The 55492-nt window shown below is 36.2% G+C and overlaps 2 protein-coding genes across 8 annotated transcripts in view; one reads left to right on the forward strand and one right to left on the reverse strand.

The window, feature by feature from the left end:
* The first annotated feature begins 1479 nt into the window (after positions 1-1479).
* LOC104461113 (cytoplasmic dynein 1 intermediate chain 2) lies at positions 1480-28499 on the forward strand. 7 transcript variants are annotated; one of them, XM_010072580.1, is made up of 16 exons: positions 1490-1597; positions 2158-2272; positions 5575-5719; positions 10099-10158; positions 11391-11506; positions 20339-20428; positions 20689-20851; positions 20944-21043; positions 21578-21703; positions 22662-22808; positions 23136-23249; positions 23614-23747; positions 24751-24895; positions 25725-25865; positions 26871-26996; positions 27723-28499. In XM_010072580.1, exons 1-16 carry the CDS (start codon positions 1490-1492, stop codon positions 27834-27836), a joined length of 1944 nt encoding a protein of 647 aa, XP_010070882.1. In that variant the 3' UTR covers positions 27837-28499. The 7 variants fall into 7 exon arrangements, with proteins under 7 accessions (XP_010070888.1, XP_010070882.1, XP_010070881.1 ...); XM_010072579.1 differs by having other exon boundaries at positions 5596-5719; positions 20339-20455; XM_010072582.1 differs by having other exon boundaries at positions 5629-5719.
* A 2723-nt stretch (positions 28500-31222) lies between these two features.
* LOC104461114 (calcium-binding mitochondrial carrier protein Aralar1) overlaps positions 31223-55492 on the reverse strand; it is a 48997-nt gene continuing 24727 nt past the window's right edge. The window contains exons 7-17 of the mRNA XM_010072587.1: positions 55386-55479; positions 54702-54786; positions 49684-49768; positions 49067-49225; positions 45819-45871; positions 45537-45617; positions 37192-37332; positions 35072-35210; positions 32616-32774; positions 32336-32426; positions 31223-31790 (exon numbers count right to left, since the gene is read on the reverse strand). Of these exons, the coding sequence (XP_010070889.1) occupies positions 31601-31790; positions 32336-32426; positions 32616-32774; positions 35072-35210; positions 37192-37332; positions 45537-45617; positions 45819-45871; positions 49067-49225; positions 49684-49768; positions 54702-54786; positions 55386-55479 (1277 nt within the window). The 3' untranslated portion in view covers positions 31223-31600. The remainder of the gene's footprint in view (positions 31791-32335; positions 32427-32615; positions 32775-35071; positions 35211-37191; positions 37333-45536; positions 45618-45818; positions 45872-49066; positions 49226-49683; positions 49769-54701; positions 54787-55385; positions 55480-55492) is intronic.

Raw genomic sequence — 55492 nt, forward strand, 5'->3', positions numbered from 1 at the left:
TAGGGCTGCCTTCTCCCGGGCCTCGGGGTGCGGTGGGGTCCTGCAGGGCGGGAGCTCCCTCCCCGGCACGGCCCGAGTGGCGCTTGGGTGGGGAACTGGCTGCTGGCGGCATCTGTTTCGTGCTGTTGTCACCTTAACGCGGGGCTGGGCGGACGCCCCTCTCCCCGGGGGTGGCTGGTTTGTGCCGCTTTGCTTTCCTGGCTCGGCCTTAGAAAGACGAGCGGGGGCGGGAATCCATGGTGTGGTGACAACGCGCCTTCCTAGTGCTGTTGTAAGGCGACACGGGAGTGGCATTTTAAAATGCCAACAGTAGATTTTAAAAAAATATATATTTATTAGGGCTTAAATGTTTGCAGACAACATGGAGGGGTACGTACATTTACCCCAGTATACATACCACTGAGTATATTGGGGTAGGTGTGTGAGCCTTGCATCATTTTGCATCCTTTTCTGTGCTTAGATGTGCTATGTGAGCACTTGCAGATATTCTTAATTTTGATTTTGTGAGTTGTTATATTACTAATGTTTAATCTGGTGTAGTTGTTGTCAAGCTTACTGTAAAGGCATTTATAGATCCCTTGTCTGTTGTGGAACCATTTCTGCACTTTCTTTACTGACTTTGATTTGCTTAAAAACAGTAGAATTAAGCTTTTTTTCACTCAGTCCATTCACATGGTTTTTCATACTTGTGTTCTAAATCTTTGTTAAGTTCTGAAGTTTTTTTTTTCACCTTTTGTTTATTGTTGACCTTCTTGTCTGTATTTGAGTTAGTTATGTAGCAAAACTTTTTGTAGAATTTTTGTCTTTAAAAGAACCACTGATTCCTTAGCAGTGTACAAAAAGTTTGTGGGGAAAAAAAAACTGATAATGCATATATTTTACTTTTGTTTTGGCCATCACACTTATACTTGGCCTAGTAATCCTACTGAATCTTTTAATAAATTTGAATTTTGAATCCTAAAATTCTGTGTGGAAGGGTATATAGCTTACATATGCCAATATTTAAGCTGTTGGAAGTGAAAAGTAAAAGAAAGATAATGTGTTGGTACTCTCCTTACTGTTTTCAGTCTCATAGTTGGCTCTGTAGCAGTACAGAATCCCATGGCAAGATCAGATAGCCCCATGTTCGATGCCTAACATTTCTTTCACACCAGTTCCTTCAAACAGTGTCAGAACTACTTTAGGGAATGGATGCTGTCACCATATCATAGGGAATGGATGCTGTCACCATATCATAGTTCTATCTGTTTTAAATCAATCCCTTTAGTATTGAGAATATGTTAAGTGAAAGAAATGTGGAAATAGGAATGTGGTTTTTTAATATGATTTTAAGACTTTATACTAGCTTACTAAAACCAGAACTGTGAAGTTCCTTAAATGATAGTTTATTTAAAGGAAAGTTTCTGTCTTTAAAACAAAAACAAAACCCCACAAAACAAAAACACAAACCAAAAGAGTGGTGTGATTTCTGTTGATCAGTGTTTCAGCCATGTCTGACAAAAGTGAACTGAAGGCGGAGCTGGAGCGCAAGAAGCAACGCTTAGCTCAAATCAGAGAGGAGAAGAAAAGAAAGGAGGAAGAAAGAAAGAAAAAAGAAGTAAGAAATAATTTTTTCTTTTAAATTTGAATGTTTGCATATGTAACTTGCCCAAAATTTAAGAGTAGGTTCACTTAGTCATTTGTTACATGTTATTCAGGGAGTGTCTATTTAATGGTCAGTTGCTGATGCAAATGTAGAACTTTCATTTTCTGGTAAGAGCAAACACCTGCTGTTTTCTTTAGAATTATGCATATGGTAAGTTAGATTTTAATTTATTTTCCTAATCCTACACTTGCATAACAGTTGGATTTCTGAAACTAGTTGTGTGCATAGGACATCATTAATCGAATCACTGAACTACTGCACAAAAGCTCTGCTTACTGAATTGTGATGGTGTTATTTAGAGAACTCATTTGTGAAGTTTAGTTCCAAGGATGTGATTCCTGTCTGCTGCTTACTTTATCTACAGAAAGGACTATCAGAATTACTAGAGTCAAATATCTAATCCATATGATGATAGGTTTCAGTAGCATAAAAAAACCTGTGATATCTCAAAAAAAAAAAACATTTTTTAATACCTGTTAGATGCTATAACTTTATTATTGAATTATTTTTAGACTGATCAGAAGAAAGAAGTTCTTCCTGTGCAAGAGGAGTCTGATCTTGAAAAGAAGAGAAGAGAAGCTGAAGCATTACTTCAGAGCATGGGGTTGACACCTGAGTCTCCTGTTGGTAGGAATGTTAATATTAGTTTGAGATAAATGTTTGAGGGTTTTATGTTTGTTTGTTTTGGGGAGTGGTAGTTTTTGTTCTAGTTTGTTTTTGTGGTGGTAATGTTTGTTTTTGTTAGGACTGTGGTATTTACGTAACTAGCATAAAAAATTCTCTGGCCACTATGTTTTGGGGTATACAAGTCTGGTTTTTGTACTATTTTGTCCTGTATGATCTCTGTTACAAATGTCAGATGATGTGCTTCAGTACACATTACTAGTACTGCTTTGTAAAAGATATATTTTACACTTTGTGGATTATTTGTAGTCTTTTAGGTAAAATATATAGATATCATGTATTTGTTCTTTTTTTTTCCCCATCTTCCCAGCATATTGTTCTTCTGAATTTTTTTCCTTTTTTTCTTAATAACAAATTTTAATTCTCATATCTTTGTGCAGAGTTTGCTTGTTTCCTTTCTGCATCTTTTACACCCTAATTTTCCTTATTTTAAATACCCAACTAACTTTGGAGTAATAGCAAGGCTAAGTATAAAATTTTACTGTCAAGGATGATGATTCCTATCTGTGCAACTCTTGGATGGGTTAGCATATTGGTTGTTGCTTTTTGCCTTTACGTAGCCACATCTCTCTGGAAGATGAAGGTGAAGAATGTGATAATTCAACTTCCCTTTTTGTCTCTAACTTTGAAATCTATGGGATTTAAAACTTATTTTTCAGTTTGGGTTGATGAGGGTCTATTTCAACTGAGTTTGCCAATTAAAAAAATGGAAATTTGTTACAGTATATCTGTGACTATATTTTTATAATTGCTTTTGCAATTATGTTCTCAAGTGTTCAAAGTGAACATGGAATAAACACCATTATAGCTGTTCCCATTCCAACAGCCACAGCAGTCATTTTCAGTAGCCTGACCCTCACAGTTTAGAGACTGCATTTGGGCTATGTGAGCATTAGCGTATGGTGTTTTAAGTAGTCAGCTCTTACCTACTAGAGATTTTTTTGGCAGACTAATAATAGTTGAACGGTTTCTTGTGTGAGGTTTTGCTAAGGCAGCTGATGAGACTCTTGCAGAAATGCATTTGGTGGTTTTTGTTTCTCTAAATCTGTGAGAGAATCTAAAAACCACAGGATTGTCAGTCCTCAAAGCAAGTCATTGCATAGCATCAGAGTAGCCATTCATGAAATGCTCTTGGAGGTGCTGGTGTGTAAGACCCACATGTACCCCCATGAATGCTGTGTTTAATTCAATTGAGCATCTACTTAACCACACCCTTCAACGTACAGTTTCACAGTGAATTCATTCTGTTACCTTTCAAAATACCCAGATCTGATCTGGATCCTAAGTCAAACTAGAATGTCCTACTCACTACCTCTCAGTAGCATGCTGAGGCCCAGGCTCGGGTCTGCTGACTGGATAGTGGCAAAGTTGATGGTACAGTGATCGTATGCCTGAACTGTAGCTAACTCACAACTGACCAGCTTGGTGTGCAGACAGCTTGAGCTCGCATTGTTGGTGTAGATAGATATCTTGAGATTAGATTCCTGCATAGAAAATTTTGTTAAAAATTCCAAAGGCAATTACTGTCCTGTAAACTGACAGAGAGGTAGCTCTCTTAGGGGAGAAAGGACCTTAATGTAAGTATGCTTTTGATATCTACCATACTCATTATATAGGAAGTCATAAGTTAGTGAACCAAAATAACTTACAAGAAGGTATTATAGTTTTATCCTCTGTTGGGGCAGTTGGAATTCTACTTGGTCTTTTCATGAGACTGAATAGGTTTCACCTCACTTAGGGGGAGACTGTCTTGAAAACAGTGTGACCCACAAGAGGGCACTGTAGCATCAAAACTAAGCTACTAAATTCTTCTGGCCTTGCTTACAGCTGGATAGAGCTGACTGACTTCTGTAAATGCTAACAGGGTATATTTCTAATGTCACATCTTCAGTTAAGAAAGGTGACATTAAAATGTTGTCGTTTCTGATAATGCTCAAAAATAATGTAGGAATATAAAGGCCTATGGGCATTTCCTTTAGTATATTCAGTAGATGGCAATGAGTTGAAGAATATATAGATACACATACAGCTATATTTATGTAGTTATATGTATAAAGTGTATGTGTGTATGTATGAAATTATGAAGTATAACTCTAGACCTATATAAAAGTCTCTCCTGTAGGAGGAATTAATTTTTTAATAAATTGAAGTATTCACTGTGATTTTGTATATTTAGGGTAGAACTTTTGTCAACCAAAGTCATGTCTCTCTTTTGGGATGGGATGGAAACATTCTTTAGAATTCACAATCAACTTGTGATTTCAGAAAATTCTCTAGAGGTGTTGCAGATCTAAATTCAGAATTCTCCTTTGCCTGACCCCTGACAGAGAGGATACCAAGTTATATACATAACTTGGTTCGGTTGGTTAAAGGTTCTTTTTAAGGGTAGCTAAAGAGTGAACATGTTCTATGAATGTTTTACATATTGGTGAAAAATAAAGCATATAAGGATGACCTTCAACACCCACCCTGATTCTTAAGCATGAACCTAAGTTTAGTTAAATAATGAGTTTCACTATTTCTAAAAAGAAAATGGAAAGAAATATCAAAATGTGTTTGTATCAGATTGCATTATTTCATTCACTATTTCAGTTCCAAAAACCATGTTGCTTTTTGAACAGTAATTGCAGTCTTCATCTACATGCTGAAATGAACTTACTTTTAAGAAGTTTCAATGTAACGGTACTAGACAGCTTGTCAAGTAAGAAGAAAGAAAACACAAAAATCCCCCAGAATCCAATACTAGAAGCTTTGTTGTAATATACAGTATTATGTTGATTTGATTCAAACTAGAACAAAAACAACTGTATGCTGTATGACAAAGCCACTTTTTTGACCTGTGCTTTGATGATTATATATTTTGAAACAAAATTACCAGTTGAATACATTCAGTGTCTAATTTTTAAGAAAAATTGATGTCCAAGCTATATTAACAACTGTCTTCCTCTTATGTTTAAGCAACATGATTTAGTGGAAATTACCCTTTGCAAATTGATGCCATCATTTTTCAGAAGTTCAGTTTAAAAATATTTTTTCAGTTCATTTTCTCTTAAATGTCTTTCCCTCCATGTCTTTTGATGTGCACCAGATGCATAAATGCCAAACAATTGCATGAAAGTCCGGCATGAATTGTTAACATTGTCTTTTCCCCTCTCTTTCTGATGTTCATTTTCATCCGTGTATTTTTTGTTTGCCATCACTTTTTTTTAATACTTCATGTTAAATTCATTTGAAAACATCCTAAGCTGTGCAACCTCTGCGAGTAGTAACAGCGGATACCTGTCTGTTTCACTATTTAGTCCCTCCTCCTACCTCTCCGTCTTCCAAATCTGTGAGTACACCAAGTGAGGCTGGAAGCCAGGACTCTGGTGATGGCGCTGTTGGATCTAGGTATGTCGCTTTCCTTGTCATATACCTTTGCTTCATACTTCTATTCTGAATAATTAAGCTTTAGAAGAAATAAAAGTTAACTACTTGATTAATAATACAAGGTTACAGTGTTACTGAATCTATGAACAGTGACTGTTTTACAGAAGCACTTTAAAATTAGAAATGCAACTACACTCACTGTTTAGGAATTGCCAACACTCAGATGGAGTTGTTTAAACTTGCAAGTTTAAAGCAAAGTGAGTCTGAATGTCTTGTGGTAATGTCATTGTAAGCATGAATATCTCAGAGCAATAGAAAACTGGAAAAATCCAACTTCTGGGCTCTTCCCAGCTTTTTCTAAAGGAGGGTGTGTATAGATGATAGGCTGTTTCCTTCTTCCCTCTATTCTAGTTGGTCTAGTAAAAGATACTGTCTACAAATTTTAATTTATTTTCCATTACTCAGAACAGTAATTCTCATTATTTCACCTGGCAGCCATTCCTGTAACACAACTATACCACTCACAATCTCTCTTATTTGGCCAAAACATAGCACCATGTTAGTATGTCTGGAGGTTGTTTTTTCAGTTCCAGTATTTGCTACATCTATTTGACCCTTTTTTTTTTTTGTGTGCATGACAGTTTGAGAAATGCTGCTCTAAGGAGAGTCAGATAAATGTTTGTGTTAAACTAGGAGCTCAAAGTGGCAATATATGGATGATAAGATGGGAAACACTTCATCCAAAGGGTGTTTCTACTGTTTCCCATGTACAGTCTGCAAATAAGAGCACTATTTACCTATTAATATTGATAACGTTTTCTCACCAAATTAAGTTCATGTACTTAAAATTTACTGAGTATGCATTGTGGATGAAGTTTAGTTAAAACACAATTGCTAAAGCAGTTATCGGGGTGGGGTTTTGGGTTTATATGAGTATTTTTTTCAGAAATAGTGAATAATTACAACACTTTGAAACATCTTTTAAAAAGACTGCAGTAAAGTCTTGTATGCGTGTGGATTATGCATGCATAACTATATACAATCTTAATCTGAAAATATTCAAGATTTTAGCGACCTGAACAAACGTTACAAGGTGCCTATGTCTAAGTAGTAACCATTAAGTTAAAACAGAATACATCAGGCAGCAGGTGTGAACCCAAACTCTTTTTTCCTTTTTAACAGTGCTCAGGTGTAATCTTGAGCATAGCTTATTCACTATGCAATTGAAGTTCACCTGTCATGTTAATAAAGAACCAATATAATTGTTCCGTAACTAAGTAATAAGCAAATTTTAAATTATTTGAAATCTGTGATTATTGCTATTAAATTGTAATTTTGTATTAAAATTCACTGTCTAGAAGAAAAAATAAGAATTAAGTTGATGATGACTTTTTTGAAAAAAAAACCCAAGAATTTATTTCCATTCATACGTAATTTAAATTCAATATGAAACAATATATATAGGCCACATATCTGTAATTGAACACCATGTTGTGTACTGAATTTACCTCTACCTGATAGGTGTACTGTGCTCTCTACTGTGCTCTCTGATTGTATGTTCCTCAGACATAGTAATGTAATGTTGTATGCATATATTTTCTTATGAAGCCTTGAGGAGACTCATATCTGAAGCCTTTGTAGCTTCATATATTTGCAAACTTTAAAACTGAATCTGTCCCTGACAGACAGGGAAGCATGAAAAGATTGTGGCCTTGAAGGCGTGGAGGTATGAATTGATAGCTAAATTGAAGGCTATATAGAGTCACTGTTAGAATCTCTTTGCTTATTCTCTGACCATGGGATAACATTCATCCCCTTCCCCAGTGAACAGATGTCTGTCTCCTAGTCTGTTAGTACAAGTTCATGCAGCATTCCTAATGTGCACGTACACTTGAACCTGGAAGTTAATAGGCAAAGTTGGACTGTGTGATCTCCCTTAGTGTTATACCTGGCATTTCACAGGTGACTTTCATATCAACATGAGGTATGTTAGAAAGCCCAAGCTGTTCCACTATGCTTGATAATCTCAAAACAAAACCTTTCATATTAGTGTATTGTTTCAGTTCTTTTTCTTTTGGTCTGTGGCCATTTGTTCTCTGGTCATGCTGTAACTATACTTTATAAAGATTATCTCCTTTGTTAGTTTAGTCTTTTCTCCTCTGTGATGCTGAATCTTGCCAGTGACTTTACTTATTTAATAATTAATAGAGCAGTATTCAGACTTTATTTCTGCTGTGACTTCCATCTGTCTGGTTTTATTTTCATCAGTAAAGAGGTTTGGTTCCCAGTTGGATATTGTTCTTTCTCTCTTTCCTCAGTTAAGAATATAAATTCAAGACTGGAAGTGAATACAGTTGGTTTACTTTTAGGTTAGGTGGATGCTCTGTAGAATTACTTAAGTGCAGAAAATACTTCTTAGAGATATAGGAAAGCATTAAGAATATGCCTGGGTACAGAGAAATTCAGGCATATGTGGAAGAATAGGAACTTCTGTTCACTGAAGCTTGTAGATTAATTCATTTAACTTAATGCATAGCAAACCTTTGGAAAGCAAAAGGATCAGTGTTTTACATTGTTTTGGTACACATACAATAGGTAAACTTTATCTCAGTGTTACCTTTATTTTAAAATAATATCTCTCTGAAAGATTTTAACTGTGTATTTTGTACTGTGTGTTGACTTAAACTATTTTTAAAAGGCAGGCTGTCCCTGGTACCACTGAAGCAACTGTTAAAAGAATGCTTTGAAAGCAGGAGGGCAGCCTCAGTAAGGGCTAGGTCTTAAGCAGGCACAAAGCCTTTTAAATTTGTAGCCCTTTCCCCAAGTTCATCTCAAGTGGGACTGAAAAAGTTGACAAAATGTTTGACAAATATTGTGGTAATGCAGCATTTGGATCTGTAAATGTCATCCTTTGCAGAAGCAACGTGACGGTTGGGATGGTGGTGGTTTGGTTTTGCTCTTTTTGTTGTTTGTTTGGGTTTTTTTTAATGCATGATTAAACAGCATATGAGCAATATCGAGCTCGAAGTCTCAGGCACCAAATTAAACTCCAAGCTTAAATCTATTTGGTCAAGAAAAATAGCAGAGACCTGAAGAATAAGTATACTCAAAATAATTAGCTTTATAGCAAAGTGGTGTTTTTTCTGATGCACAAAAGATATGGAAAGGTTTTAGAGGTTTAGGTATGCAATAGCAGTTATATCTAGCAAATCACTCTCCATGAAGACAGTGGATTTGTAATTCTTAATTAAACTATAATTATTTTTCTAAAGCATACTCTCTACAAGAACAAGGTAGTGTGTGACACATGCATATTTATGAGTTTTTGTGCCATTGCCTGTACATTTTTGAGATCAACTTTACCTTTAGGAATTCTCCACCTGGCTTATAAGAATATTACCATCTACAGGAAGGAAATGGAAAATTACCTTTTATTGACTTAGCATAGTAAAATATTACATATTCTTTATTTTGTTATTTGTTATAAAGAATAAAAAAATAGCATCTATGAACTTCAGAAAAACCCTGCATGTTCATGTGTTTATCTCCCTCTTATAAGCTTGTTTTAAACTTCTGCCTAGGCCTGATAGCAAGCAGTAGACTAAATGAAAATTTGCAGAGAAGGGATGAAGGCTAAAAACAGAGGGAGAGGGAAGATTTTATTTCCCCCCCTTCATATTTCCTCTGATACAAAAGTGACTTGAAACAGATCTATTCTTTTCATTATTCCACATGACTTTGAAATGTGTTATTAATATAAAGCCCACTATTTCTAAGAGATTTAAATATCTTAAATGGAGTTGGCTCCAAATCAGATGACACTTCTAAGCCCAAGGCAGTGCTTAACCCGTAATTATGGCAGTGTCACATCTTGGTAACTCTAGCAGTTCTTTATCCCAGTGGAAATGCATTTTTGCCCCTCTACCAGAAGGCTTGTGTGTTGACTCATTTCCTTCACCAGTATGACAGTTTCCTCCACATATTTACTGCTCTGGGCAAGACTGCATTGTGTTAACAAATCTGTCTTCATATGACACAAACAAATCTGAACAGATTTTAAAATGAATTTGAAGTTTTTGATGGTTCTTGTCAGCATTTAAAATATTTTTATTTGCCTCATAAAGGCTACATTTTTTATGCTGGTCTTTAAATCTTTAAAATAATTATTTTCTAATAGCTCTGAACTCTGTTTGCTTTTTAACTTTTGTATTTACTGCATGTATTGTTGCACTGAATGGTTGCTGAATTTCCCTTCACAGATGTTACATTGCTTTGTTTCTTGTGAACAACGAAATAACTATAAGCTTACTGTAACTCTAGCATTTCATAGTGTGTATTTGCTTCACTAATCTCTGGCCTTTTTTGCTAATGCTGCATGATTGTTCAACCTGGGGTATCAGGACGCTGCATTGGGATACTGATCCATCAGTTCTTCAGCTCCACTCTGATTCCGATCTGGGGTATTGCATAGATTTCTTATATTCCCTCTTTCATGTACTTATGGATAATAAGTATAAGAGTTTATTTTTTCTTTAAGGCTTCAAGTTGTTAAGAGACTGTTCTGTGAGTAACAGAAATTCACTATCCCTAGACTTGGTGCAGTTTGCTTGAAATGGGAAAATTTTATATTGTTTAATTTACATAAGATGCTTATTTCCAATGCCAAACTTACTTATTCATGTGTCTCTTTGAGTCTTTCTTTGGCAAAATGAAAACTTTAAAAAGGCATTTCTTTAAAATAAAAAGCTTAGAATAACTGTATTTAAAAACAGTGACTCCCGTCTTTTCTTATAAGTATGTTCATAAAAGCTTTAGCTCATTACAAGCACTTACTAAAACCCATATCATGCTGTAAGAATTATGATTCTGCCCACCAAAACCTTTCAAAAGGTTAATCCTTTCACTTCTATCTTAAGAGAAGGGTGGATAATAAGAAACCACATTTGATACAGATAAATTGTTGTTGGATCATTGCAGTATTACTACAATACATTCTGAAACTAGATTCTATAGGAATTTACAAAGACTGAGTTAATGTTATGTGATTTTGGAAATACATTGTGCATTGGAGTTTGATACTAGCTACATCTGTGTTTATAGGATCTTCCATAAGCTAAAGTCATAAATCTCAGAGGTTTTCAATATCATATTCTGCAGTAATGTATTATGGATAAATCACTTGTCAGTGTGTGAGTTTCAGATTAGATTTGCAGTTCTGCATTCTAAATAGTATCTTAGAGGTAGACAAAAAAGGGCAGCGAAGTTAAAAAGCCTAGGAAATGCTTTTCTTTCAGAATAATTCAGCTGTTTTTTAAGCTTTAGAATCCTAGAACCATTATTGTACCAACATGAATCATGAGCAGATCTGTTCCCCTGAAAATAGGGATGTCATATGTAGCAGTACCCTAGTCAACCACAACGAACAAAACTTTAAAATTATATCCTATAATCCATATTTTAATATAAATTTGCATACCTTTCTTTTTGTTGCAGATGTATAAATAGCTTATTTTAAATAATAATTATAATAAAATATTAGTCATAATCATGTGACTTCTTCAGAGTTGCATTTCCACTGGATTTAAGTTTAAGTAGTGCTGTGACATGATGACTTGGGTGTTACTCTAGGCAAAATGTGAAGTAATTCATAAAGTTAAATAGTCTTTCTGATTTCTCTATTCATTTTATTTAGACGTGGACCTGTTAAACTTGGAATGGCCAAAATTACACAAGTTGACTTTCCTCCTCGAGAAATTGTTACATATACAAAGGAGACGCAAACACCTGTTATGACTCAGCCAAAGGAAGGTGAATGGTTAACTTATTACTACTTAAGTTGTTTTTTTTCTTTGTTATAGTAATGATGCCTGTCTGAGTTAGAACCAGCACTTGTGATCTTGAAACTTAATAAGGCAGAATGAAGGTTGATATGTGAGATAATTGATATAAATTCAATTATTAAATTCATACAGGTCTTGCTTGAGAGTGTTACTGTCGTTCTCCATGTTTAACATTACTTTTATTACTAATACATAGTATTTTCTAATTCCTAGTAAATGTTCAAATTAGACACTGAGTTGCTTAATTAACTGGTAACTGATAAATAAAAGTGGGATATATCTTGCATTTATGACACTTAAGAATCCACACACAACTTACTTGAAGGCTGTGTGCCCTTACAACAAATTTAGCAATTAACCCTCCCCTGCCTTTTAAAAATTTGTATTTTACTGTCTGGAATTTATACACTGAGCTTTAAAAGAAGGCACTAATTTCTTTTTAACCCATACAGTTCTCAGCAATTGAATATATGCTTTCCTTCATTCATGACTTGTTTGCATTTCAGAAAATAAATTTTTCCAAAGAAAGCATAGTTGGCTAATAAATTAGTTTTTCAGTGTTGAAACAGTTGAATTCGGCTGCAAATGAAAATACTAATCTTAACCTAGTTTTTTATGTAGTTCTACAACAAAATCTCATAGTTGTTTAATGAGTGACTTTGAGTATGTGTATTTGCTAGCAGTTTTAGGACCTAATTCTACATTCATAACTTTGCATTTTCCTGCTCTTTGGTATGTGAACTTCTGAGTGTTTATGCAAGGAGATAAAAACACTTTTTAAAAGATGAAGAGAACACTCAACTGAAATCTTACGCTGGTGTTTCCAGAAACTGTATAATTTACCTGAAAGTGTAATATAGATGATAGTGTAGAGTGTAATACAAGTGATGCAGAACTGTTTTTGTTGCTCTAGTCTCCCATCAATATGCTGCTCTTGTCTGGAGTGTGTCTTGAAGTCACTTTGGCAAGTTTAACTACATGCAAATGACGCTGAATGAGATTAAGTGAGGGGAGAAAGGGGAGGGGAAAGAGAGGAAGTAAATTGCAACAGTACTTTGAGAAGTTTCTTCCCTTCTTATTTCTGGGTATCCAGTATAAGGGATTGGTGTGTCTTCAACAAACCAGATCTTTCAAACTTCATAATTCAGTGAGCCAGAATAACAGATATGCTTTTTGTCTAACTGCATTTCTTTTGCATTGTTCATTTTATCTGTATCCCTGCACAGACAGGAGTTTTGGGTTTTCCTGCTTTCATTTCTCCCATGCCCTTACCTCTCATCCCTCAAGTTTTTTTCTTCCCCTCTGTCAGGTTCATGGAATCTGAAGACTTCGTTCATAGTTTGTGTGCTTGAAGAGTTTTACTTCTGCTGCTTGCTGTCGTGAAAATTGCCTGGGACTGTATGATCTTAGCCTATCCACTGAGTGGGAAACTGTAGTTGAGGTTTACTGTGTAGAGCTGGAAAGATGGTTCATCTGTATTTCTGCACTTATCAGGAAGCATTCTGAATAGAGGTGTTGTCTCCTGATCCATTCCATCTTAAAAATATACTGTTTTTTTGAGAGGCATCTTCATTATTTCATGTATGTGTACTTCACAAAAGTCATTTACCGATGCTTTTTCATCATTTCAGTGTTGAGGATCTCTTTAAGGTCTGTCTTAAGACTGCCTAAATACATTCATAACTTAACTCTTTGTTCACAATTTATGATAACATCTGCAGTTGGACACAGGTTTTAAAAAAAATCATGCTGCCTGTAAAAAAGAGTCATTGGGCAAGAGATTTTGATTATGGGAAGAAAATTTCGAAGTCTTTAAAACAATTGGCAAAAGCAATGTGCTGAATTTTCAGAGTGCAATTGGATAAACACAAATTAGATAGAATGTATCTCGATTCTTGTTTCTTCTCACTGTCTGAGGGGGTTTTATTTATTTTATTGAGTATACTGTAAACTAAAGATCATCTTGCAAGCTCAACTTTCAAGTGTACTTTGTAACTGAATTTACACATAGAAGTAATCTTTAGTAGCTCCCTTGTACAGCAACAAGTTGCATCTCAGCTAGGTTTAGCTCCAATGTTCCTACTTTCTTATAAAATGAAGTGAACTGGACCTTTCTTAATTATCATATCTTGAGATTTTAAAATGCTATCAGAGCTGTGCTTTTGAATAAAGGAAAATAGAAGCAGGTTTATCAGATATGCTGTGCAATCATTCTGCAGGTTTAGGTCCATTTGTGCTGTAGGTTGAATTGTGCTCACACTGACTTTGGGGGGGAAAAAAACAAAACACCCTAATAAACAAAACTAAAAAAACAGTTCTGCTTCTGTGCATCGCAATGGTTACAAAAGTGCATTGCAACCTGATCTGGGAAACATTCAAGCTACAACTAACAGTCTGGTGGGACAGATAGGCGTTAAACCGTTCCTAATTGTCATGGAAATAGTTGCAGCAACACAAATTAAAAGACAGTTAGGTAGGGGAGATTTCATGTCTTCAATTTACAAGTTGGCCTTTCGAGATGCCCGTATCAGATTCGGTGTTATAAACAGATTTAAATAATGAGTACTTTTCAGGTGAACAGTTGTGGTTTTAAAATGTGAACATCAATCATCTCATAAGTTAATAGAAAAGACTGCATTCAGTAGTTGAGAAATCTAGAACAGGGGAATTCCATAGTTAAAGGGAGGTAGACTAAACTTGTATGTTCCTGCTTATGTACAGTGCAGACATGTTGCACCATCCTAGACACTATTCAAGTATGAAGTGACTGCTCCCCACTATCTTGCGGATATGATGCTTCTCGGCTGCAACTGTTTTGAGCCAGTGATCTTCTCCATTTGTAATAAAAGACTGACCGGTTTGCATGCAGCCCTAAATGCTAGAGCGAGAATGTGACCTCAGTGGTAGTGGCTCTGTAGCCTCTTTATGCTAAGATAAAAAGTATCACTGCTAGATTTATGACTTTTCCACATTTCTTCACCCCCACCCCTTTGAAGCATTGTATCCAAAATAGTAGATAGCCTTGTCTTTTTCTTATACAATGCCTAGCTCTTAATTTTGAAATGTGACTGTTTCCTTAGGAGGTGGAGGCATTTAGTGTGCTAACAGTTCTCACAACTTCCATTATTTTATTGCAGTACTAATATGTGGATTTATTATGACCTCGAAGTATTTGAGAAACTGTGTTAGGAAGATTGATTCTTTTTATAATATTGTAAAACAATAAAATCAGGATCTCTCCTAGAAATCAGTTTCACTCTGACTAGAGATTGAGTCGTCTCAGAACACCAAGTAATTTGCCACAGAAAGTAATTTCATTCACTGTATTCTGGACAGTATGGAATATTAAATTTCCCTATTAATTGAAGTTAAGAAACATGTTCACAGTTCTTTAAAGGAAGATGCCCACATCAAAAGTAGACTTAGAAGGTAAATCTGCAATACTTGTTTTATGGACTTTTCGTATGATAGCTGTAACCCACAGCTGCTCTTTCCTCAAGGTCCCATGTGTACAAGTAAGTGACTAAGGATGTAGAAGAAGAGACACATAGTAAGAAATAGTGTCAGGGGTGGCAGTCCTGGTGTTATCAAACTTCTTGTTTTGATGAAAATACTTTTTTACACCTTTTTTTTCTCCAAAATTTTTGGTAGCATTAGTCTTACTGTTTCTGTAGCAGCTGTATTTATTATGTAAAAGAAATGAAGTAATAGTTCATTGTTCTGAGGAATATAGCAGAGAGAATACAACCTTTGTTTCTTCTTCTCTTGGCACGTCCTGTTCCTGGTTTGGTAATTTTTATCATTCTGTGTTACAGTAATGATGGCCATCTTTCTTGTTTAGGGACCAAATTAATTTATTTTGGCTTGATAGAACTGTTGTGCCATACTCGATGCTGTTCTTCTTTATTTCATAACTCATAACCCTAAGTGTCTATGTCTCTACGCTGTTTTTACACTTTAACTTTGGTCATCATCATAACATGAACATCCTGTGTTCAGGCTGCTCCATGCCCCAGCATCCTTGTTATAGACATAATGCTAATGGCAAACAAATCCTCAACCTAAGAGGGAATGACAGCAATAAACAACATGCAAGGGAGTTCCCTGTACACTCCTCTAAATTAGCCATGCCAGCACTTTCTAGGGGATTAAGAATGGGATTAGCCCTCAAGGCCAGTCTAGAGGATACTTACACTTGTTCTGCCATCCCTTTTTCTACTATCTAAATCCATCTCTCACTTCCCATGGTGCTGTGTTTGACACTGCTGCTAGCTTCCCTCATCGTCCAATGTTGGTGGACATGTTTTTTAGTTAGTGTGGTCAGCTGGTTACTAGGGCTGTCATTTAGCCTCTATTTGGCATGCTCTTCAGGCAGCAGATTTTCAGATCTACTCTCTGAAAATACATTTGAAATTGTGTTTGCTTCATGCACTCATTTTTTTCTAGCGGGCAGCAGAAGCAGTTTCAGCAACAGAGATGCGATTCAGATGTGAACTCTGGTATATGTCTTAGTGTTCTGCAGGCTCAGTGTTGGCCACCACACAGAGTACTGTAATCATTAGTGATACATTTTTCTTAATATCTGTACTTACTTCTTGGTACACTGCTCTCTACTGTTTGATCTCTTCCTTTGTGATTTGGTAACATTTTGTTCAAATTCTCATGGAAAGAACTTTGTCACCAGTGTGCACAGTAAAGATGTGTTATGAGTCCTTGAGGTGGTTAATCCAAAGAAAGACAGGCATATAGGGGAATAGGATTCTGCTCAGCTGTCACAATTAGGGCTTTTCCTGGGATAATGGAATACTTGTTATTAAGTGCTGCTGTATAATATTGTGCATGTGCAATCACAACTGACTGCAGACAGTGTTGTTGCATTAGCTCCACTCTGAGGAATTACAGTCTGGTAAAGTCTCAAAGACACAATGAAAATACTAAATGTTTTTGTCCTTTTAATTTGGATTTAAGATGAGTAATAACAGTTTGGTGTATAAGATTTGCTTGTTGGATGCTGTTACAGTGAATGTAGCATTTTTACATTTTAATATTTTAAAATGAAATAATGGACCCTTATATATCCATGTATTATCCTGTACATGCTTCAAATGTTCAGTGAAATACAGATGGGAAAGCTTGCTATGAAGACATTGGGCTTAACAAAAGCCACCCATTTCACAGATGATTTAACTTTGATTAACGTACTCTGCAGCAACAGATTACTCAGACAACTGGAACTTCACTCTCATGTTATTCCTAGGTGCAGCCTAATTTGCAGCACTGGTTTTCTTTCTGTCTTGCCAAAATATATCACAATTTTGATGTTAACTCATAAGTAAAAATTCAGTGGTTCATTAAACCTGTTTTTAGCATTGATTGACAAGAAATTTGTCACTATTAAAGTAGCTGCTATTTTTATGCAATCTTTACTGCTCAGTTTGTAACCTTAGATCCCCTGTTCACCTGTCAGAAATAACATGCAGTTAATCCCTTGGCATATTATAATGAATATTCATCGATATGTTGATGTGACATAGAGTCCCATTTCCTGTCTTCATGGCCTCACGATTTTTCTAAGTCTTAGCAGCCTTTTTTTAAATGTGAAATTGTATTTGGTATACTGACAATTGAAGTGGCATAAAATGCCACTAGGTATAGTCAAGAATGAATAAGGAGAATGACGTTAAGACAGTGCCTTTAAGGTTTCCAAATTTACATAGCTGATTTGAAATAAATGCTGTACCATGGGTTCTTAACTTCCTAGATATGGAACTTTTTCAGAAGTAGTATGTCTAATCTTTCAGTGTTTGCTGGGTACTATATTATTGTTAGGGCAGTTCCTTGCAAATACCAGGACCTGGCCTCTTATTAAATAAATTTAAGATAAAGGAGGGACAGAAGTAGGAATTAAAATAAAAATTTCTTATATCTTTTGTTGCCCAACAACTTCATGCTGCCTTTTTCAATTGTAAACTTCTGTGAGAAAGCATCCTACTTTCAGATAATGAAGTCAAGAACTTGTGTATGTGGAGGTTTTTTGGCTTCTGCAGTTTTTTCTCCAAATCCCTTAATGAGGAAGTTTGCATATGACTTTTCTTTCTTTAGAGAGGTTTTAGATTTATGTAGTTACAGATAAATCACAATGAGATGACATGTTCAATTTCAAGTCTGATACTTTGAGAATATTAAAATAAGTGCTGTATCCTGCATTTAAGTGCAGTAATATCAGCTGGCTGAATGCAGTGAAAGTACTATGAAGGAATTTAGATCTCTGTATAATATATGCCATTTATATTTCAAACATTAAAAGGCAGGAGCAATCAACTATATGATCTTTTGAATAAAATATGTAGATTAGAAGGTCATGTAGCACTAAAGGGTTGACCATCTGCATTTGACAAGAATTTGACTCCTGTCACTGAAAATAGTACTTAGAATCAGTGTAGTATGACTAATGGGGGAGTGGGCTGAGATTTCTAATTTGAGAATTTCAAAGCTAGAATAATGTATCCAGGGTGACCCAAAAACCAAATTTCTGAATTTGAAGGCATCATTTAAATCTGCAAGACTGATTAGCAGGGCAAACAAGAGGGGGATTTTTATCCAAGTGGCTGTGATGTGAATATGTGGTCCTGTATTTGTTGTTCCCAAAGTCATGCGTGTTAACTCATGTTACATTTTTTAATTAGTCAGTGTTCACACCTATAGTGATTTGACATTAAGAGTTCCATTCTTTGGAATGGCTACAAGTTATACAGTTTTCAGATTACTAGTCCGCTATACACGCGAATCCATCTAAAAAGGAGCAGTGTCTTTCTGTTTCTGTGCGTGATTATTTTGCCCAAAAAAGCTTTCATTTTTTTTTAAGTAGCACAAAAGCTGTAATTGGCATGCTTTGTAAGGAAGTGTCAATGTGCAAGAGAGTGGAGATCACTAAGAATTCTTTTACGCGTTCTTTCCCCTTTGCACCACCGCCTCCTCAGCAGGGTCACTGAGATCACTAGCTTTTCTTGAAATGGCCATTTTCACTGGCAGGTGCATTATACCCTGTATTTTCAGATTGTTTTTCCATTCTGAATGTTTGGCAGGTTGATTGCTCTGGCTGCATTGACGGAGAAAGGGCTGACAAATGCGGTTGGGCTGGCTGAAAAGACAGTGATTACTGTTTTCCTTTGTGGCTGATTGAGGCCCTTGAAAGGAAAGATTTTAACCTTCACCATTTGGTTCAAAAGTATGAGCATATATTGAAATCATTCATGCCATTTATCCTAGTTCTGTAAACTTGTCAGAACGTAAAAATCGCTCAATTTCAAGTAATGCAGGATTGGCATACGTCATTATCATTTTGATTAAGTTGGAGTTTGTATTATTGTGTGCATTATACAGTGTCATTTAAAGCTTTCTTTCCTGCAGGTACAGTTATATTTTTATTGCTTATACTATGGAGTTAGAAAGATTTTCAGACCTCTTTAAACCTATCACTATGTGTGTGGTTTGGCAGCTGGTATGGCCTACAAGCTGCATTTTGTTTGCAGGGTAAAGGCTTGTCTGTAGACCTCCTGGAGTGCTGGTAATTGCACAGACTTGCCATTGGGGAAAGACATGATTGGAAGCAGTCAGGCAGAAAAATGTTGTGCCATCCCTTTGCCACCTCGTAGCAGAGAGACAATCCTAGCAGTGCCATCTGGTTGTTGCTATCTAGTCAGCTGGTCTGGCTGCTGGGACCATGGCTTGGCAGCTGGTCCCATCCCTTGACCACTCCTTTTTTTTTTTTTGTGTGTGTGTGCGTGCATGCATGTGGTTTGGGTTTGTTTACTTTTTTTTGTTAGATAACTTTGAACATGGGTCATGGAGATGGCTGCAACAAACAAGCCTAGTCCCTGTGGCTGCAACAAATAAGTTCAGTCCCTGTTGAATACCGTCTCATTGCTTGTGTTGGGGGGTGCAGCAGACTCCTGCTGCCATTTGCTTGTAGACAGATGACATAAGTGTTTAACCAATAAAAACAGTCTTTTCAGAAGCTTATTCTACAAAGTGGGTGAAGAAAAGCCAGGAAATGCAGATTCCACAACACTAAGTAATTTGAAGTTATTTTCTGGTTTACAGCATTCAAAGAATAAAATGTAGAAATGCAAAAAGTGCTATAAACCTTGTCAGTATTCCTGAACATTAACATTTTATGTTATTCATTGCAATTAGGGAAAACACATTTTGCTGTAAAGTTCTCATTGCCAAACATGATACAGATAATGAGGCTTGCATTTAGAATGACGGAAAAAATGTAATCTCCCTGCTATTATCTTTAGCGAAATTTGCCTCTCAGAATAGCAACCTGAAAGCTAATGTAAGCCATCTTCGTGCCATGTGAAGACCCATTAGACTGTGATGGTTTTAGATCACAAGTAAGCAGCTGCTCTGTAGACTATTTTAGACATCTGATTTTTCTTTATTCTGCAGCATTAATGTGTCAGTATGTTACACAGAACATGCATCCACCACATGGTTTTGTGTGGAATCATGAATGCTTCTAAGAGAGATTTCTACTTTGGATTCTTTACAATTTCTTATGTGTCTTATTTCAGTTTATACAACTACATAATTTAGTGCAACTAAAATCCAGGTGTAGAGAGTGTTGCAGTGATCTTTTGGTTTAAGATAATGTTATCCTGTGGACTACATTTTCCAAATACAACCATTTTAAGCTAAACGATACCATTTTACATCATCTTATTTGAGATTCATATGGAATGTTACTGTTTCTCTTTAAAAACGTTGACAGTCTCACTATAATGTTTCTCCTTAGATGAGGAAGATGAAGATGATGTGGTTGCACCAAAACCGTTAATTGAACCTGAGGAAGAAAAAACATTCAAAAAAGAGGAGGAGGAAGAAGGTATAGTTCACCTTAAGACTTCCAAGTGTGCTGTAAAGAAAGGCATCAATAAATTTTTAACTTCTTTCTGTTAAGTTGAAATTAATTTTATTTACATTTTAACAATCAGCTAGCAAACTATAAAATGTAAAAATGTATTTAAAAGCTATGGATGTTAGGAAACAAATTTTACAACATCCTGATAAGTACTGTTTTTCTTTCTTGGAAAGAATTGGTGAAAGTATGCGAGTCCAGAGAACGTATGTATGATTCTTTTCCAGCTGCCCCTCATGAACTTACAGAAGAGGAAAAACAACAAATTTTGCATTCTGAAGAATTTTTAAGTTTCTTTGACCATTCCACAAGGATTGTCGAAAGAGCCCTTTCTGAACAAATCAACATTTTTTTTGACTACAGTGGAAGAGACTTAGAAGACAAAGAAGGGTAATGTGAATGTTGAATACTTCACTGTGGATGTGCAATATTTGTCATTGAAAAAGTTATCTGAGATTAATATCTACTAATTGCCTTTATAGAGAGATTCAAGCAGGAGCAAAACTGTCCTTAAATAGGCAGTTTTTTGATGAGCGTTGGTCAAAGCATCGTGTTGTCAGTTGTTTGGACTGGTCATCTCAGGTAAAAAATAATGCTTACGTTATCGTTGCCTTTGTAAAGTCTTCTAGTTCTGTGCGCTCAGCCCTTCTATAAGTGCAATTGATACAGGCTGTATTTCTAAATGTATTCCTTACGTGCTCTGTAGCTTGCAAAAAGTAAACAGGGCTGTTAATATTTTGTGAAAAATAGCAAAATATTTGTATTATGAAGAAAGTGTTTGGCATATTTGCTTCTGGTTTATGCACTACTTCGTAGTGGTAGCTGGTAGCTTCACTAAAAAAAGCTCACTTAAAGTACTGGTTTTTACATTTAAAAGCAAGTTATGATGAAAGAACACGACTCTGATGTGTACGTTAATGCTGTTTTATGAGCTAAATTTGAAACAATTACAGTTTTAACTGACAGTTTCTCATTTATGTATAATATAAGGTGGCGATTGGTTTTTCATGGGGTTTTTTAACCCTATTTTGGTGAAAGAAAGCAAATATTCTAGAGTTGTCTGGATCATTAGCCAGTCATCTTGCTTATGTGGACTCTTTTTCACTTACTTTACAGTACCCAGAATTACTTGTAGCCTCTTACAACAACAATGAGGATGCACCTCATGAGCCTGATGGGGTGGCCCTTGTATGGAATATGAAGTACAAGAAAACTACCCCAGAGTATGTGTTTCACTGCCAGGTATGATTCTGTCTCGGGAGGCTAAAGGTGCTGTGTTGATGAACTTGGACAAGTACCTTCCTTATGCTTGTCAACATAATGATTTCATTGGGCTGGCATTCAATTCAACCATATGTATTTGCAAACATGGTGATAGCTAGAGATTTCAGGTTAGAAACATTATTTTGTTACTGAATTTCTGACATCATTCAGAATTCAGTCTTTTTTGCGAACCCATTTTTCTCATTTTAATTTATTTAAAAACCAAAAAACCTTCTTCTGTAAGTGGTTGAGGCACAAAGAAGATTTGTATGTAAGGGGATTGAGTTGGGACTGAGTACTACTAGAGCTTAGTTTACTGAATAAAATGAATATGGCCTGAGGAGATGGAGCAAGGAGGAAAACTAGAAACATGCATCAAACAAGAAGTTTTCTAGTAGTTTTATGAAAGAGAAAAACATGCAAATCTTTTTCATTATACCAGGTCTGGGATAGCCACTTTATTTTCAAAATGCCGTAATTCTGAAAAATTACATAGGTGAACAAAAATTCAATCTTGTGTTGCCAGATTATTGTCAAAGCCCAGAGTGTAAAAGTAACTTTATTATATCAAAACAGATTTGTATGTTCTCTAAGAAAATGACCACAGAATGTGAGAGAACATTATTAAAGTCTTGTGTACTGCTGGACCTTCCCTTCCTAGCAAACTATGCTAGGAGGAACACAAATGTATACATATGAAAGAAAAGAGGAGGAAAAATTCATCTTATGAATACAAATTAAAACTAAAAGACTGGGGATTTACAAAGGCTTTGTGAATCCTTAAGTCATTGAACAGTGGAATAGTGTATCAAATAAATCTAACAAAGAATTACTCTGATATTTGGTCACATTTTCTTTAGTTTTAGACATAGCATTGCTGAGTGGTGGGTTTTTTGTTTATTTGGTGTTTGTGGTTTGGTGTTGGTTTTTTTTTCAGTCAGCGGTGATGTCAGCTACATTTGCAAAATTTCACCCGAATCTGGTGGTTGGTGGCACATACTCCGGCCAAATAGTGCTGTGGGATAATCGCAGCAATAAAAGAACCCCAGTGCAGAGAACTCCACTTTCGGCTGCAGCTCATACGGTAGGCAGTGAAATACCTTCAAGGACTGTTCCTTGTTGGGATGTATTTAACCTCTAGGAAACTCTATCCAGTGCACTTGATTGAAGATGCTTAAATGTTTATGTCCATATTTAGCCAATGCCATCACTGAAGAACCAGACTATTCATAAAAACCAAAGTTCCAGAAAAACAAGTATCGGTTTTATAGGGGAGTATTCTTTGTGCTGTATTGTAATCAATCTTTTATGCTTTGTTAAATGGTGAAGTTGTATATTTTTCTGTATACTAATTATACCAGAATTGTTTACTTGTGAATTCCTTTTTCTGATAGTATTTTACATTTCTTAGCATCCAGTGTACTGTGTAAATGTTGTTGGGACCCAGAATGCTCATAATTTGATTAGTATCTCAACTGATGGGAAAATCTGCTCTTGGAGTCTGGACATGCTTTCCCAACCGCAGGTAAGATAACTTTGGAATAGTGTCTATTACAGATTAATATATTGTAAAAACTTTATGAATCTTAAAAGCTTTAATAAACATTTTCCCAACACACTGAAATTATACTTGAGGTAGCTTGATAAGTATTTGATAAAATATTTCACCACTCATGGAATCAAATATTGTCTATTGATCCTTTTCTGTATTTTTGTTGTATTTGTGTTAGTGGTGAACACAATTTTAATAAGAAATTACTTTCTTATTTCTGCCCAATACTGTACAACTAAAACATAAAAAACACCCCTTCTATTGAAAAATCTAGGACTTTGTAGGTGTTACTATTTCAAATTTTTTTTTAAGTAAGTTGCTGATATTTTCACTACAGGATAGCATGGAGCTGGTTCACAAACAGTCCAAAGCTGTGGCTGTTACTTGCATGTCCTTCCCTATTGGAGATGTCAACAACTTTGTTGTTGGCAGTGAAGAAGGCTCAGTGTACACTGCATGCCGTCATGGCAGGTAAATACGAACTTTAATTATTTAAAAGAAATAAAAATAGCAAAAGGATTAATCCCTGCGTGCTTTATACTCCTAAAATTAAGTATAGTGCATGTTTGCTCCTTTGTCTTGAAGGAGTTCAGAATAGCTGTATATGAATTCCAGTGCACGCTTTTTCCTGAGTAAGAGCTTCATTAAAAACAGAAGAAGTTGGAACCCTGAATTGGTACTGTGCTGCCTTCGGTGACTAGGAGTTGTTTGTGTTGATGAGGGCAGCATAGGTCATTGTGGTTTTATTCATTAGAATTGTAGCAGAACATTCCAAACTTCATATCTGTTCTATAGATAATTGTACAGTAGCATCACGCACAAATCTTAAATTGGCTAGCTCTTCTCCTGCTGTTCAATCTATTTTGAAATTGTCTGACTGTATCTTATCAATTGCTTTCTTAAATATAATTGAGTGTCCAGGTTTCATACACGTCATCCTTGCTGCACAGCTTTTTGCTTCCAAAATACCCAAAATTGTATCACTTTTGTGTAACATCCTTCCCATCTCTTCTCCCCTTCTTTTTCATTGCTTCTGATAGGAGACTATTAGGTATATATTGTTACTGGTTTACGCCTGAGCTCTGTGTCCATTAAGGTACATGCGACTTCCCTTAAGTCAGTGGGAGTTTTATGCTCATTCCTGAGGACTGGATCTTGTTCTTTGTATGAATGGAAGATTTAGCTATTGCTTGGAGAACAGTGTAGTTAAATGTGTGTACTGGTACCTGGTGAATGAGCCTCTTGGATATTTTGGCACTTAAGGTTAGCAGAAAATAGATGTTGAAGTTAAGGTCCATATTCACCCCTGGTCTTCTGTGATCCTGTTGTGATTAAGCCTTTTGCAGTGGGGTAACATCCATACAGAGCAGCAAAATCTTCTTGTGGCTATATTTAAATTGTGTTTCAGTGCTATCTCAGTCTGCAGATGTATGGTTTCCAGATAAATTAACCTTGGTTATATATTCTAAAACAGCAAAGCTGGAATCAGTGAGATGTTTGAAGGACACCAGGGACCAATCACAGGTATCAACTGCCATGCAGCAGTTGGACCTGTAGACTTCTCACATCTTTTTGTCACCTCTTCTTTTGACTGGACAGTAAAGCTTTGGACAACTAAGGTAACTTAAATAGATAGTTCAGTGTTTTTCTTCGTACTCCTTGACACAAGGTGGTGCTATAATGTAAGCTACTTGAGAAACCAGTAAACTGAAGTCAAATGGTGTGAAGCTCTTTAGGTTCCTAGCAGCAGTCCTGCAAAGAGGAGACAGCTGATGAACAAAACTATAGTTAACACATAAAGCTTTGCTTTCAGATTATACATCATTTGTATACTTCTGGTCCATTCTGCTCATCCTTTTGCCCTTTGTTATTAACAACGATTACAATGTAATAAAATTTAAATCATGTTGTAAAATCAGTTACTTCATATTATGCATAAGGCAAATGTTTTGCTACAATTTTGTGGAGGGCTAAGGGACAGCACCAAAACTGATGTCAGTTAAACTCCATGAAGCTCACAACTGAAATATCTGTCATTCCCATTGTTAGAATTACCTCTTTCTCTGTTAGTTTGATGCCCTGAGAAATGCAAAGCAGAGGAAGCAGAGTTAGAATCTCCTAGTAATAGTCTGAACTGAATTATCATTGGCTTGATTTACAAGATTCTTAATGCATTAAATTTACAATCTCTTACAATATTGTCTGGCTACTGGTTTTGTAGTAGCAGCCAGCAAAAAGGCTGCATGTGTTGCAAAGCATCCCTTTCATAATAGAGTTCATTTTTATCTGCTTTTTGCAGAGGCATTTTTTTAAAGTAATTCAAAACATGAATTGCTTTTAGTTATTGCTGGTAATGCTGTTGAAGTTCTGTATTTTGCTTTACCCATTAGCTTTATAATTTTGAAGTGCAGAATTTGGGTATTGCATTGTTATGTTTGTTTTTTTCAGAATAACAAACCTCTGTACTCCTTTGAAGACAATTCAGATTATGTCTATGATGTGATGTGGTCTCCAACTCACCCTGCCTTGTTTGCCTGCGTGGATGGGATGGGCAGGCTTGACCTGTGGAATCTCAACAATGATACTGAGGTGAGGCAATCAGGTTAACAGTCAAATATACCTGGAAAAGTGTTTGTACACTTTGAAAAAATTTCGGGAGATTACCATAGCATTTTGGTTTGGTTTTTTTTGTTGTTCTTAAATATTCTGTAGCTCCTGTGTAATAGATACCATTCTTTGATTATGGGGTTGTAAGTCAAAAGACTCCTCATAATGAATAACAGTGGTAATTAAATTGTTTTTACCTGTAACAAGAGTGCGAAACATCTGTTGGTGTAACACTGGTCCATACTGTGAAAGTGATTATAGACCTCCCTCAATATGGCCTTAGCAGCCTATAGCTTAACAGTGTGAACAAACCTGTTAGCCACACACCACCATCGTTCCTATTGCCCTGTTACTATTGCCATAGAAATACTGCGGTGAAATTGTAATTCGTTTCTAAACTTAGACAATTGAATGTTTGGGTTTTCTGGTGTGAGTTATAAACTTAATTGTAGTATAAATCATTTCTGAGACTTGTTGGAGGTAGGTGAGAGGAAAAACGTGACAGATACTCAGTACTTAAATTTCACCTTCTTCAAACTGCATGTAGAAGAAAGAGCAGTTCTGTAGGAGCATATGCGAACCTATGGCTTCAAATTGGAATTACCTGGTTCTAGACTTTGCACAGGACTTGACTTGCTAAAGTTTTCGTCCCAGCCTTCTTGTCATATTCTTTCTTGAGATCCCAGGGCTCCTCCTTGCTGTCTTGACTGAACTAATGCCTATGCCACCTGCCTCATGACAAGAGTGCAGATGTGCTTTTTGATAGAGGGTGTTTGTACTTTGGCTGAGGGACAGAAGACATGTTGTTTTGGTCGTGTCACTAGTGATAGCTTAAGGCCACTGAGAGTCTGAGATCTACGTGCTCTGCCTCAGTTGAAATGCTGGGCGCTTCTTTTGATAACAACACTGAGGGAGTCGGTGTGTTCTGTGATCCATAGCTCATGAAATCCTCATGCATTTTTAGCAATGTGTTTTAAATGGATACAGGTGCCAACTGCAAGCATTACTGTGGAGGGCAATCCTGCTCTGAACCGTGTGAGATGGACGCATTCTGGGAGAGAGATTGCTGTAGGTGATTCAGAGGGACAAATAGTTATATATGACGTGGGCGAGGTATGTATACCATGTATTGTGCAAAGTACGTTACAAAATACTCAAGTTTCTTTGACTTGTACTCTTATTTAGCAAGTTGCTTTTAACTTTTTATCCCCTGTGATTAGAGGAACAAGGTTTAATTTTTATTTTCAAATTAATGTTTCCTTTTTGTCTCTATTTCAGGTGTTCTAGCATAACTGTTTTAGCATGCTATCTGGCAGCCAATCAAAGTAAAAGCAAGTAAAAATATTATTGTAGGGCTGCTGAAATAAGATGACAGAATCAGTGGTTTTGTTTGTAGAGATTTTATATTCTTTGTAACCATGGAACATGTGAATTCTGACCAAAGCTTGAGAAGTACCAAACAAAAAATTTTGCAGTGAAGCAGTCTTCACTTTGTTCCTACAGGGAAGTTGTTGCTATTGCAAGTATGTGTACTGCAGTAGTAATAACTCATTGATTGGATGAGGACATGGCATTAGTATTCCTTTGGAGGCAGTCTCTCAGAATGGTATCATGCAAGCTTGTAATAGTATTGTTACATACTTAAATACAAGATCTTCAAATTCTGCTTCTTTTATTAGTTAGAGCTTTTGATGTTCAGACTATTTTAAAAGTTACACTAAATAAAGGTAAGCTTTTCCATCGGAACCTCTTCTGAACATTATTTAAGTACTCTGCTGTTCAAAATGAACCCAGTTTTTATTTAGCAGTAGGTTTAAATAACATTCTCTTTGTCAACAGCAAATTGCCGTTCCTCGCAGTGATGAGTGGACTCGATTTGGTCGAACGCTGGCAGAAATAAATGCTAACAGAGCTGACGCAGAAGAGGAAGCTGCAACCCGCATACCGGCCTAGGCCTTTAACAATAGGCAGCAGTGGTAGATCTGTGAGTGATTTGATGCAAATCTTAAAACTGTAAGCATGTGTCAGTTCAAATAATAGCTTAAAGGAGGAATATATGGATTCAACTATGGACTTTTTAAAAGTATTAAGATCACTGAAAACCAGATCTTGCATTGTCACTTTTTATCTATAAATTACAAGCACAATCTGGGATTTGTGTAACTTCTAATACATTTAACTTTGACTTTGCAAGGAACTTTTGCCGAAACACTAACCTGGTGTAAATTTGCTATTGGGCTTCTGAAATTTCCAGTTTGTAACAGCATCTATTTCTGAAAAGTAAAAGCTCTGTTTCTAAACTAAGCTTTCTATATTACACAGGCTAACCTTCATTAGGTATTAAATCTCTGAAGCATTGTTTAATTTTAATTCACACTCTTCAAATTACCCATGGATATGCATGCATATGTTCTAACTAAGTTTCATTGTTTATATATAGATAAGCCTCAGACTCTGGTAGTGGATAAGATATGTGAATAAAAATTTGTCTGTAGTTACAAGCTTATTTGATAATTGGACCTGAATTAATGAAATACATATTTAATACCAAGTTCTTTTGTTTGAATTGGTGCATTAATAGATGAGATTGATTCATAAATAAATATTATATGAGCACTTGTCAGCTGCCCTGACCCCTAATCTGTGTCTCTTCAGTAGTTTCAGGGTAAAGTTCCTGGGGACTGCTGCTTTCATTTTACTACACATGTCACAGAGTTGTTTTCTATCCCCAACCTTACCTCCTACCATGGCAATCAGCCAGAAGGAACAATGCTACTGTCATCAAATTTTTCTTTTCCAAAGGATTTTGACTTAATTTCTATAGCATGATGATTTGCATTCTGTTAACTACGGACTTCCTACTAATTTTTCATATTAAGTTAAAGAAAGATGTTTTAATTGCTTAACATTTTTTATTGGAACAAAACCCCCTCAGTGGCTTGAAACAGAACAGTTGGAATTTCTGTTAAAGTTGAATTTTTTTTAGTACATCTTTCTTAGGACACTATAAAGTTTCCCATTGAGAATGGTTTTGGGCTGGGGGGAGGAGTTGTGTTGTTTGGGGTTTTTTTAAAGTAAATATTCTGACTTGTACTAATGAGGCACTAAACCAGTATTGATGCCTTTAACTTAGGACTCCAGGTTTGTTTCTGATATTCTTAATCTGCTAAAACCTTATCATTTTGCTAGAAGAACTGTTTCATATGCTTAAGAGTAGGAAATAGGTTTATATTCCTTAATCAGCTTTATGTCCAGAAGTATTCTTATTGTTTCTTCATTGTTTGTGGTTTCTTCTGTTTCTCCTTGTCTCAGTTCTGTTACAAGCAGCTCATAGAGACACAGGCAGCTGTAACAGCATTTCTGCCTTCAGAAGGATGTCTTTTTTTTCAGTGGGTTTGAAAGTGAAATGTATTTAGGCTTCCATTGGTGTTGGCTTGTCCCTCCCTCTTTTCACTGCCATGTCATGCTGTTCAGTTTGACATTGGCCGTGTACGTTTTCCTCAACCTTACAGCAGCAGTAAGAGTGGAGAACTGTGGACTTTAGAAAGAACAGGCACATCAGTTATGATTTTTACCCCTTAGGCACAAGAATTCTTAATGAGCAGAATGTTCTGTTGTCTTGCTGGTTTTTGAGGGTTTGGGCTTTTTTTAACTGATATTGTTACTTCTCATTTAAGTAATACATTTCCTTCAGACTTACATTTTCAGAAATCCAGTAGATAAGGCTCTCTTTCAATGGATTGTGGCATAAACATAAAAGTCATAGGGCATGAGTTTTTACATAATTTCAACCTTTTAATAATTTTCAACCAAACTATTCTGTGTTCATAAAATCCCTCACAACATATCTGAGTATGGGTTTAAAAATCTTTGTAAAACCCATACCTGCAGCATTAAGAGACCAGCAGTGATGCTAGGTACTGTAAATGATCATCCTGGTAGCCACACTGTCCAGTTTTGGAGCTGTAAGAAATACAAATGCTATCTTGCATTGTAGTCTCTTAAGGCCTTGATCAAGTCAGTCAACAAGCTGTGACTAAGATTAAATGCCAGTGGGTACCTACCATTTTTTTAACTATTTGGAAAAGCACAGAACAAAATACATAGAGTTCCTGGGAAGCCTATCTCTATAAAACTGCACAGAACAGGTAATTCTTTAAAGAGAAAAAAACTAATAAAGACAGGAAGCCTTCTAAGAGGGTTGTGTATATGCATGTTGCAGAACAGTAATCAAACTGCTAAGTTCAAGGTATCGTACCCTATAGCTCCCTTAATATTATTCAGCACCGAAAGATTTTCCGTCTTGCTTAGAGGCTCGAACTGAAGGAGGGCATGTCTGTGTTTGCAGTGTTTTAAAAAGCCATTTCTACATAAGCTGACTAAATTCTTCATATTGGCCTCCCGTCACTTACACGGGAAAATAACAGCCTCAAATCAGTTTATCGCTGGGATACACTGTACTCCAGGGTGTTTAAACATGAAAGAAACATGTAAAACTAAAGATAGGAGGTTGGCATACTTCAGTAAGCAAGGCTGGAAACCCTCCCCTCTCTTCTCTGGCTGTATGGGTAGCATAACGACTTTTCCTCTGGGACTGTAGAAATATAGATTCCTCTATTTCCTTTGACATTTTTGCATTTAAAAATTACACCAGATAGACTGTTGGCAGATATTAAACTAGACACAGTTCAAGATTTTCCTTTCTCCTCTCTTACTTAGCATTCCCTTCAAGTGGAATTTATTCTTAGTCAAAAAAAACCCCAAGTTTTGCATATAAAAAGAATATAAAAGTATATTTTTTTCCCAGACTAACCTAATCTTTCAATAGTAAAACAATCTAGAAATAAAGAGAAGGCCTTCAAATTTTTGTTATAAACTTTTTCCATTCTGGAAAAAAAATCACTCGAGTAATAAATCCTGTAAAACAATTCCTGAGTCTGCTAGTAACTGGCAAATATCTCATATTTTAAATATGCTACTACAGAGGTAAGATCTATTACATATTTAGTATTGCCATGTATTTTGAGGGAATTCCTTGTTACAAAGTAGTGCTGTAAAATAAAGTATTGCATGTGCTCATCTAATTACTGTGTTCTCTTATACTTACACCCCAGCACATTACATTCTAACACCTTTGCTGTAAATAGCAGTGAAATGCCTGTCTTCAGAGGCTGTGTCCCATACTGTACATTCATTAAATGGGTGCATCTAATCTTTAAATTTTAATCTGCAATCTGTGGAAGAAAAAAAATAAATAACATGGGGTAGCTTTTCTATAACACACAGAAGTTTACTGAAGTGTTTTTAAATATTTTATTGTCACCATTGTTAACAAAATGCCTTCCAAACATTCTGTACATTTCAAACTATTTTGAATTGCAATACCCATTATATAAATGCACACGTATAGATGCCATGATGTCTCTGTACAAAGATGTACAATATGTACAGTACCATTAAATGCAAGCTGTGCAAGGCAAAGTCTAGGCTACAGATTCATGCCACTGGTTAAAGCAAGGCATAGAACCACAGCTTCAGTCAGTTCCTTCTGTGCAAATAAATAACTGCAGTGATATATTAGTAGTAGAAAGGAGCAATTAGATTTGCAAGCTCAGTTCAGCTAGAACAACATGCAGCTGACTGGAATAAATACAGTACTACTCTTGTGAACTTCTTCCACTGCATCACTTTGTTAGGTTGAAACATCTTCTCAGGATTCAGCTGCTACTTTTCGCTTGAGCTGAGGTGATGCCAGGAGATCGAAACTTTGGGAGATACAAACCAAATTTATTTTCTATACCAGCAAATGTAGCTGTAGCAAGTCTGTATCCACCTATGTGCTCAGGGTTAGCAGGAGGAAGATCTGAAATTCGAGTTTTGGGGGTAGGTTCTGATCCAGAAGGTTTGCTGTTTGAAGAAAGAAAAAGAAAAAAAGCCTTTCCCTTATTTAAAGAGTTTTCTTAAGCATGAATAACTTTACAAAAACTAGACTAGGTACTTAAGGCTTTTGTCTGAGTATGGAAGACTGTTAAAGCTGACGTTAATTAATTCACTTCTATGGTCAAATAAAGTTGTGAGTTTAGAGCACTACTTAATGGGAAATTAAGGCCAAAACTGAAGATATGTTTTTACTGACAGCTTTGTAAATTGTTTTAACTTCCAGTGACATGGGGAAAATGGACAAAATATGTTGCTACAATGGAAATACAGATTTTATGTAGTGCACTAAAATAAATATGAAATGGTTCTTTATCTCCTCATCGGTTTAGAAGCAACGTGCAAGTTTCTCTCAATTATATAAGGATGGGTGATTTTTTTGCTTACTGTAATTTTAAGTACAGGTGCTCCAAGTCAGCAAGTTTAATTGGTTCTATGCATGAAAAAAGTAAGGGTTTTTTTAAAAAAACTTGGCAGGTATTTTGTGCAAGCTAAAAAGCAAATATTTGACTTACAGGCCTCCAAAATCGACATAAAGCCATCTCTGCAGAAGTTCATAAGTGACCAACGTAACACCAAACTGGGGTGAAGATCTGAACACACGAGCTGTTAAACATTAGAAGTCACAGTGTCAAAGAAAAGAGTTTCTCAGGAGAGAAGCTAAATATTTTTAACAAGATGCTGTTTTTCACAATTAGCCCTTGTAAATACTACTCAATAATTTAAGTCCTTAGCAAAGCAACTGCTAATTTGCAGATTTAGGGTCAGCCTTAATGTTGAGAGTGTCTTTCTCACCTCCAGCTCCCTTCCAAAAAGCTGAAGGGCCTTCTTCCCTTAGAATCTTTCCAAAGCAGTCAATAACTCCACTGTATGTTGTCTGACCAGCGCGAGCTGCCACTTGCAGTCTTGTCTTGATGACATCAGCAGGGGTTACCAAAGAAGCAGCAGGCACACCTTTTAGAAGAAAACCACATTTAATTGGCACGAAGAATCTTGTAAAAGATGAAACACTTCTAACTGAAAAATACAACTGCAAACTTTAATATTTTTTGCAAGAATTAGACATTACTAAAAATGCAAGTTCTTACACTTGATACTAATATAAACTGCTGCTCTTGGTATAATCCTTTAGACTTTCATCTAAATTTAAAGGTTGTAACTGATAGGAAAGAATAAACTATCAGCAGCAGTTCTCTCAACATCTTCTAGTGGTCTGTCATTAATCATAGTTTCAAATAGATAAAAGAAGCATTTTTAAATTCACATATATGCTATATATGTAATAGGAAGTATCCTTGACAAAAATCAGTGTGAACCTTACTGTATTTGCCAGTATTCTACAACATATTTTGCAAGTTACATACATGATCAATTTGGGAACCTGAATCTGACACATCCATTTGTTAAAGGTGTTAATAAGAAAACTACTACGTAAAACACCTGTTCTACAGAAGTACGTCTATTCTGCTGTTTGGACTGTTCTGTAGGAGAATAGATGCTGCTTACGTCAATAGGCAAGCCATGAAAAGACTGAGGACAATGAAGGTGTTTTACAAGTCTGGTTAGTACCAACAGCGTGATATTAGCCAACAGTGATGGAAGAACAAATCTCCACTTCCACGGCACCACTCTCAGCTTTCTAGTCAAAGGAAAGGAGAAAGTTTTCAGAAATGTACTCCACAGCATAAAACTGTGTTATCTGAGATATTTCTGAATACTTCTGCATACTGCATAAAATCTGACCTCTTAAAATGAGGAACCATCTTCTGACTTAGAATTTTGAAATTGATTTTGACTTTTGTTGAACTTTTACAATTATTTAATATTGAATTTAAAATTTTACAAATCACTATTTGCCTAGGTGATCAGAAACTCTGAAGTGTTGCCGATCAATTCAGGAGGTTTTAACAGAAAACAGAAGCAACGTAGTTAAGCCTACAACCATACACCAACAGCAATGATATGCACATTTTCCTTTATAGGCACGTATGTTCAGACTGTATTCTTCCCTGCTGCGCATGGGTAACAGGAATAGATCAAGCAATTGGGAATTTGTAATTTGCAATTCAGAAAGGCAGATTCCTGTACATGCTATAAAACTGGGCCTACAAGATTTACACACATTTTTAGTAGGGTTCATCACTTAGAGTGACCCAGAAACAATAATCAAACAAACAAAGAGAAGCTGTGAAGTTTGCAATCTAAAAACAAAAACAGTGAGTCTTTCTATGAGATACAAGGTAAATAATAATATTCATATGTGCTTCTATGAGTACAGTAAGCTAAGTAATTTTCCATTTCTGGCAGGTCTGCATTACTTAAGAATATTACTAATTTCCTAGCTGGTCTCTCCCTTCCCTCTGGCATGAGGAACCCATCAACTGGCTACGAGCAGGTGCAGCAAAGCTCTGTATCAAGTCCAATACGGGAAACTGCTCTTTACACACAGACAGCTCATGACTGATATATATATAGTGATTCCTTACGACTGTAACAAGTAACAAAAGCCCTGTTCAGCCCAGTGGTGTTTCCAAACTGCAGATTCCAGCACTGAATCATTCACAACTGAGAGTCTGCAGATACCTGGTTTTCATCCTCGTGATCTAATCTTCGGGGCAGTGCAGAATCTGGCCATCTGTATCCACATTTTTAAAATCCACCACTACAGTTCCTATATCTAGTATTTGTATACCACTTGCCATTTAGTAAAAGCAACTTCTTATCACAGCTCCATATTCTCTTTATACTAAACTTTTTGAGAAGCCTTTAAATATTCTAAATTTCAGAATATGATGCTTTAACTTCAGCTTCTTGACAAACTAATGCCCTATTTTTAGCAATTACATTTGAACAAAGTTTCTTCTGAGTTATTCAGGAATTGAAAACTTGGTAAGTCATTTTCTTCTTAGCTCTTATGGTATCTCATTTTATGTTCATCAAAGATTCAAATTAGCCTTCAACTCTGAGAGCACAGTACCAAGTAAAACCCCATTGAGACAGACAGATCAAATTTGACTACAAGTTGCTGAGCTGCATTACGCTGTTTATCCACATTATGCAAATGTAATTAGCTCTCATCAAAATTACATCGCCTCCCACTAAGGATAACAGATTTAGATTAAATCAAATTTAGATTAAATCAGATACAATGGAACAGTACCCTTCCCTTACATGGGGCTGCTGAATGAATGTTAAATATTACTCCCTAAAAGAAAAAAAAGTTACTTCTAGAAGATATTCTGCAAAATTACCTGCAATGGCTCCGGCTGCAAGGAGATTAAGCCCTCCCACATGGCCATTTTCATCAGCAAGCATCAGTTTACTATGAGCATAAACAGGAAAGTAGATTGCAGAAAAGGGAATGTCTCTGAGGAAACATGCTTTGGCACCCTGTCACACAGAAAAGAGACATAATACAAATAAATTTTGTAAATAAGGTTAAAATTGATATCCAGCAAGCAGCCTGAGTCCAGGAAGCACCAACACTTTTGATCAACCAGGTTCATAACACAGAAAATAAAATGTCTCAGGAAACAGAAGATGTAGAGTTGAACTCGAAAAAAAAGAATAAAGCACATCTAAAGTAAGTATCTAGAATTGGGAAGATTCAAAGTTCACGTCTAATTTTGGTAAGTGATATATGACACCAATCCTGACACCAGTACCTAGGATAAATACCTATTATATGTGATGTGTCCAAATGTGATGAACAAAGCAACAAAGGTCTGTCCTGACGTCTTGCTGACAACAACCCACAACTAAGGCAGCAGCAAGACAAGTCCTTGCATGTCATTATTTCCACCAAATACAAAAACACTACTAAAGTATCCGTGAGGACTGTAAGACCTCATACTGATCTGCACAGATAGTCATCTGGTTGACTGAAAAAATTGCACTGGAAGGCTACCAAGAAGAGGGGAACCTGCACAAAATGGGAGTCGTAGTCACAGGAAGATACAGGGAGACAAAACTAGCGGCCTATGGTAATACTGCAAGAAGTAGCTCCCGACCACAACCTGGCATTAAAGAGTTCCTTAACAGAACTTCACATGCTGTAAAAGCACTAGAACACTCATAATAAAACACACCTAATATTGTTCTTTTAGTAACTTCAGTCATCAGTCTGTTACCAACTAAAATAACTTCTTCTGCACAAGTTCAAATAAGCCCTTATATGTCCAAAAATCTCATTCGCACACCCTGAGATCACGCATGTTACAAAAACACCACTCCTTGCCTAAATACCCAAGCAGTGTACTCCAAAGCCAGCAGCCTCCACACAATGGACCCACCTGAGGCCCGGCACCCAACAGTTACATTAACAGACAGCACCCATTACTCGCCCTATGTGGGTTAAGCAGAAGACCTGATAAAGAGAAACTCCTTCCTTCCTTTATTTTCACGCAGATACTTTATGCTCTAAAATGAGTTCTTACAGTTATTCACAAGCGATAAGGCAATTCTAAGCAACAGCAGAATTTTTAGTAAGCTCAACTGTTTAATTACTGCAAACAAATAAATTTTGTCCCATGTACCAAAACACCTGTGATCTTTAGGAAATGTAATGGTCATGAATCTCATCTGCCAAGTTCAAAACAAAAGCTTCAGCTCTAAAAGTAAATTTGCACATTTTTATAGTATTACTGCGGGTCTATGGGCAAATCATGTGAAACGATGTTTTGTAAGTGCACAGCTCATACAACTGCTGAATTTACGTATTACCCCTTGCACTGGCAGGAGATACAGGAAGAAATACTCTTCCTTGTTTAAGAAAACTAATAGCTTCTGCTCCATTACATCTGATCTGTAATGATGGTAGTAAGTGTACCTGCAGGGAAGGAATCTGTTGACTGCCATTCTGCTGAAGTACAGTACAGTATGGGCTTTTTTTAATGGAATTTGTTATTGACAAATCCCACCACTTAACTTCTTAAAAATCTGAATCCTACTAAACTCCACTACGTTTCACTGCCGTCAAATTATTAAGACAAAGAGAATATCCCGCTGCAAAGATAACAACAGGATAACAGAGATTCAAAGTAAACAAGAAAAACACACAGGGAAAGCTAAAGAAACTTTTCACAAAACCCCACCAAATGAAATGATCAGTGCCAGAAGCCAGCAGGTCTGCAATACAGGACTCCCTGCAGCTTGGCATAAAAGCCCAAAGGACAGAATGGGGGAGTATTTTTTTGTATCCCACTGCCGTTAATATAGAAGTGGGTTTTCTTCAGTTTTCCACTGTGGGGCTGCCCTGCAGGAAGAGATTGGTTTTAAATTCAAAAGATGTCTTTGTTTTTGACAGTTTTTGTTTCAACAATGTGAAAGTTTAGCATAAAACGATGAAGCCACTCAAAGCAGAAATACATACCTTATAAAGACCAAGAAGGCCCAAATCTTTTATAACAGAGAGAGCACTGACTCTGGGTCCTGTAGTAATTTCTCCGGCCACCTGCAAACGAATTTTTACAATCTCCAGAGGATTAGTGAAGATGACCTGCGAAGCTCCTGCCTGCAAACCCAAAGAAAAAATAAATTGCGTTACCAGAGCATGTGGCGACAGGTTGACTTTTGTAAGGTGCAGAGTGCCTTCACTTTTCACTGCATTGGCTGATATTGTCATGTAAAAATATATGAGAGCTATTTCATAAAGCACCTGTCTGGAAGTTAACAGCCCTGAATCAGAAATCATGGGTTTGTACAAAATAAATTTTCACATTTATATGTTTGTCTCTGCTTTTTTCCTTTACATCCCTTTCTAGAAGTCATGGCTGTGTTTAAAATTATATCAGGTATTACACAAAATACTAAACTAAAATAATCATTAGACTTGTTCTACCCGAGCATCAAACACATAAAAAGAAGACCTTATGTTTATTCAATAATAATCCATCACCAAAGTGTAGACATGTTATTTGCATTTAGTGGTGATGCTGTTTAAAAGGTAAATTTGCATTTAATGGTGTAATTTCAAATTATTAGAAAAGGTGTTTGGAGTTTTGTTTAGCAGCCTTTAATTGTCTTAAGTGGAAACAGAATATAAAATTTAAATAGGAAGAGTAACATTTCAAAATATGATACTAGATAAAAACAAGAGTCATATCTTTCTCTGAGCTGAGCTTGGCAGGTTTTACATGCAGGAAATATTCTGTTAGCAGTGCTGAAGGACTATCTTGCAAACTTCCTATAGACAGTGTTGCAGAGCTGCTTCAGATTCTGCACTTCAACCAGAGACTTTCCAAGAACTATGTTTCAGATTTGAGAGAGATTCAGTCTGACAGTTCAGTTTCAGAAGCACATAAACCTATTTAAAATTACATGTTTAGATTTCTCCCTGGTTTGCTGTAGGTACTACCATTCACTTCTAGAGGAGTGTGTGGTTCATCACAAAACAGCTAAATTTTACTAAGCTTTCTTTTTTCCCCTCTTAAGCCACCTTTTTTCATTTAAAAATTAAACCCACTTCCTTAAAATTTATGGCACAAAAACATTTGAATACAGCCAACTTTAAAAAGCATTTCTTCCACAATCTACAAGCTCCTTTTAATCCTGATCTATTCCTCCAACTCATCAAATTTCAGTGAAGGAAAAAGATGCAGAACATTTGCAATTAAAGCTTTTTTCTACTTCTAAATTGGCCAGGAAATAAATTCTCTTTGTGATGCTGGGGATGGGTGTGTGAAGTAAAATCAGGTCTGCTACAGCACCTCCTGGACAGCGTGCACGGAGTTCTCTGCTAATTGATTCAGAACTAATGAACGCTAATCCTTTCTGCCTACAGCACAGTCTTCCTCTCTCCAGCAGCAGGCAGAATAAGTTTGAGATTAGCCCTGAAGGATGCCTTCAAAGTTGGTAACTTGAATTACGCTAGACTTGAAACAAAAGAGCATTGCAAACCTCAACAGCTCTTAACTGAGAGTGACCAAGCACTTGGGTAGTATCCAGGGGATGGGGGGTACGAAGCATCAAAATCTTCGCTGACCGAGAATCCGATACTTCATTGAACCTTTTACTGAGCGCACTTCCATCCTTTTATTGCAAGCCCCGTTTATTACTTCACTCAATATTAACATTTCATATCATCATTGTTATGGCTTTACTAAAGGACCTCGAGCCAAACAGTGGCAGCTCAACCCCTACTTCTGATTAATAATCTCCACTGTAGTAGTTACTGTCTTTAACACTTCCCACTCAAATAATCAGTCTAGGTTCTTCGTCTTCATTTTATTCCCTCACTCCTTCACCTCTCTGAAAGAAAAATAAAAACCTACGTTTTTATTGACATTTACTACAACCATCAGAAGATCACTGGAACTCCCAGACCAGTCAAACTGTCCAAAGCCATTCTTCAGACTCTCTTTACTTCTCATCTCACCTTTTCCTTCCCAGTTCATACACACCTGTGCATGCAAGATGAAATGGCTGTCCTGCTAGACAAAGTTCCAATCTAAATAAAATTTATAAAATTCACATCTGGCAAGTTCTGATAAACAATAACCATTTTTTTTGTTCGTATTGCATTAAACAGAAAACCAATTTCAAATGTAAATATTTGTTTAAATAATCTTGTTAGATAAAACATTAAGCAGAATGCTCTTACTACACCACACAAAAAATTCAAATAACTTTAAATTTAGACACTAAGCTAGAAATTCACTCCTTCTAGACAATTACCAGCTACCTGCCTACTAAATATGCATTCTTTGTTTACATATATATGTGAAATTCCATTTTTTATTTTTAATGTTATAAATTAGCACATCCTGCAGAGCAGCCAAAATAACTCTTCCTATTGCCTAACACCCACCACAGAAACACAAATAGGCCAATTCATAAACATTTCTATTTTCTACCCTGAATTCAATCTTCCTGCAATTAACATTCTCCTCTCCTAGGTGCACAACTGCCTACCTTTCTGTTAAAATCAACAACAGCCCTTTTTCTGATAATGAAAAGAGAAGAGTCTAAACACAACACATTTTAATAATTTAGTAGCAATTCTAATTATATGACAATGTTGTGAATTGTATCTTGTTAATACAGAATTATATCCTGTGACTATTACTATTTAAATATGACTTGATGATCGGGTTATTGAGAAAAATAAAATATAAAGAAAACCCTAATATATGCTTATATTATCAGTAGAAAACCATTTAAAAAGCTCTTTAATTACATTAACACTTTGAACATTGAGTATTCATAGTGTTGACAAACTTGTCAACAGGCAGCTTTCTCAAAAAGAGCTGCAACTGTCAAGATACCCAGTTAAATACTCCCTATTAGCAACACTCAGAGCTCAGCAAACTTCTCTGCACAGCAGTGATTTGATTCACGTGAAGAGGGGCACTAAATTCACTGGCACTAAATTCACCTGAATGAGTCAGGTCCTTAGACACATCACAAGTACCAATAGACAAGCATTGACTTTAATACAGAACATGTAACACAACAAAACTCACTTTTTCATTGTGTATTTTTTTAAATGAATGCAAGAGTTGTCTTTTGTTTGTTGGGTTTTTTTTCTTTTTAAGTGAAGGGTTGCCTATCTATCTGATGAGAATGTGTGCGGTGGAGGGGAGTGCTGTGTGGGGAGCAAAGGAAGAACACTCACCAGAAGAGTGTGCAGAGAATGACACAAAGGATCTCCAAATAAAAATGAACTGGCAGCGTGCAGGGTTGCAATACAAATCTTCATGCTTCTGTGCAAATCATTGGCAATCATCATCACTCCTCTCAAAATATCTACTTCAGCTGCCAGCTATCTATGTTAAATACACGTGCACGTGTATATACACACAGAGGTATACCTTGCAGTCCTTGAATTTCTTTTGGAGAAGGTGCACTAAATCTAGATTTCCCCCCCATAAAAACCTCTCCTCACTCATAAATTACAAGAGACACTTTAAAAAAGGTTGACAAATTTGTTTCTGAATGGAGGTTATTCATACACATCAAAAATACCAGTAATAAAAGCTTCTACTTAACCTTAATGTCACGTAAAATAACTCTACAAGAAGCAAATAAAGGAACTAAATCTGACAGCAAAGGTTATGAGAGAAAAGATGTAGTTTGAGATCCCACAGCAAACGCCCCATGACATGCCAAAGGCTGAAGGAAATACACAAATGACCCTGCAACATGAGACCTCTTGCCCTTTCCAATTCCACCCGAGAGGCATATGCTACAAAGGGGGAGAGGCCTATTTCAAGCCCTTCCTTCCTTCCTTTTTGAAACCACCGCATCCTGGACCACAACTAGGTCCCATACAAGCAGCTAAAATAAGATGTTACTTAAAACAGTCTGGTTTAAAAAGATCAGAAAAACTTAAGGCAAAGCTGTTATTGTCCATGCACCTACAGTAAGCTTACTGTCTCTTTTACCAAAGAATAAATTTCTCCGTAACTTTTAATGTCCACAGTCAAGATCAAGATCAAGATCAAGCAGTAAGTTTAATTCTGCTTCTAATTTTATCTGTTTAAAGTGAATGAAAAGAATTAGAGTATCTTCAGGAATTTGAACTATAATTCTATATTTTTGTGTTTGTTAAATAAAACCAGTAACATTTTACATTTAAAAAAAATATATATATTTAACACATTCCTATTTGCCTGATAAGCCTATAAACATGTTTGTGTGTGTGTATGTATATATGTATAAATACATATGAAAATTATTTTTACAAATATACCAAAATACTTAGATTAAATGTTGCATTTAATGTTCAAATATATAAAAGTTTTTAAATCAGTGGTAAATTTGGACTTCTATGAGTATGTATGTGCAGACACACACACACACGCATCCTAAACCCTAATCATCAACAGATGCATTGCCTACACCTCCAAAAAGAGTCTTTAGACCCTTTCTGTCTGGCACCCCACATCCTCTTCCTCCTTGCAGCACAAATCGGAAATGTCTTTCTGATGAAACAGGCTTCATCCATTCAAAATGCTAAGCACCATGCACATTGCATTGATGGGAAGAATCCATTTCTTCCTGTGTAACTCAGGAATTACACCATCTTTGTCTACTGTAACAGTACTTGTGAATCATTTACATAGCATTAGATGTCTACTTCAACATCGCTTCCCCACTGAGGGCAAACAGTTGCCCTACAGCACCTTGCCCTTCACACACATCATGTGTGTTAAGTTCCTTTGAGAAGCACTGTCCGTACCAGGTATGTGCTCTCTGCTTCCTCAGCTGCTGTCGGGATACAGGAAAGCATTGCCAAAGCCTCACTCAGTCTCCCTGCAACTCAAAGCTAATGGTAGCTGAAAACTCCAAAGGTAGGAATGCAGGCTAATCACTGAATTACAATGAAATGTAATTCGATTAATTACAGTAACAGTAGGGAGAGAAATTGTTTTCTTTGAACATGCATAAGTGCAGATAGTGCTGCTGATGATTAACAAACCAGCATGCTCTTGGGAAGTTAGAAAGACGGGATATCAGTTTCATCCACCACAGACTAGAGCCCTTTCATTGACAGGTATGACCTGACCGCTGGAACTGAGCTGCCCCACGTTGCTGTTCTGCAGAGTTCAAATACAGCTACAGCTTGAGAGCAGCTGGGAATAGTTGGGTCCTGACAGAGCAGACCCTACACTTCCCAATGACATTTACATTGCCCAGTGGCTAGCAGATAGGTTTCAAGGAGCACAGGTCATGGGCTGCCTGCGGGAGGTCCCTGCCCTGCAGTAAGGAAGGAAAGACAACAGACAGGCAGTTGACCATGTAAACAAGCCAGTGTGCAGGCAGATGTCTTTGTTAGCGGCTACGAGAATGAATACCTTTCCTCTCACTTGGAACAGGAGTTTATTCCACACCTTACAGGAGCTGAGAATAGTTAGAGCCTGAGAAGCAAGATTTTGGCCAAAGAGATCCAGTCTCCTGAAGTTACCATTTCTGGAGGAGGCACGTGCCTTTGGGTAGCCCCTTTGCTGGATGGTATAGCACTTCTTGCAGACACCCCAGAGCTGAGGATACTGAACAGCCTGCACAGGTTCTCTTGAATCACTACTGTCTTAATGTAAAAGGTTTCACCTGTCCTCACACGTGGGTTTTGGAAAACTCTAGCACCATATGTAGACTTTGATATGGCACTGCCATCCAGCAAGGAGAATTTGCTGGGTCTGCCAGAGCCTTTTCCAAGCTGCCTCCACTTGCTCACAAGAATTTTTTGGTCCCGGTTGAGGGCTGTGGCGTGCACGATGTGCTTTTTTACGGCTCACGAGAGGGTGGGCTTTCAAAGGTCAGAAAAGCCTCTGCTGTAAACTCCATAAAACGGCTGAAAATACGGCTTCATCTTCTTGCTCATCCATTACAAGTTCCATACCAGAAATGACAAAAAAGTGCATTATTCCTGTTAATCAGAAATGTCAACACTAAACACAAGCAACTGATGGTCAGGGATAGTAATAAGTGCATCTCTGAGAACTACATATGGGCATAATGCTGTTTCTTCTGATGTTACGACAAGGTGAAAAGCATGTTTTGAATTTAGCCTCTAGTTATAGTGTACTATTAGCAAAACATTTAAGTGCCAAACAATAAAGAAAAGTCACAAAAAACAGGTTACCCAAATCCAGACGCTGAAAATAATTTTGGCATATATAAAACCCAAACAGTTCCACAGTAACCCATCATTTTGTACTAACAGAGAAGGAATAGAATAAAGGAAAAAAGAAGACATGTAGCATCACCCCAACAGAAAGTCCTGCATGCTCCCGCATGTGGAAATGGACTAAGCCTACTTGTGACACTTCCTTGGATGTAACTGTTGATTATGTCTCGTAGTATTTTGTAGAAAAACAGTATACGATGAACATCAGAAGTGTGAAGATCAACCCTATTTCCAAGCAAGTCAACATAGAAAAGAGCTATCACAATGAGGATGAAAAAGGACTGAGGATGAGAAAAAGAAAGACTTAACATGTCAACCTAATATTGCTTTAGTCAACTTATACTTTCAGACTTTTAAAATAAACTGTATAGGCTTGCTGACAAAGATTCTGGAAGAAGTGAAATTGCTAAAATGGAACTAAGCAGCAGTACAGACAGAGAAGCAATCAAGTGGTAAGATATCAGATGATCCAGAGGAGACTACAAAGAAATTAACATCCCTGAGGTTGCTAAACTATGGCCAAGTCCTCTCCTACAAACGCCAATTTAGTTTAAAATTCTCCCAGACTAAGTGAGATAAGTATTATCTTGAAAAAGGAGATGAGAATATCAGCTAAGACAGTCAGCTAGAAGAGAGGGTTGTGTTTGGACAGATTATAAATCTGCTCAGCTTCACAGAAACACCCAAATTTCTGAAAGCTTATCTGAAATTCAAATTTCTCCACAATTTTTGCATGTTCACCACAGTAAGACAATAATGTTATTTTGAAAAGGGAATACCTACCAGGAAGTAGAAAAGCTTCTAATGTAGATTGAATTTAATATTACACATTTCAGTACGAAAGAATGTAAAATAATAAAACCTATTATCAGATATTTAATTTAATTATTAATTTAAGCACAACATAGAGAAAAACACTAATGAATTATATGCACTTCTGTTATAAATGACCCGTATGTGCTCTCTGTTACAGTGCTTTCCTGAAAAAGGTTAGTCTTTTGCTAGCTATACATCACAGCTGCTTTCTCACATTTCTCAGAAAATAAACTTCGTACACTGACAGGTGAAGACTCAAGCATGTATCAGGCTGCCAAATTCAATCAGGCAGAACTACAAGCAGCCTTCCTTCAGGGCTGCTTCTTTGAATTAAAAGTTTGCAGAGGTCAACAACCTTTCTGCCCCAGGTTTTGTTGTAAGCTGAGGAGGTTTTATACCAGCCTGGCAGCCTGCTCAACTGGAAGTTATTAGTGTTCTCCACTACAAAAGAAATCTAACTCAAGCCTTAAACATTTTATAGGCTTAACAACTGTTGGGGAATCCCACAAATTAAATTGGTGCAAGACCAAAATAAATCTATCATCAATATAAATTCAAAACATTTACAGATCGCTAAGAGATCCAGTGATCCACCCTCAATCTCAATGAAAACACTATTTGTTTTGAACTGTATTTAGATGATGGATGTAGTTAGGGTCTGGAGTAACCTAGCTATATTTTATATGAAGTCATTTAAACAGCAAATTCATTCATACCTGTTACCTGAAAGGTAAGACTACATTATTCAGTTTTTCCACATTTTCATGAACAGAAAAATTTCACATATAGCAAGTTGAAGAGTGTATTTCTTTTCCTTCTTAACATCTTCAGCAAGAAATAAATTTTTTAAACTGTTCTAGCTCCTCACCCCCAACCCCACCCCAAAGGAAACTCAAACATGATCTCTGTAGTCCATTCGAAGGAGTACCTGTGTCTTTCCAAACTAACCATGAACACCAACCTAAGCAAAAGTATGCAAAGGAAGGAAGGGCACACTCTTTTTAGCCTTTTGTGAATAAAACCATTGCTGAAACTGAAAGCTAGAAAATGGGCCAAAAGAAGTTGTTCAAGCACATTATTCCAAGAGAACTCAACCCAGAAGTATGCAGAGCTTTCCAAACAGAAAATGTACTTTTTTAAGTTCTTGTGACTGGGAGAAAAAAAGAACAGTTCTGTTCAAATTGACAAAGCACACCTATTAACTGTCATTCCAACTGTACTACCAGTGACTGAAAATCAATTTTTCCTAGGAATATAGAATGGATACTTACACAGCCTCCAGCAAGGACCTCTGCAGGGAGCGGAATGGAACCATCCCTCTTCGTAAATTTGTCTCTGACAAAGTCATTAACCTAATAAAGATACAATACATTACACACAATTTTACGTTATTTTTCCTCATTATTAACATATATCAAGTACATCTGTAACCATATATATTAGAGTGCTTGTAAGTGGTCATCTTTCACACATTTTAGGAAATAAATCCTGTGTGTGTTAACAAACAAAAGGATGCAGGGGGGAAAAAAAAAAAAAAATAAAAAGATACGTACAGTTAGCTTAATAGCCTTTTCTGGAGCAACACCTATCAGCTGTGGTAACAAGCCTATAGAAACAAAGACATCATAAGGCAACATTATCTTCCTAATAGAGAAACTAGTATTTCACAAGAGTTCTACAGAAATGCCTTCCTGCACATGGGATATTCTTTGAAGTGGATGCCATTTAAATACGTGATGCTGCCAGAACACTGCATATTCATACCAATTCAATTTTATATTAAGATTTCTGTTGAAAATGGTAGTGAAAAGGGTGACCAGATCTGCCTTCCACAACCAGGTCAAGCAACTGGGTAACAACTGAACATACACCTTGGATATGTCTACTACACAAGAGTTTGATTGACTTTTTTAGCACCTTAATATCATTTTCCCGTAAAGCTTGCAATTACTTTCTAAAATAGGAGAGTAATTGTGAGATATACACAACTATGATAAATTATCAACGCCTTTCTACTTAACTTGCTAACTTGAGTTTTCTGAAGGCTCCAGTCAACTACAGATATAAAGGATTTTCTCTTATTCAGTCCAACATGGTAGCATGAACTTCTTTAAACCCTACTAAGTATTTTTTAGCTCACCAAGAGGAAGCATTAGTGGACAGAAACTGATTTTGAAAAGGCCCTTGCTCCTGGAAAATAGCTACTATCAAAATGAACTGCCGTTTGACAAAAGCACATACACTTTTCTAGGAACTAATAGGTTTAAGAAAAAAATCAGTAGATGGCAGTCTTAACTTCCTAACATACAAGATTATAACAGCATCTGTTATTTTTAAATCCATTTTCTCCACGGTCATTTTGGCATATGCATAGATTATAAAACTTAAAAGGCTTATTTTTATTAGAAGTGGTCACTGCCTAATATTATTCCATAGTTCGGGAATATCAATTTGTCAAAAATGTTTGCCAGTTAACTAAAAAAAATCCCATGCTAATTATATCAAATATCAGATAACAGCAACACAACTATATTGGTGCAGCTTTCCACTATCTGTTAAGTTAAAAGAATCATAGCTAAAAATTAATAAAGAATGTTCAGAATTCCCCAAAGTACTCATCCTGCAGAATTTTTATACCACTTCCTTAAAAGGAAGCTCAGAGCAAACGTACCTAAATAGAAAGTGCAGCAGTTAATATATGCAGTGTAGTGTTTTATTCCAACATAGTACTTTCTGTGCGATTTACAGACTTACTATGCTGAGGAAAGGTGGTTATTAAATACAAAGAAAGGTTGACAATAACAGAAAGAAATGCTGCCCTCCCAGCCTGAATCTCTGATCTACCATGAAAAGAAAATCCAGCTCTGCAGTGCCTACATTTTAGAAACCTAAAACTACCAGACAAAACACCGCAAGACAATCCCCCCCACTCCTCTTTTTATGCGGCTGACCTTGTTTGGCACACACAGTCAGTGTGCCACAGAACCGGGGACCCTGCATAGTCTAGTGAGGGACCTCAGAAGATACTTCATTAGTTCTGAAGTTTGCTGCCAGGATTCAAAAGTGTCATAATTTTCTTGATCCAAAATTGTAAGTTTTTATTTAAAAATATGAACTTTCCAGTATGCATTCAAATCTATTTTTTAAACTGCACTAAATGACTACACTGTACTGTTATAGGATATATATAATCACACACACAATTAGGATAATCCAGCTCAGGAATACAAGAAACCAGTAACAGACCAACAGTCAACTCCATAAATGTTTCTGTTGTTTACTTTAATATACTTCCACAGACCATCTAATTCTAAGAGTCCAAGACCTTAGTAACATGTTGACCATTAAGTGTAACATTTTAAAAACAACTACATGAACTTCCTAGGCTAAACAATCTTAAAGACAATTATTAAACAGACTATTAAGAAGTTTAACAAGGTGACATTCTTTCAGACAAGCACATTTTTTTCTCAAATGTAAAGCATTGCTTTTAACTCATCAGTGCAATCATCTGTGACTTCAAATTGTTTGAGAAAGGTTAGAAAACAAACAAACAAACAAAAGACAAAAAACCAAATGTCAGTTTTAGAAGCTGCTGTGCAAAACCTTGTAGTGGGGGAGTGGGAGGGAAGAGAAAGGAAACAGTACTGTAGAACAGCACTGTAGAAATAGTCTCATAAATGTAACTCAAGGAGTATTTGCTTTCATCAACATTTTCACTGACATATTCCTCCCTCTACTCACTTACACAATAAAATCCTGCAGGATTACAAAAGACTCTTTGGCAAGAATACACAGACTTTCACATGGAAAAACTTCTCACATACTGTCCTTAAAGGATACTGTCCAGCATCTTCATTGATAGAAAACATTGAAAAGCAGAAAAAAAGGCTGTGACCATCACAGAAGTGAGTGACTTTGCTCCAACTAAAAAAAAAGTGCCAGTTAATAAATAACTTACTGATCCTTATGAAAATTGTGCACTTCACTGAAGTTAAGTGAAATGACAATTAAAAATAGAGAATTTAACTAAATATCAGTTTCAGAGGACTGGCAAGCACATATCCTCTATAGAAGTCACCTTATTGATGTGATAAAAACCCTCTCAGAATCTTCCAAGCTAAAACAAGATATAAAATTGCTTTCAGTCTAACTGATAAAACTGACAAAAAGTTGCTTTGAATTCTTAACCTCTACTTTAGAGGAGGTTTTTTTCTTTTTTTTAGCCTACAACTTTTAAGAGCTCCACTATCGATATTTTAAAGTAAAATAGAGCAACATAACACAGCAGCAGGATGCAATTTCTTGTCCACAGGATAAAATCATAAAACAAGTCCCACTACCTGCAAAAGCATGAGGGATAAGATCTGGCAGCCAGTTTAACAGGTACATTTCAAAATGACTGTCTTTTGTCTCTTAACAAAAAATATTTGTAGTAAAATAGATCTTTATTCCTCGGATGTTAATCTGCTCCCAATGTTTGCTGCCAGCCAAAAGTTACAATCCTCAGTTTGTGAGATAACAATCACGTTCACAATGCTCACACCCCAAAAATTAGGACTTTAAACAACTAAGCAGCAAGGAGCAAATAAATAACAACAAAAAAATGTCCAATTTTTCCCAGAAATTGTTTATGATGAACAGTGCTCAAGGAAGATAAATATTGAGCTACATGAAACAGAAGAAAAATTGTACGATACCAAGTTTCCGGGTTTTCCCTTAAAGAACTAGCTGTTGAAGTATTAAAAAAAAAAAGCAGAAAATCCCCAACTTGATATATATATATATTTTATTCACTTACCTCTGTAAAGACCAAAAAAGCCTTCAAAGCGCAAAACCTTTTTAAAGCAGTCAAAGCTGTTTTTATACATCAACTCTCCTACGACTGAACCAGTGGAGCGCTGATTCTGCATACGAGTTTTCACCAGGTCTATGGGGTATACCGCAGTAGCACCAACAGCTGTAAGAAAGCATTTGGAGTTTTTTTACTGCAACATCATTGTTGGTGTAGTATATAATCATTATGGTGATTTTCTACAACATTTATTTAAACATAAAGAATATATAAGCTGGTAACATATCTGATATGTTGGAAGTAAGAAAAGACAATACTGCAAGTCTAGAAAAAAAGTCTCAAGGAAAATGGATTATACTATTACATAAATGGGCATAGAACAAAGAAAACCAATCTGAATTACCAGTAAGGAAATTCGTTACTAGAGAGTTTCAGAGGACTGTGGATGGATGCTAGAACAGAAGCATAAAAGAAGAAAGGGAAAGGCACAACCAAAAATGGATCCACCCTTCAGTGTTTCACATGTATAACCAAGAAACGTGCCTTAGCTGAGACCAAGTAGTCTGGCAAGACAGTGTTAAACTAACCCAAGCTTGAAAACAAAAACCAGAAATATTACTCACCTCCAGCGATTGAGCCCAAAGTGAACCTGTAAGCTGACTCAGCTACCTGGAGCCAGATAGGCCTGCCCAACTCTCCAAAAGATTGCTGTGCAAGGAAAAGAAAAAGAAGAAAAAAAAAAAAAAACAAAAACAAACCTTGAAAATCTTCAAACAAAGATGCCTATGAACTGGTTTTTATAACAGTACAGAAAGAATCTGATAAAAATTGGTAGCTTTATGTTAAGGGGGGAAAAAAAAGAAATTGCTATATAACTTCCATTACACCTAATGAACGAAGGCACATTTTTTGAAATACTCCTTTCACAAAATATGCTTCCTTACCTGTTCCTAGTATAACTGAAACAACTATGGTCAAAAAAAGTAGACAGAAACTCAAATCAACTTTACTACTTTCCATTCTGTTGCTTTTGAATTTGTAAGGCATGGAAACTCCTTTTGGCTCAAATAAAATTCAGTATCTCAAAAGGAATTTAGTATCTCACAGACAGCATCTATCAGCACAGGATATATGCTAAGATTACATATACATTAATAGATAGCATAAACATGACATTTCTTGTCTTCAAAACAAGAAAAGTCAATTATTCCCCAAAGTATTCTCCACAGGCAGTTGATAATCTACAGATACGATGACCTCACTCGCTTCAATCACACACACTACTATAAATGTATTAGTGTTCTAAATAAATACAAGTCTGCACAGAAAATATTTGTAGAGACTGATTCATATTATTAGATGGTTATTAGAAAGAAGGTAACTGATAGACAAGATGTAAGTGTTCACAAACTTGCGCTATTAAGATGGGCCAATTGTTCTTCCAAACATAGATAAGGGGATTAGAGAAGAATTCGTATTACGCAGTATAACTTGTCTGGGTTATATAAGTGGCCAAGATATTAACTGTTAAATTCCATATTAAAGCAGATACTAAAGCCCATCTCCCAAACACAAACCTGTTTTTCTTAAAAAGTGGAATATCCACAGAAAGACAGCATGTACCTCCATGTAGCTACTCTGTTTGGACTGGTATTACATTGGATGTGCAAAAGCCTGCCTTTATTGCCTAATATTACACTGTATGTACACAATGTAGGACAAAAGCCTATAAGATTAAGATGGGATCATTACCTGTAAAAAAACATGAATTATATTTTATACAGCTTTTTCACAGAAGAAGAAGATACAGCTGCCAAAATTTCCTTCCACAAGACATTTTTCTCCCCCAACAATATAGCTTAACAGAGAAGAACAGAGAAATTCTGGGTAGCACCAAAATTATGAACTGCACATGTGGATAAAAAAGCATAAATCAAACATATTGCCTTTACAAGCAAATAAAAACAATAAATCTGAAGAATGTTCTCACTGATCTCAAAACACTAAATTTCCCTCATCTAAAAAAAAAAAAAAAAAATCACAGTAAAAACAAAATAACCACAAAGATAAATTCTAAAATACAGAGATATCTCTTTTGATTCATGTAAATAAAAACACATGCGACAAAACTACCCCAAAAAAGCTTAAAAACAGGCCTGGTTCTTCCTTCCACAAAAAATTTTCTCCTGGTTTAGCACACCTGCTTCCTTTTAGCCATTTTAAGGCTATTCTTCTTCTTCCAAGCTTCACAGAGTCCTCATTAAAATCCAATCATTACATTCAGACATCAATCTTAATGAATATGTCACTGGATGTTAAAAATCAAATTCTTTGTGAAGAAAATGACACTTTTATATTATTAAGTAAGTGTCCACAAAGTTTGCAGTTTACTTGTGTGTTCAGATGGATATGCAAATGAGTGCAATTAATGCTATAGCTTTCAAAACATGAATATTTATAAACAGAAAATTACTGTAGCTGTCATCCTCATAAGATATTCAGCTGCTAGGCTTTAAGAAAATCTTACACAATGAAAAAAAACTGACAATAAAATAAACATGGTTGAAAGCAGGCTAATTTCCATTTCCACCAAATCTATAAAGATACAGTGAGTTCATATAAAAATTTAGATTTTCCTCTAAGATAGAATTTTAAAATCACATAAAAGTGATTACAGACTTGTTTTCATTTTCCAGGGACAGCTGGACCTCAGTGGGATGATATTCTCTCTTCCAGAAAGGGATATCTTTCATTTTATCAATACAGTTAAATAAAGTAATATAAGGTTAACTTAGGATAAGGTCTACTAAAAGTCTGTTCCTTATAAAACAAAAAAAAATGGAATTACTTTGCTTTTGGCTGTGCTGTCTTAACACAGAATGTAGAATAGGATGAAAATATAATGTATTACTCCAAGAGTGTGAAAAGAGTATCTTCTGTTCTAGTGATGAGTGAAAATTTAATCAATGAGCTCATTTTATAAAGGTGCCAGGCTACAGAGGTAGTTCTGAAGTGTAAACCAAAACAAGTTAGCATTTTGTCTACTCAGAAAGGTGAGTACCACAAAGATACCAATTAAAATCAAAGTTAGCAGTTCGGACTAAAATTACAAAACTTAATCAAAAATATTTCTCATTAGTCTGGATGAACATTGTATACACATTTCTGTATCAACCCATTACATCATTCTTGTCTTGAGGAATCCATAGGAAGTCTGTTACCAGTAAGCAGGTTTTGGACACTTATTTCATTGGCTCAGATATGTCTAATAACCTAAGGACAACAGAGCTGCAACATTAACAACAGACCAGACACTGTGTTTCAGACCAATCTGTTTGAAAGATAATTGAATTATCAAATCCACCCGTAATAACAGTAACCAAAATACACTCAAAGTCCCACATACTTTCTATATTCCATGTTAGGACATATTTTTCAACCATAAAAAGTGAGCTGAGAAATAAAAAGCTTTGAAAATGCAAGCTTTCAGACAGACTTCTGGGATCGCTCATCCACTGGCAAATACAGGACATTCACGTGGTGAACAAGGCACAGGTGATTTTGTCACTGAGCTGCCGCTTTACCTCAGGCCACCCTGCAGCAGTATTATCTGTCACTAGCATCGCCAGGGTAAAGAATCTGAATTTCTCTTTATGGTAGGCTGAAATGGCTGACAAAGTTACTGCTGCCAGCCCCACGTCCTACCGCCCCAACAGCCCAGATGGCTGAGCTACTTGGTCAGTTGCTGAATCCCTGTAATTCAGGAGCAGCATTTTAACACAACTCATCACCAGCATCAGATTGCCACAAATGCTGAGCTGCAAGATGTGGCCGTTCAGCAGCTGATTTGGAAGCAGCTCAGCTGTCTGTGTACCAAGCAAGGTGTAGGCAGCTGGGAGCAGAACCCAGCCCAAGCCGGGCTATGCCCACTTGGCAATCAGAGCCCTTGGATGTCTTGACAGGCACCCCATAAATTCTCAACACAGACTGAAAGAGAGAGTTGGAGTTGTTTAGACATTGTAAGAAAACAGGAACCTTCAGGATGAAATGTGACATTTGTCTACTGAGTAGATGAAGATTTATTTAGTCCGAACTATGGGATCCATTCATACAAGATCTTAGATATCCTACTTCCCTTTGTATATTAGAGGGAAAGGGTATGTGGGGACATCCTTGGAGCAAAATGTACTGGTTCAGATGAAAACTATTCTCTTTTCTTGTAAAGTTTACTCAAAAATGTTCAGCTCTGTGTGGAACTGCAAATTCTCATGAAGTTCTAACAGTAAAATAAATAAAAGATTGCACATCAGAATCTTTAAAGATCAGATCCTGTATTTTTTCTTTTGCATAATAAACACCAACGTGCAACTGGCCTATGTATTTTATGATTATGCAACCATGTAATTCACCATGTATGTATGTCTTCTTTTCTGATTCTGCTGTGTAACCGTTTCAAGGATTTTCTTGAGTACCTTATTATCTTTACATTAATAACAGTTGAATTCCTCCTGAACTACTCTCATGGAGCAGTCACCTAGAAAATGCTCCAGAAAAATGATTTCCCTAGAATATATCTGGAATGGAATGGAATATTTCTATTAGCAGCACAGCAGATGCCCCATTATGTTGCAAGCTCCAATATCAGCAGTACTTCAGGTTCAACCTTAGATGAAAGTTAAGGTAAAATTTAATTCACAAGTTAACTAGCATTAGACAGATCTGCTTGCAAAAGAAAACCTCTCAGATTTGATGTTGAACCACAAATATAGTGAAGATAAGCCCCCAAAATCTAGATTAATTTTTAACACAAACTAGCAAGCTCTACACCTGAAGGTGAGCAGCAGCATGGTACCCAGTAACTGTGGTGGAAAGTCTAAGCGTAAGCTAAGCACTTACATAGTGTTTGGTCCTAAGTCTTCAATTCTTACAGTTGTAAAAAGAGCCATGGAAGTAAGAAACAATTTATATTTGAAACAATTTATATTCAAAATCGCACTGCACAGTCTGGGACTCATGCTGTCCTATACATGTATATGTTTACTAAGGAAACTATGATAAAAGCAAAGCTAGCAAATATGAATGTAAAGGTCTGGTGAAATAGAGGGTTTAAATTCTACTCCAATACTTTTAATCTTCTAATTCTACCCTTTTCACCAGTCCCAAAAAATTTGAATTCCCCTTCTACCGTCTAGGTCAAATAGTCAACAAGTACAGTAAAATTCAATTATCTTTTTAGATAAATGGCTAAGCCAATCATTTCATCCCATTTTTCAAAAACATTTATAAGCCTTGCATTTAATAGTAATATTTTTTGTTATGTAAAATAATTTTATAATTACTGAGTTAGACTACTTAGTGAAGTGAAAGGCCTTTTCAGGAGTGAACAAAACGTATTCACATTAAGGAATCCAACTATCTATACATGCTCATACCTAAACAGGCCATCCTTCAATATGAAATCTAGTATCTTGTTTAGTCACATACTCAATAGTCTGCCACATTTCTATCCTTATAGCAATACACACAGCATGTTTCACTTGTTGGGAATCTGTTTAAAGTGTATTATTCTTATTTTTCATATGCAAGTACAAGCAAACATTCATTCAACTTCAATTTTAGTGTATGTATCACTTCTACCTACCTGTCTCTGGAGTTCTGCCAGGTTGTAAGGTAATGCACCTTCAGCCAGCGGTGCTATTCTCTCAATATCTGCCAAAGTTAAGCGCCTTTACACAAGGCAGAGAAAAGCAAATTACTGTTAGATAAAACATCAGCCGAATACAGTGTTCCTGGCCACACCCCACAGAATGTATCCTGAGTTTAAAAATTTGTCATATTTGAATGCATGCCTAAGAAATCTGCTACACTGCAACAAAGAATCCTTGGAGTTAGAAGGGCATTCTCTTCTTGCAGCTCACAAGTGGAGATAAAGGGAGCTTGGACTCCTCAGAAGCAAGTTCTTGACTACTAGTAATAAAGGATATAATACACAAATTAAACTATTTTTAGGTATTCCTTCTTAATATTTCACATGCCTTAAAGACCCATGCAAAACATCATCAATACTTAAAGTGAATACCAGCATAATGTAGCCTTTTGGGATTACTGTAAAGTATTTTGCTATTTTATACCTATACCTATAATAAGACAATAATTGTTCTTGATGTACAAAACTCACTTACAAAACCCACGCATACACATAAATTACTGTAATGAAAAACAATGGAATGCACAACTTTTTTAAATTAAGATGAAAATGCATAGTTTTCACACAGAAAACAGAAAAATAATTATTGTAAAATGGTAAAATTAATTATTATGTTACCCAGTAACACTATATAAATCTGCAAGCTGGTAGAGAATATCTATTTCCAGCGGTGTAACTTGTCCAAATCGGATTGCAGAGTGGGTAAATTCCTCTGTATTTAAAAG

Source organism: Pterocles gutturalis, unplaced genomic scaffold (assembly GCF_000699245.1).
Source record: "Pterocles gutturalis isolate BGI_N339 unplaced genomic scaffold, ASM69924v1 scaffold17582, whole genome shotgun sequence".
NCBI lineage: Eukaryota > Metazoa > Chordata > Aves > Pterocliformes > Pteroclidae > Pterocles > Pterocles gutturalis.

Bases quoted from the DNA above. Each gene is read 5' to 3' on its own strand.
- LOC104461113 (XM_010072579.1), top strand. From the start codon at position 1,490: ATGTCTGACAAAAGTGAACTGAAGGCGGAGCTGGAGCGCAAGAAGCAA. The intron at 11,507-20,338 runs GTGAATGGTTAA...GTTTCTCCTTAG, and splicing joins TATGACTCAGCCAAAGGAAG to ATGAGGAAGATGAAGATGAT. The intron at 26,997-27,722 runs GTATGTATACCA...CTTTGTCAACAG, and splicing joins TTATATATGACGTGGGCGAG to CAAATTGCCGTTCCTCGCAG.